The sequence below is a fragment of the Elaeis guineensis genome, chromosome 2, assembly GCF_000442705.2.
Source record: "Elaeis guineensis isolate ETL-2024a chromosome 2, EG11, whole genome shotgun sequence".
Classification (NCBI taxonomy): Eukaryota; Viridiplantae; Streptophyta; class Magnoliopsida; order Arecales; family Arecaceae; genus Elaeis; species Elaeis guineensis.
The window spans coordinates 113,459,759-113,513,219 of NC_025994.2; the positions used below are offsets into that span (position 1 = coordinate 113,459,759).

General features: G+C 37.2%; 5 protein-coding genes across 8 annotated transcripts in view; 1 reads left to right on the forward strand and 4 right to left on the reverse strand.

Annotated features, from left to right (window-relative positions):
* Positions 1-5,492: 5,492 nt before the first annotated feature.
* LOC105042278 (E3 ubiquitin-protein ligase ATL42) lies at positions 5,493-7,269 on the reverse strand. Its single transcript, XM_010919417.4, has one exon. The coding sequence runs from the start codon at positions 7,047-7,049 to the stop codon at positions 5,757-5,759; it is 1,293 nt and encodes a 430-aa protein (XP_010917719.1). The 5' UTR covers positions 7,050-7,269; the 3' UTR covers positions 5,493-5,756.
* Positions 7,270-10,412: 3,143 nt separating this feature from the next.
* Positions 10,413-17,750, reverse strand: LOC105042989 (carotenoid 9,10(9',10')-cleavage dioxygenase 1). Its single transcript, XM_019849877.3, has 13 exons — positions 17,569-17,750; positions 17,343-17,480; positions 16,916-17,018; positions 15,225-15,484; positions 13,982-14,161; positions 13,819-13,897; positions 13,588-13,669; positions 13,198-13,260; positions 12,969-13,107; positions 12,268-12,589; positions 12,076-12,140; positions 11,812-11,973; positions 10,413-10,865 (listed from the first exon to the last, which is right to left on the reverse strand). Exons 1-13 carry the CDS (start codon positions 17,671-17,673, stop codon positions 10,749-10,751), a joined length of 1,815 nt encoding a protein of 604 aa, XP_019705436.1. The 5' UTR covers positions 17,674-17,750; the 3' UTR covers positions 10,413-10,748.
* A 1,736-nt stretch (positions 17,751-19,486) lies between these two features.
* Positions 19,487-26,128, reverse strand: LOC105042289 (protein NINJA homolog 1). Of its 2 annotated transcripts, XM_073252812.1 has the most exons (4): positions 25,933-26,128; positions 25,387-25,690; positions 21,075-22,290; positions 19,487-20,209 (listed from the first exon to the last, which is right to left on the reverse strand). In XM_073252812.1, exons 3-4 carry the CDS (start codon positions 22,168-22,170, stop codon positions 19,740-19,742), a joined length of 1,566 nt encoding a protein of 521 aa, XP_073108913.1. In that variant the 5' UTR covers positions 22,171-22,290; positions 25,387-25,690; positions 25,933-26,128; the 3' UTR covers positions 19,487-19,739. The 2 variants fall into 2 exon arrangements, with proteins under 2 accessions (XP_073108913.1, XP_010917729.1); XM_010919427.4 differs by lacking the exon at positions 25,387-25,690 and having other exon boundaries at positions 25,933-26,127.
* Positions 26,129-35,812: 9,684 nt separating this feature from the next.
* On the forward strand, positions 35,813-39,509 carry LOC105042296 (sugar transport protein 14-like). Of its 3 annotated transcripts, none has more exons than XM_010919439.3 (5): positions 35,813-35,919; positions 36,144-36,374; positions 37,064-37,386; positions 38,116-38,745; positions 38,896-39,509. In XM_010919439.3, the coding sequence occupies exons 2-5, from the start codon at positions 36,236-36,238 to the stop codon at positions 39,349-39,351; spliced, it is 1,548 nt and encodes a 515-aa protein (XP_010917741.1). In that variant the 5' UTR covers positions 35,813-35,919; positions 36,144-36,235; the 3' UTR covers positions 39,352-39,509. The 3 variants fall into 3 exon arrangements, with proteins under 3 accessions (XP_010917741.1, XP_010917751.1, XP_019707497.1); XM_010919449.3 differs by having other exon boundaries at positions 35,813-35,916; XM_019851938.3 differs by lacking the exon at positions 35,813-35,919 and having other exon boundaries at positions 35,926-36,374.
* A 4,704-nt stretch (positions 39,510-44,213) lies between these two features.
* LOC105042307 (CRS2-associated factor 1, chloroplastic) overlaps positions 44,214-53,461 on the reverse strand; it is a 9,672-nt gene continuing 424 nt past the window's right edge. The window contains exons 1-5 of the mRNA XM_010919461.4: positions 52,928-53,461; positions 49,010-49,137; positions 46,273-46,498; positions 45,912-46,039; positions 44,214-45,834 (exon numbers count right to left, since the gene is read on the reverse strand). The exon at positions 52,928-53,461 is cut by the window's right edge and continues 424 nt beyond it. Coding sequence (XP_010917763.1) covers positions 44,767-45,834; positions 45,912-46,039; positions 46,273-46,498; positions 49,010-49,137; positions 52,928-53,461 — 2,084 coding nt within the window. The 3' untranslated portion in view covers positions 44,214-44,766. The remainder of the gene's footprint in view (positions 45,835-45,911; positions 46,040-46,272; positions 46,499-49,009; positions 49,138-52,927) is intronic.

The following is a 53,461-nucleotide window of genomic DNA, read 5'->3' on the forward strand; positions in this document are numbered from 1 at the left end:
CCACAAAAAAAAAAAAAGAGGCCTAGCTTCACCGGCGCCCAAAAAAGGAAAAAAGTTTCAGGCAGTCCGCGCCTAAAACATGCAAACCAAATTTTAGGCGCAGGCCTGCTGAAATCTCTCGTCGGGCACAAAAACTCTAACGCCTTTGCATCAAAAACAGGTCAATCATTTTGGTGGCGATCCTAACAGCGTCACGTTAGAGGAGCATCAGTAAACCGACTACCTTAATAATGACAGCTCTAATTGCACAAAAAAACATATAAATTGCTCACATTGACAGCTAGGAGTTATGCCAAATCTGCCTCGTTCGGGTCAAAATCATGTATAGACACTGAACAAACATCGGTTTAGTGCCCAATAATCACAGACAGACAGGTGCCCTAATTTAATCCAAAGTCAAGAAGGTGCTATATACATATACAAGAATATCACAATGATCCATCTGGATTCACATGATCTCTCTGGTTTCTCCCATGCTATGGTAAATGACAGCAGTACCCTTGCAAGAACAACGGTATGATATGAGCTGTTGCTGCCAATCTCCGAACGATGATAGGAGCAACTTCTGTGGGGTTGTGAGACATTAGGAGAAGGTTAGAAGGCTCGCTGAATTAATTCTAACCGGCCCCTTCGATATTTAAGTCAAAGAGAGTTTTTGATAGGAAGCAAGGAAGAAGAAGAAAAATACTCGATCGGGTGATTCAGTAGTTGGTATTAGGTAGTATAGCTGATGCATTAGTGTGTCAAGAGTCATCGGAGTCAGCCGTCTCGGATCCCACGAAGTATTGTCCACTCTGAGACGGCGTGTACCCATTACAGAGAACCACAGCGCCGCCCCTCACGGGTTTGTCCTTCGGTCGGAAGGCAAAAGGCGTCTCGTGAGGGAATACGTGCTCGTATCCCACTTAAGCACATGACACACCAGAGTTTATCCGATACGGGACTATTAAAGCAGGTCTCCCGCAGCCTGCCCACAATAATAGCAATTATTCTTATCTTTTAGGAATGGTCTCCAGGATTATTTATAGTTGGAATCTCTAATTTTTTGCGAATTGTATCCTAACAAATTCAAAATCATACTATAATAACCCGTTGAAATGGCATAATATTTTAGGAGTGTGCTGTAATCACTTGGTATGTGAAGGAATTGTTAGGACCTCATGCGCATTTGAACAAAAGCGTCAGACTGCCTTTGTTGCGAGAAAGTTCTACTCAGCTCAAGTTGGCTGCCAAGCTGACTAGCTGTCGAGTTAATATGAAAGGCTTTAGCTCTGGAGATCAGCTACTTTTAGTTTGCTCATTCTAGTTTTTAGATCACTAAGATGTCCTAATCAAAATGTCTTGGAGAATCTCTAAATAAGTCTAGGTCGCCGTATAGAACATGAACTGGATAAATCCAATCACACCACATCACCTTAATCGTTTATTGTCACATCATGACCTATGCTAAAATTTGATAAGTGTTAGCATAGGTTGTGTGTATGCATAAATGTCTTTGTATCTGTCTATACATCTATGGATATATGTATGTGCACATGTATGCAGTGCTAATTGATTAGGTTGCTGGTCATTAAACAGCTTGTCTAATTTAGGGTGACTCTCGCTGAGCAAGAATTAGCCTGTGCCTGTGCATTCACATTTAACTATTCTCAAGAACAACTTTGGCATTAAAATTAAATGAGCTGGACATGAACCAAGACAGATAATTCTCAACCTCAATTAGAAAGCATGTTAAGCTGATCTCTTAGACTCAATTAGGTTCGTTCATTAATTGCACAAGCCCTTACAATCAAGTGAATATATCACGCCAAAGACACACTGCTTGCGAATGCGAACCATTGGTTATATTAACTGGTGTAGCTGAGATTTGAACCTTTACTAACCTTCTATGTTCTTAAGATAATAAGCTGACCCATAATTTAGCAAGTAGGTTCAAAACTGATTTGTCCTCCGTCTGTTTGTCCTCAGGCAAGCGGTTTGAAAGCTCAGCCCTTCATGGAGAGCAGGAGAGCATTTTTGGCTCCTGAAGTTGCAACTAACAAAGAATATAAGAAGATGTTTAGTTGGAGAAAATAGGATCTGAAATCGGAATCGGAATGGATGACTTTCATTCCAACCGTTTGGTAGGTAGGAGTCCTATTCCGATTCTGATTCTGGGATGGAATGAGAATGGGTCAATCTATATAGAACTCAATCCCTACTTTCTTCTATGAATTTAATTTTTCATTCTAATTTCGATTCCGGTTTCGATCACGAACCAAACACTTAGAAAGATTTGATCATTCTCATTTTGATTCCGAGCCATTTCGATTCTTATTCTCATTTTGATTTTGGTTACGAATTAAACACCTCTTAAATATACCAGATAAAGCAGTATTGAGATCAGGTAAGCGAGAGAAGAATTAAAAAAATGGAAGTATGATGAGAGGTGCAGGCTGAGGTCCAGAAAGGAGGAGTTGATTGTGCGCTAAGCTGGTTTGGTGGATTCCTCCGCAATCTGACAACAAAGCTATTCTCATCGATTACGCCAACCATGCTCCCCTTAAAATAAAAATGACAGAAAGGATACACCTTTTTAACCTATACGTAACTGCTTCAGATAAGCACAGAGTAAAATACTACGAATTTTTTGAACTAATAAACAAAAGGAAAAAAAAACAAAAAAACAAAAACAAACAGGCAGAGTACACGTGAAAGGTGAGGGAGAGGGATCAAAATAAACATGGCAAGAGAGGTGCATCTGATGGATGATTTTTTTTTTTTGTCTTTTTTTTTGATAAAATTGAAGTTATTATATCTTTTTTTTGAGGTCCAAATTGAAGTTATTATATCAATGCAGTAAAGATGAATCCATATGAATCGGAAAATAAAATATGCAAAAAATTTGGAGAAATATTTTATGGAGCAACCCAAAAAATTGTTCCCATTTGATTAGCCACACGTGATGGATGGTTCAAAAACTGTGGGATTTGGTGATATATCTCTTGAATGGGCACATTTTTTTCCCCCCCTTTTCTAAGAATGATAATCTCTCCCCAATTGTTGAGTGAGGGATGCCTCAACCATTGGGTTTGTGTCCTTTTTTTTTTTTTTTTTTTAAGTTTATCTTACAGTTGGATTTACCATTGAAGTTTATCTTACATTGGGTTTGTTTTTTTTGACTGAAAACAAAATTGAGATGGTTAATTTGTACAGATTCTCTTGTACAAATTGACAGGCGTGGAACCATCCTTCAATGTAAATGAACTAGATATTTGGTGTCTCACTCTTCAAAGAAATGAACAAATTTTGTAGGAAGATCAATATGTGTTGGGGCAATATGAGACATCCATTTAATCCCAGCATCCAGTCTCATGTGACCAGAGGTCGCTCAAATCTAGACGATCCTGGTTTGCTTGCCATTAATGCGAGTGTATATATTCACACACACATGCGGGTAAATGCCAAATACCTCTAAAACCAAACATAGCCTTATCCATCTTTGAATGGGTCCAACACGTATAAAGCTCAGGTTCTGATGTCTTACATAGAAATGTTTTTATGGTCACCCAAACCATTATTTAGTGCATATATTCTTTTCTGCTTTTTTTTAAAACTAAGAAATCACTTTCAACTCATATCTTGTGTTTACATATTCTGAATTCCAGGTTGATGATTGAATGTGGACAGATGCTAAACAAGAACATGATGTATGTTTAGTGGATGATGCACTACACGTAATGAGTAGCTTCCATTTGAAGCACATTTCAAGGGGAAGAAAAAAAACAGATGGATGAGTGATATCCGAGGAAGTTCTGTAAAAAATAGATAACTAATCTTATCCCATATATTCAGGAATGAAAGTGCTCTTGTTTATTGTCAAGTTCCAATCAAAAGTGCTCCAAGTGGCATCATTTTAGTTGTCCCATCCAAGCTATATTTTTCGGTCCGCTATTATAATGTTGATAGACTTTTCATTAGATTGACTAAGACTAGTAAAGACACGTATAAACCATTTTAAATAAATTTTTTGTTACTGATTTTCAGGTTAAGTACGTGGCACTTCTCATTTTTTTTAGTCATTTTCGGTTTTATCTTTTCTAATTTAATCATGCTTTCATCGCAATAATCTGATGCTTCCACATATTTTCACTCGCTTTTTTGATTGCTTTTTTATTTTTTCCCTATGCATGGACTCTTCCGACGTGGCTCTTCTATGAGTATTACTCATCATTCATTATTTTTATTATATTTTAGGCTCCAACAATTAGGCATTTTATTTCACTTTTTAATAATTTTATATAATTATTTATTTAAATGCTTATAAGATACTACTAAATTTGAAATTGCTAAGAACAAAAATTACATAATGGTGCCAGATATCACCTTCACCTCAGTATATTGCATCCATGGTATAACTCAAGTTGTGTTTGGTGTATCGCCAAGCAATTTTAGAAGATAATGAGCATTGCCTTCAGGATAGATTGTTACCATCAAATTATCAGTAATGTTAGTTGTTATGTTTAGTACACAGATAATGTTGTGATAAAATTATTAAAAATTTTGATTGACAAGTTAAGTATGACAATCAGATTATCAATAATGTGAAATCAAATTTTCAAAACATCTCCAATAATTTTATCCAAATACTTTTTTTTTTCTTGTTGAGAAGTAGCGGGAGTAATACGAATGTGGTGGTGGTGGTGGCAGTGCAGAAAAATATCGGACCAAAGGGTGTAGAGAACCGCAGGTACTGAGGGGTGGGGAGGAGGCGGGTGCATGTGGAGCCATAAGAGTGGTGGGGACGGACGTGGAGAAGCCACTAGAGGTGATGGGGGACAAGGGCGGAGGAGCCGCAAGTTGGTAAAGGGAGATAGAAGAGCCACAGGCCGGGGGCACACGTAGAGGAGGGAGAGTTGAACAATAGATTTTGTGTGATTTTTTGAGGAATAATTTTATTCAAAATTTTTATTATAATATTGTTAAAGAAGTGGTTATCTGGATAATCACTCTTCTTCAAAGCAATTTAAATTACCATCCAAAAAACATATCAAATACAGTAATCCAGATTACCATATTAAATTACCAGCAATCTGAATGGATTGTCAGCTACCAAATGCAACCTAAAAAATATCTTGCGGCAGCAACGATGATATATACAAATAGTTGGACTATATTTGGGATGCATTACAAATCACAAATTACAATTATCCAAGCAATCAAGGAATTTGCCATGTACCTACAATATTCTTATTAACTGACACGGAGAACTTTAATGCAACCTGAAAGTGATTGTCCGACAATAAATATGTAAATTCTCCATTAATTTAAATAGGCTTCAGGTCAAACTCGAGTCATTACGTAGATACTTGGTCTTAGTAATTTTGTTTTGTTTCTTGGAGATAATTTGGATACTTGATCTTAGTAATTTTGTTTTGTTTCTTTGAGATAATTTGTTGCAAAACCCACCATTTTTTAAAAAAATAAACCTTCCACATTGCGGACAAAAGAAATTAAGATCCAATCGCGGCATGCAATTCTTTCTTTTACTTCTTTTTTTTTTAAAATTAAAATTTTTCTTGCGGACAAGCAACAAACCAAGGATTATACAATAGTATGAATCAAGTTTCAGTGATCTCTCTTCTTTTTGCTTCTCTAAAACCAGAGGAGGAATCCAATGAAAAACACATTCCTTTCTCTCTTGGCTAAATGAATTCAAGATTAACCACCTCCATCGATAAGATCTCCTGCTTTCCGGCCTCTATTTGGGCAAATCCTCAAACATTTGTCACCTCTCTACTGCCCGGCGACTGCGACATCCTCTCTCTTCCAGCGAACCACTGCACCGTCCGTCTCGCAATCGGCAGCCAAAGCCTCCTCACGTCCTCCTCCTGGGCCCCACTCGGCTCTCCGACCGCCCTAAATCTCGACAAGATTGTGATCTCCGACATGGATCTATTATTCCCGGGCGAAACCAGAGGCCTCGATCCAGCACTCCCCGAATTCCCCTCACCGTGCGATGCCGAACCGACGGCCACCGGCTGGCCCCGGTTCATCTGGCTGGCCTTGCTCTCCAGCAGCCTCTTCTTCTCCATCTCCTCCTTAATCTTCCACACGCTCTGATCCACGGAACGCTTCTCTCTCGGAATCGATTCGAAATGGGGATTCGCATCCGAATCCAGAGCCGAGAACCTCCTGCTGGAAGCCAAGCTCAGCATGTCGGTGTTGAGAGAGATGAAATCCGAGGAATTCACATCGCTCCATCTGCTCTTGAACACCACGTCCGATACTATAATTCGATGCTTGAACTTGTGGTAGAATTCTCCCCCGTCATCATTCCTTTCTTCCAAAATCGGCAAATTCAGCTTCTCCTTCTCCTTCCGTTCGATCTTCCGGAAGCTGCTTCCGATACTGAATCTCGAGGAGCCGTGGCGGCCGCTGTTGTCGCCGGGCTCCCTCTCGACGAAGAGCTCGAGCTCCAGGTCTCTGCCCGGATCTTCTCTCCGGGAGGAGGGGAACAAGAATCTGGAGCTGGTGGAGTACTTGAAGAGGGTGGCGTCCTCGACGGAGACCTTGCGGCGGCAGAGGGGGCAGCTGGAGTGGGCCTCCAGCCAGCGGTCCACGCAGCCGAGGTGGAACGCGTGCTTGCACTGGGGCAGCAGCCGGAGGAGCTCCGTGTCGTCGAATCTCGAGAGGCAGACCGCGCACTCGAGGCCGTCGCGGGCGCCGCGGAGGGAGGAGAAGCGGAATAAGGGCAGCGACTCGATGACCGTCCTGTCGATGCCGGAGAAGCGGTTGTGGTTGAACAAAATATTACCGTTGGGCCGGTCGACGCCGGCGGTGTCGGAGGAGAAGAGCTCGGAGGCGGCGGTGTGGCAGAATTTTGCATACACGAGAAGAAGAAAGGTGAGAGAGAACATGAGGGAGAAGACTCCGATGACGATGGCGACGCTCGGCCGGAACGACACCGTCATCCCCTGGGAGTCCGGCTGGTTCATCTGGGCGGCGCCGAGTGCCCAGATCGATAAGAAGACGAGGAGGAGGAGGGAGGGATTGGAGGGAGGAGGCATTGGGAGTGGAACTTGGGAGAATTAAGGGTGGCCGGAGAGCATGGGTGGTGGTTTTTTGGGCGGTGGGGAGGGTGGAGAACGGTGTCCTTTGTTTTGTAATCTTTCGGGACTTTGGAGGGAGTTGGAGGTTATATATGGGGTTGAGGTGGCGGGGCCCGGCAGGGAGATGGCTTCGTTCTGGCTGGTCTTCGTTTTGGTTTGTTCTAGGTGTTCCCTGTGGCGTGCTCCAGTGCCGCATCTAATATCTCTGTATGTGGCTCGTTTTATTGTGATTTGTTTAAGGTTTAAAGAAAGGAAGAAAAGAAGGAATCAAGCTGTACATGATTTGATAAATGATATAGGTAATCAGTGAGGGGAGAAAGATTCTTAATTGCTGTACAAGAACAGTGGTTGATTTTATTAAATTGGAAAATTTCAGAGAGGAGAGAGATAATGCATCGACTGAAGGTTTGGAAATTTTAAAATAGTGCACCCACAAGGCTACTTGCATGAGTATTGAAACCTTTTTGAGATGGAGAATCCGGTGGAGGAGAGGTGGAATTGAGGAAAAAAATAATGGGTTTTGACCTAATGATTTAATAGAATATGATACTTATTTTGATGGTTTGGCACTGTGATGTTGATGCTTGCAAGAATGCATCACTCACTTGTTTATGTGAAACTGCTGTGGTTAAGCCAGTTTTAAAGATATCTTAAATTTTGTTTCTAGGTCTTCTTTCCCCCATGGAATGTCCAAAAATAAAAGGGAAGTCAGAATGGTGATGCGTCATTCAGTTTCGTATTTATTTTTTGAAACTTTAGGAAATAATACAAGTAAATGAATGATGTGCTCATTCTAAATAAATCCGGATATTCCCTAAATGTATTCTAATGCCGGACTAAAATTTTAAAAAAAAGGCTCTAAAGCATAATATAGTGTTGTGAAGATGGCGATGCATGCATATATTATCAAGTCAATGTAACCTTTTATAATGAATTAGGTAGATTGTCCTACTTATTCCAAAAGAAAAGGGAGAACATCTGAGATGACGAGTAAAAAAAATCAAAATTTATTATAAAACTTATTATATCAAAGAGCTATACTACTTTGAAAGGACTGGAAACCAAGAATAGTAAAGTAGGATCCATATGTCTAACCCAGAGTAGGTGGGAGAATAACTTTGAAGGATAATAATAGCTAATTGGATAATAGTTCTTAAAGCACGAATACGGAGGAGAACAGAGATTTTATAATTTAAGACCTCTCTCTCCTTGTCCCTCGTCACCTATGACGGCAAGTGACTTGATCCGGACCTGAACTTAAAGACTCTGCTGCTGGGTTTGGCCATCTCAGATTAATCCAAAAATGTATGATGTCCTTCCTATCTTCACTGACCTAAATGCAGAGCCATACGGTGAAGCTTTCAACGGATGTCATATCTATCTTATAAATTTCCAGATAGTCAATGAAATTGGTTGAGCCAACGAATGCGTCTCATAAATTTCCTTGTTCCCCACTGAGCTCCATTTGCGCCCAGATTACATGCAATAAACTGTACATGATAACTGACATTGGATGGCTGTCAATGCCTAGGCCCACCATCGTCTACGTGGAATATCCTCTACTCTATTCAAGTGGACCAAGCAGTATTTATTTGCAAACAAGAAAAGGAGAGTAAAGGGAAAAGAAGTCATGAAGCCTTTTAGGGTATGGTCCAGTGAAGAAGTCCAATCCATGTCTGTATCTTGTTCCAGAATTCTGTCCATTTAGCTATTCGATTTTAGGTACGTCAAGTCGATTCCAGATTCGGACAATTTGGAGGCTTGGGTTCAAGATCCCAGCCAAAAAAAAGGGCTAAAAAGTTTGGCTATATTGGACCAGAATTATACGTATCCACTTGCATATAACCTGCTAGCTATTTAGGTGTGGGTGATCTTACTGTCAAAATATAATAAGGTTTTGGTTGACCATTAATTATTGAGCTTGCAAGATTCGAGTTTTTTAATCATATGAACAGCCTTTTGGCGTTATAGAAGATGGATCTGTCTCAAGGGAGGCAAGGCATATGGTAGTATTTACTGATCCAGCACGAGTTTCTCACGTATGACAGCCATTTGGACTGCTTGGCTTTTGTAGGCCATACATACAAGGACTTCAAAATTCTTCATTGTTATATTATATGAGGCTAAATTGCAAATCTCTAGGCTCAGAAAACAAAGGTGACATGAGGTTGAGCTTTCAAGAATTTTAAAAATGTTGGGTTAGAGTGGAACAAATGGAGATTTATCTTTTGACATGATCAATAGCTGAAAAGACAGGAACGCTGAAAACCTTTGTTTCGATGCTGAAAGAAGACACTAATATGTGAACATGGATGCCTTGATTGTCAAATTAATTGCTAAGATTTGCGAGGTTTTTGGTTACTTTCTTTCACTTTCCGAGCATCAAAATTAGTACACAAGATGACAATGGCTAACGGTCACTTTACTTTTTTTGCTCTGCTAAAAGTGAAAAATTTTATCACCAGAATATCTTCTAACGAGTAGAGAGGTGTGACTGCTAGGGCATCACCCAATTCACTAGTTACACACTTATTATACTTTAGACAATCTGCCCTGAAAATATAAATTAAAGGTTGAATTTAGATATACTATATTTCGAAAACTAGTTAAAGGCCCCTGTAACACAATTAAGTTGGAAACCACCATTGCGTATAGATCATGAATTATCAAGCACTTCAGGGAGGGAGGAATTGCCATCTAAACTCCATGATTAATTGCTTATGATAAAAATCATGAAATATCTACCATCCATGCCAAACAAGGCTTCTTAGTGAGGAAAAATCATTAATGTGAAAGCTCTCAGACCTAATGGATTTCCAAAAGTGCAAGCATGATCAGCCCGGATATAAACAACTAACTTCTCTTTATTTTCTCTTTGTTTTTCTTTTCTTTTCTTTTCCTTTTTCTTTTTTGTTTTTTTTTTTCCTTTCTGCAACGATGACATTGGACCATTTTATTGATTTCATATTAATTTTAGCCAATGCATTTACTAAATTCATGAGTCATGTTATGATGTTAAGGCTACGCTGGGTCTAGAGACATCCACAATTTGCATTTCCGCTATTGTTATAGATGTTCTGTCTTTGTTGTTTATGGGCTTAGGGCATCCTGATATTACTCAGACTATAAATATATTATCTTAGTGATACTAGGTGCTAGTGAAGATGATGATTTATGAAAGAACTAAAAAATCTTAGTTGGCATCATCTTCATCCTGTTTCAAGCTTCTGAATTACTGTATTGCAGCATCAACAATATATTTACCGGTAAGCTAGATCAATTAATTGAATAAAGAGAGAATACAAGAAGAATAAAGCAATATGATGGAGAACTATAAAACAACATCATTCCTACTGAAAAATCATTTAAGTACTCTTTTCAGTTCATACAACACAAATAAGCAAAATAGGATTGCATACACAGTACAGCAAAAAGCCGTAATTCTTGATAATCAGTTGTAGACAAGCGAAGTAACTTAAGCACCAAAGCTCTTCGTTATCATTTATGGAATTCGAGTTATCTTTCACAGTTGGAAAAAGAAACAGTTGTTGTGCACGTTGTCTCACATACAAAGGTTTCATAAACCTGCGTTTGTTTGCTTACACATGAACTAGCAAACATTGGCCATGATAAAACAACCTTCACCATACATATGTATCAACATTGAGTTGATCTGGATATGAAAGTTCCATGGAATCCATAAGGCACCCTTTGTGGCAAAGTTATTTTCACAATAGGGTCACTCTCAAAACTTTTAGTGTCAATTATGTAGACCTGCAAAAAACCAAACCTCATTCATAAGACTAAGAAGTTGATTTAAGCCTCATATCCTGATTTATAAATCATTGACTATCGATCTTTGTGAAACTATCAAGACCAGAAGAAAAGTTTTCCTACAAATCCAAACAAGCACCCTGGAAATGGATGGAATTACAGATTACCAGGAGCACATCTTTGATTAGGGAATTCATGAAGTTACTTTCAATGAAAGAACTTAAAGAGCACAAAGTGTCCCCTGATGATGACAGAGTTGAAGGTTTCCATAGGGTTTTTGCAAATAAAAAGAAGCTGTTGTGGTAACTGTAGTCAAATGCTAAGGAACATTATGTATAATTTAACTGCATAATACAGGAATTCTTTTAAAGCAAAGGAGCACATAATATGACTTCTTCTTTCTTCTTTTTCAGAGAACGGTGGTGGGAGCACCACCTATTAGAATACCTGGGTCGAATACTTGGGAGTAACACCTCCAGAACGTCCTCCTACATGGAGGAACGATGCAACCACTGGGCTATATAGCCCAGTTTGCAGTTCAGTACCCAGTTCTTATAAATTGTAACTTGATGATGATTTGGAGTAATATGCTGGTTTTATTCATTGGTTAATACCCTCCCTTTATAGTCAATCTAAATCCCTCAAGATATCAGAGGGTGGAGTCTTCTGTGTTGCCTTGAAGTAGGAAGCTGGATTTCTATTGTTGTGTTCTATAAGCAAGCTATATTGTCAGGGAGGAACTCTTCAAGGTAATATTATAGAATCAAACAGCAGCCCTTATTTTCAGTTTCTCTATTCTTTTGCTTTAATGCCTCATGCCATTAATTAGAAACTAGCAGCACATACATAGTTAATTTGTTAGAAAAACCTTTTTGGAGGGTTTCGTTAGATAGAAATGAGTCAACAACTAAGTCCAACCATGTGGAGTTCAAGTCGTTGAACTTACCTGAGATGCATTTGTATCTTCATTGTGCACAAAAGAAACTATCCAACCATCATCTTCATCACAATCACCTCGTTTTGAGACAAATGCTGCTCCTGAACAGAACTGATTTCTGCCAAGCTGGTGGTGCTCTACCTTAACCAGGTGTTCATAGTGTTTCTCCAGCTGATCCAGAATTTAAGCAATAGAGTAAAATGCATCTCCAAACAAGTTTTTGAAATTTGGATTGACACAGCCTATATCTCGAGAAGATGGGAAAATCTTTACCTCAGTAATGCCGTTAACTTGTTCTTCAAGATAAAACTTTGCCAGACTTCCATATTTGGGCAGAGCTACAAAATGCAGATATAAACATCAGGCATATACATGTTTAGGTGCATGTATGTGATATATGCATGCTTTTTTTTTTTTTTTTGAGACATGTTGCAGAGAAACTTTCATTTATAAATGTCGCATTACCACAGATTGAACTTGCTGGAGAGTCCACAACTTGCGCATAAGCATATTTATTATACAACCCAATGAAATGGTCATTGATTGTGGGAAAGTCTATTGAGAAATCCGTTCCTGTTAGATATCTCCCAGTGACACCCCCTGTTTTCATGTTTAGCCTCCATTCATACATACGCGAGTAGAGGTACCCTTCTTCAAAAATATTGTCAGCACATTTTGCTTTTTTGGTCATGGGCTTGAATCCTTTAGAAAACCACTGGTATTTATCAATTCCCAGGTCTGGGCCAGGGATGATTGATTCCGGTGCTCGACAACCCATTACAACCACCTGCTTCAGCCACAATAAACATTTGATAATGATGTCAATGTTTCCTTATAGTATTAAACAAAATCTATTTTTTTGGTTACCATCAATTATCTTTAAAAAATAAAAGAGGAAAAAAAAAGGAAAACGAGTTTTATTCTTATTGATTTTGTCAACTTCAGTGCCATCTTTAAGAAAAACATTGTTATTTTATTTGCCACATGTCCCTAAGAAATAATAAGCATTCTTAGTTACTCCTTCATTTTTGTTAGCATAATAAGATGAGGAACATCTGTGAAGGAAATATACATTCGCAAGTAACCAACATTTACAGAACATTCATAATGAAGAAGAAACCAAAGGGTAATCAAGCAATAAAAGGGCTTCTGCTCATAACATTTACCTCATCACCAGTCTCAAAGCAATTGACAATGTGGAAAGTACAATATGGATCCACCTCAAACCATTTAACTGAATCTGCATCTCCATAACGGGGCATCACCCCAATTCTTGCATAACTTTCCTTCTCAAACTTCATCAACCTACCAGTTTACCAAGAATAATCAGCATATTTTTTTTTTTAAAAAAAAAGCTCACTCCTAATCGAAAAATAAATTTCCATTGATACTTACGGACCACCTCTGACAAGTCTATTAAGATCAACAATAAGTGGCATGTCCAGGATTATGTTGTACCTGAAAGCAAAAATATAATGATACAGACCCAAATATTATTAGCTATTAACTTCTCAGTCAGATAACTTCCCTAGTAGCATAAGGATATCAGTCATGCCAAATTGATAATCACTGCCACAACTAAATAACAAAGACAACAGCCTAGAGTGTAGAAACAGCAAGAGTTCAGAAGCTTAAGCTGATAGAGAAGGAGTCAGGCCTTAATGACATGTACCTTCCACAGCTTATTAGGACTGATAAAATCCCCCAACCTCAAGGTCCTGTATCAACAGGAGCCTTGTATTAACCAAAGTAAAGAGGTGGTGAAGATTACAAAAATTGTCTTACATTTTGGTAACTCCTATGTCATGGCAAAAGGTGCTCCTCGCCAGCTTGAGGTCAACCTTATGCATTAGTTTTTTCCCATCAGCTGGAAGTAAATGGTAAGATCAGAAATATTGACATAAAATATTACAAGATGAAGCAGGCTTTCAGTTTGCTGGTGTTATTGTAGAATCTTAATTTTTTATTCAAACCAATATCTTTGATACAACTTGATAATAGTAATGCTTGAAAAACCTGATAGGACTCCAAGCACAAAGAAAGGTTTCTTCGCATCAATTCCAAAAATGACAAGCTCTCCAGATCCTGGAGCTCTCTGCATGCTTGGTCGGTAAACTTTGCGGATCAGATAACGCATTCAGAAATTAAGAACACTAAACTTGCTATACATTTGAATCACCTCTGGATGGGTAGTGAAAGGCCGATCCCAAGTTCCATCAAAATCCCAGATTCCATATGTCTCAAGACTATATATATCAATCTCGTGCGGTATGTGATTCTCGGCATTTGAGAAGACTCTCCCTGCGTGCTCAAACACATTGGTGTTGCTGATGTATTTGTTTATTTTCCCAAACCTCAGCTGCCAAAATAAATGAGTTGAAATAGAATTTTAGTCCCTCAAATATATTTTATTTGCATCAATTGTCTAAAGTTACATAATAGTCAACAAACAAATATAAATTTGTAATCCACTGCATCAGTCCCTATGGTCTAGTTGAGTGCAGGTAAAGTGGATAATTGCAGAATACTTGCTCTAGAGTTAATCTAAGGGAGTGCTTGGTTCGCGATCAGAATCGGAATTGAAATCAGAATGGCTTAGAATCGTAATCGGAATTACCAAATCCTATGAAGTGCTTGGTTTATGACCGAAATCGAAATGAAAATTTGAATCCATAGAGGAGAGTAGAAATTGAGGGGGTGCTTGATTGGGAGTAGTGGGGGTTCGGAATTGGAATGGGAATGGATGACTCCTATTCCAACCATTTAATTGGGAGGAGTCCCATTCTGATTCCGATTCTGAAGTGAATGAGAATGGCTCAATCTATCTAAAACTCAATCCCCACTTTTTTCTATGGATTCAAATTTTCATTCCGATTCTGATTTCGATTACGAACCAAGTGCTTCGGGAGATTTGGCCATTCCGATTCCTATTCAGATTCCTATTTCAATTCCGGTCACGAATCAAGCACCTCTTGAGTTCTATATAGATTGGGCCGTCCCATTTCACCCCGGAGTCGGAATCGAAATCGGAATCGGACTGTAACTCCTTCCAACCAAACAATTAGAATAGGAGTCACCCATTCCGATTCCATACCCCCCACTCTCCCCAACCAAGCACCCCTAAGTCTCCTTGATGAGTTGCTTATCACTCCCTAAATTGTTTTGAATATGTACGCTAGTCCCTAAAGTATTTGCAAATGATATAAATTTAAAAAGTTGACTACTTAATACACAAATTAAGAGCTGTGAAGGACTATTCTGAAAAAAGAAAAAGAAAGGGCAAACTTTAGAAATCAATAAATCCTTCAGAAGAAAACATAAATCACCTATCTGGATATGATACAATGATACAAGCGGGCGGTCTTATGGGAATTAGATCAAACATCTAGACTGCAAGGAGAGAAGGGAATGACATCATATACCTGGTTTAAAACGTAGGCGGCCAAGATGGAGAGGGAATCGCCTTCGATGGTGGGGAGGAAGCAGGGCTTATTGCGCTCCTTCTCTAGCTTGAAGGTCTCGGACTGGACGTATCGGTTCTTGTACGAGAGGGTCCACTGGCCGGCCGCGTCCTTGGCGAAGGAGAGGGCGTGGAGCATGCCCTCCCCCTCTACCCAGACGTTGCTCGACCTCCCGAACAGCGACTCCGTCGACAGCAGCGCGCCGAACAGTGGGTTCGAACCTGGGCCCAGCCCAAGCCCAAGAAATGAAAAAATCCAGCTGACTCTTCCGGACCAATAGAGATGTAAATTTGGGCATCATTGATATGCTAGATTTATTTAATACCTGGATCTTAATTGTCTTGAGTGATACAGACCCATACATGTCCAAAATCTCATCCATCGATATGCTACGTTTATTTAATACCTGGATCTTAATTGTCTTGAGTGATACAGACCCATACATCTCGAAAATATCAATTAAAGGGGGATATTTTTGCATGATTGAATTGAAAATTCTATAGAAATTGAGCATGTTAGCCTATCTAGCTTTCATTTTCTAAAAATTTGACAAAATCTGATGCAGATCTTAGTCTCTGAACTTTATGGAGATATATTTTTTTTTCTTCCTATAAAATTTAGGTTGAACATAGTTTAGTTGCTAGAGGATCATACTTAAATAGACGATCCAATCTACAAATCTTATAGAATTCACAATTTTTTTTTTAATATCTAATTATCATTCTAAATTATTTCTAACAAATAAATAAATATTATTATCTTTAAACATATAGCTACCTTGTTTTTGCAATATAAGCTGCAAACCGATGCCTTATCAAAATGTTGACATATTTTGTCTCAACAGATGAATCAAGATCTCATTTCATTTTATTATTGATCAATCTTAATTTTTCAAAACTTTGCTTATAAGTTGTGATAGAGTGGTCGTGCAGTGGGGTCAAAGTTCGCCCGCAAGGACCACTAAAAAGTTACAAGCTTTAAAGGAGGGCCTACACTTCATAGCACATCCACTCTCGAACAATTAGAATTTGGAACTAGAGTTCTACCAAAAAAGTGGAACTGGAGTAGATCTCCCCTTCCAACCACCATTCTTATTCTTTTCTTTTAGTGCAAAGAATTATCATTGTTGTTTGCTACATCTACCATTGACCACCGGCATTGAAAGGAGTGGGTCTGAAGATTTACCCAAAAAAAATAGTTTTACCAAAAAAAAAAAAAAAAAAGGAGTATCTAGGTCCGAAACAAGAACTGCAAGAGGACAAAAATTTATTTTTGGTGTGGGAAAATCATTTATTCGTTTTTCATATCTGCTCCTGTTACAGGGTCCTCTGTTGTTCTAGTTTGATGTGGGCACAACCAACTCTAGCTTCAACTCAAGAATGTGGTCCCAAATGCAACCCATTATCTAATATAACCCGATCCACTTGGTAATTTTTTTTTTTGAAAAAAAATCTTTTTTGAGGGGATACTTCATAGATTAGGTTAAGCCAACTAGATGGCTGTATATTGTCAACCATAACCATTATGCTTTGTTTTAGCAAATGAATGTATGGCTGAATGCCTTTATATGTTTCAAGCTGGGAAAAAAAAAAAATGAGAAAGAATAAATGCGCATGATGTGGAAGATGGAGAAGGTTAAGTTATTGTCATACCATTTCTAATATATACGCCCTCTGGGAAATCAGCTGGAATCTCCCCTTGGATGTTGGTGATGCTCACGGCATCTCCAATCTCATCAACTGGTGCAAAGTTGCTCTACAACCACGAATGTCACGGTTCATGATTGTTCTATGTTCAGTGAACAGATACTACCAGGCAATTGCTAGAAAAGAAGTTGGATTCCAATATTCCAACTCGGTGCATATCTAGAAAGATGCTAAATAGTGCAGGTGCAGGGTCCAATTCCAGTTCCTAGTTTTACAGCATCAAAGAATGTCATATATGGACGGAGCAATCTTTTTTGCAGATGGTGGGACAGAATATGGCATTATTCAATGCATTTAGTCTGAACTAAATTTGACACCAAATGTCTCTCTCCACTATGGATGAAACTGATTTAAAGAACCAGCATCAGTTTACCTGAGATGGGAGTATGGGCTGAAGGATGAATTGGAACGTGGAGTCCACAAATGCATCTAGGAACCTCTGCGAGGTGTTCTTGATGATCTTCGACACATCAATTCTCGTATGAGCCTCCTGCAGCTCTCTAAAGAAAGGCTGATACGAGGAGAGAACTAGACAAAAATCAACCTCAGAAAGGAAGAAACACAAAGACCGTAGAGCTTAGAAGAGTAGAAAGAGTTACTTTTAGAGACGAAGAGAGGGAGGTGGTCAGATGACTAATTCGGGTGGCTATGGGAGGCCTTCGGCCAGACCCTTGTGGACAGAAAGAATGACACATAGAACTCATGCTAGGGCGCGGAGTCTTCCTATTATTCTCTATTGCCTTCCAAAAGCCAACGTAGGCCGGCCTCTATGTGCACAAGGCCATAGGGGAAGCCGTCGAGCTTATATATCGAGGAGGCAAACGAGGCATGTGGGAAGGGACAGGAACTATGCACCGACCGTGACGTAGGCCGGCCTCTATGTGCACAAGGCCATAGGGGAAGCCGTCGGCATGTGGGAAGGGACAGGAACGAACTATGCACCGACCGTGACGTAGCAAGTACCTGGGTAAGGGACAAGAAATGAAACGAGGAATACTTGGCTTCATGTTTTACCTCGAAGCGTTTCCTTCGAAGATTTGGCAGCTTTCGCTGCGCCCCGCTCATTTCTGGTTACCGTGAACGGAATGGCCGAAGAGGTCGGTTCCGGACTCTCAGCCTTCAGGTCAAATTGGCCCGGGCAACAGACAGAGACTGACACAGGAGGGAGCTCGTCCAAGATGTCAGTCATATTATTATTCATTGCCCATGCTCGAGCTGTTTGGCACCATTTGGCTCAGAGATACTCATATGGTCATGACTTTGATTCCTCTCCAGCCCTGCTTGACTATGACTGACACCAAATCCCAGATGATAAGAACATCAGCATATGCTCGACGGCTTCTGTGGTGTGATGGTGTAGAATCTTTGAGAATAAAACTTAACGGAAGTTTAGAAATTGCTTGGAAGGCTCACTGTTATTAGAATGAAATTAACCGAGCTTTGTTGGAGTTGGTCTCGACCACTACTAACTACATGACACCGAGGCATTTCCAGGGGCCATTGAGACCCTCCATTTCCATCCGACAGATTGCGTGCTGGGGACCCTCTCCTCCACATGAGAGAATATTCGTTGCAACAGTGACACCGTGTCAAATTTGTCACAACCCAACGAACACCTACGTTTCATCGATTCCCATAAATGATATCCCACACTAGCCACTGATTTTCGATTTTGGATCAAATTGTTACAACTTTAACGTGATATCACCGTTGCAATGAATATCTTCTCCTCCACATGATGCGGTAAAAATCACATTTGTTCTATCTGCTACCAATGATGGAGCTGGGGCTGGGCATGTTCTTAGATGAAACGTTTCAGTGAAGAAACCAGTCTTTCGCACAACGTTCTTTAAAGCCAAACAAAAGAATCAATTGCTGGGTTATGGAATTGCTGGGTTATGGTCTTATGAATGATTTATGAAGAGATTCCCCAGCAGAGAACGATTGATCTGTTAATCCATTATTTATCACATGCGCTGATAGTTTATTTTCATGAAATGCATGAATTAATAGATGATTAATTTATAAAATATAATTTTGTTTGGAGAACAATGAAGAGTTCACAATCCTACTTTGGATCATTACAAAGAACACATAATGGAATTAGATTGAGATCCATTACTTTAATATATCAATGCTTTGATCTCTCATCATTTAAAATATGTGATAACATACGTTACATGCAATAAAAGAAATATGACAGTCCAGATGATAAGCTTATAAACAAATAAAATCAAGAAGTCAACAGCCTGATTTCTCAACATTCAAGAAATTATAGGCTATTGTACTTTCTTTAATAGTTATTTGCAAAACAAGGCGAAAACTTCAACAAAGCGTGCCTCATGAGTGCATTTACATATCTACATGTAAACATAAGCACTAAGAAATGATTCAAGACAAAGTCTTTCACAGAACATTTGTTCCCACACATTAATTAAGTTGAAACGATTAAAATAGCAAAGGGATTGTCAAGGCGCAAATTTTCACTTCAAAACTCACAGTGAAACAACATTCAAGTTAGCAGGTAAGGCTCATATAAATTGGTCCAGGGATCGATGATTCATGTTTTTATAACTGTCTACAATTGCAACTAGATGATTACATAAAGTGGAAGGATTTCTCCAAACACTGGAAAGAGAGATAAGGAGACTACAAATGGATCAAGAAACATGAGATAGCTTGACAAACATACCAATTCATTCCGCAGCATCCTGCTGCATAATTCACTATTACGGTAGATGTTCTCACAAAACTCTGGAAAGCTTGAGAATTAGTTCTGGGCTGAAGCCGCTGGATTGCTAGCAGGAAATGATGCTAAACTTGTATTATTTTCCTGGTTGGATGCATCTGCACTTGCATGTTGAATAAACTCTTCTTCGGTCATGTGAGACCCGTGGCAGGCACAGACAATCTTTCTTTGGTTTCTGTCAAATTGGTAGGTAACACCAGATATGGTTTTCCCATTTGGGCCTGGTCCAGTGGTCGAAACCCATGGAAGATCTGGACAAGAACCACATCCTCCAAACTTCAAATTTGATGCAAATATACCTGGCCTTATAGCACATCCTTCATGAGAAAAGCTTTCTGCTACAGGTTGGTTTGTTGTTTCCTTTTGCCTAAAGATTGTATTGCTTCCCCTGCCCTCCTCTTCAACCTGAGAAGAAGAGGATGCACCAGCCTCCCCAATATGTTTACCACTGCCTTTTGCCAACTCTGATGACTTTCCCTCATATGTGAAAGCTGATGATGAACAATGAGGTGTTAGAACTGAATACACATCAACATGATACAGAGAAAAGCACAGGCCTACATATAGGGGAGAGGGTGTTGGAGGTCAGCAGATCAATGTACAAAAAATGCATATAGGTCCATAGAATTTTTGTAATCATGATGTTAGGAAATGAGCAGCGGGATTGGTCTTGGTTATTAGTTATTACACTTCAGTAACTTCAGATGTCACAATGAATGCTCTAACTATAGGAACTTAAAGTGCAGAATATCCTTTTTGCACACCTACATTTGGCATTTGAATTCATAATAACATCATGCAAGAATAAGTGAAGATCTAACATCCCTTCCTTGATTGGCAAGATAATAACACTTCAATATGCACATCTCAAGTAGCACAACATGTGATAAAACAATATGACATGCAAGCCTTGGTTTACATTTCCTCTGCCTTAACTTTCAAGATACTCATCTTCAGATGAGAGGCAGCTCACAGACATGTTCTGTGTAAGTGTCTTCTCAAAAATTCTTATAGCTACATGGATCTATAAATGCCCATTAACTGTGTTAATATGTCTAATACTACAGATTCCCTCTCCGGGCTAAGAAATGATTATCATCAAATTATGAACCCAAAGTTTGAAATTCTTAGACATTATGTGCCAAACTAAGCATCCCTAACACTTAAAGAACTTGAGATATAGATGCAGAAGCAACACCTTTCAATGGTCTAATATTCAATAGGTTTAATATTCAATAACGTATGATGCAATTAAAAGAACCTTAATGCTGCTAGTATACGAACCAATACTTTAAAAAGAAATTGCAACAAAAATATTGACAGTCAGAAAACTGGAGTCAAGAAAGATAGATCGACCATGAGATCTCTTCATGTCATCCTCGGAATGTTGTGAGGCTCCATCAGCATTGTCTTTTATAGCAAAGGAAGACGCATGCTGAGGCTGAGAACCAAGAGCCCATGAAGAACTTCTCTCTAATGTCGGAAGCTGGACTGGAGAATAACCAAAAGCAAGCTGCAGGTTGCTAGTATTCATTGTTTGGACCACAGGCCGTTCATTATTTGCAAGAGGCATCAGTTGCACAACGCATGGTGAAGGAACCCCTGTTGCATTAGGCGCACCTGAAGTAGTTGATACCTTAACTGGTACTGAATAGGGTACAGACATGACAGTCAGTGGTTGAAGTGGCAATGGAATCCCATATGCCACTTTCCCGATTTCAGGATTGGAATCATTTCCTGAGAAAGACAGCTGTTTCTGCCTTTGAAAACTAATTCCACTGTGGTCATTTAAAACATGTTTGTCGGCAACTTTGGGAACTTCAGAGCGTTTGGAATTGTCCTCACGCTGTGAAACCAACCAAGAGTTTGAGCCTTCTGCTTCTGACTCTGCAACATCCTCATTTTCACCAGATGAAGCATCCTCTGCAGTAACTGAAATGGGGGACCTTTTTAATAAATTAACACCGGCAAGGCCCTTAACTTGTGCATCATCACCATGGTCAACTACCTTTTCATGCTTCTTTTGAATATTTATCTCCTCGAATGACAATTTTCGTTTGTTGATACCTGATTTCTGTTGCTCACTGTCAGTTGTTTTGTTATTTGGGATCCACGGCTGTTGATACCTGGTGAACTGTGATTGACTGCTCTGCACATCTTTAGAGACATTTGCCACAGTGGCAGCATGCTTCCCAAGGTCTGTCCAGAAGTTCTCATGCGATGGTGAAACTGGATCACCCTTTTGTTTCCCACTATGGACTTGGTTCTCAGCACTTGTTTGCAAGAAGTTCTTGAATGAGATGTCAGAAGTAGTTATGTTGCCGCCTAACAATTTGGAACTACTACCTTCATCTAATGAGGTATCTGATGGAGCATCTCTTCCTTTAGATTTCCCTGAAGATCCTCCACAAGAAAGGCCCAAGCTTAGCTCAAGGCCATTCTCATCCTCCATATTTGCAGTAGAGTTATACAGACAGTAGTCAATTCCCTTTTTCCCTTTCCTAGGCCAAGAAACTCTCACTGCATCCACTCTTCATAGAACAATGTACTTCTTTTCAAATCAAAAGGATCCCTGTAAAGGGCAATAGAAATGTCAATGAGGAAAACATAAGAAAGAATAAAGCTCAGAATAGCAAATTCTAGAGGAAGTGAATAAACAAAATAGAAAGAAAAAACAGGACAAGCAATTGATGATACAAAAGTTTTAACCTGAAAGAAATATGATAATTCATCAGGGTGATTTCCATCACCTCAATGAAAGGGTGTAGAGACTGCACTCAAGCTAATTTTCTCTATTGTAAGAAAAGGGCACACATAACCTTGAGTAAATCTCATCATAAAGTATTGCTAATAAATCAGCACATCCATTAAACAAAGCTAGAAAATATCTTATATATTGAATTCAAGAAGTTACTTTAGTAAATTAGAAAAAATATGACAGTAGACAAAAGACAATTACTAAAGTAGGAGATAAGCAATTAAACACTAACCAATTCTAAATCAAATAAACAGTTGAAAATACCCTAAAGAATCTAAATATTAAATGTAATAGAAAACAATAATAAATCAAATTTAAATATAAGAAAATAGCTAAAAGGGAAACAGAAAAAACTTAAAAAAAACAATTTCCTTAATATAGAAAATAACATTGCATAAGTTTTAGAACAATTTATGTGAATAGTTTTATTTTCCTTTACTTTTTCAACTTAAGAAATCATTTGAAAAAGGTTATAATAGTGCTCATCAGTTTTAACTGAAAAAGATGGAAACCAAACAAAAACACAACAGAAGACTAAATGTAAGGAAATTTGTAGACAGTTGTGCTAAATTAGCAAGGGTAATAACCCCCCCACCCCACCCCCCAAAAAAAAAGAAAAAAACAAAAACAAAAAGAAAGCTCAAATGAAAACAAAATAAACATAAGCTAAATTCTAATACCGTAATTTAGCAGAACATTCGTAAAATGTTTATCAAGTTTTATTTTGACTTCTTCATGTTCCTTTCTTACTGTAACCAAAACATAAAAGAGAAGGTTCCAAAAGCCATAAAAAAATTGTAAATAAATAAAACTCAGATGTATGGTCAGAACTTGAATTATTACTGGTTTAGAATTGGAAGGAACCAGTCTAACTTGCATGATGGCATGATTGGCCATTGAATTTGCCCTACTTCTTATGGTGTCCATTTGCATCCCGACATGATCACGAACTAAACAATTAGTATTGCAAGGAATTGGCTACCCTTAAAAACCTCAACCCATGGTCATAAACCTGACTTCATATAACTTAATCAATGGAAATAAAATTCTACCAGCTACCCTTAAAACTCTAACCCATATCCAAGCCATTTAAAATCCAAATCAAAAAATTTGACTTAACCCAACAAAATTTGCAAGAATCCTGACTCAATCCAGCCCAAAAGAAGTTCTGTCAGGTCAAATTTCTAGGTCAGGTCAATTTTGTAACCCTAAAAGTGGAGGCACATAGGCTTTCTTCTTAAATGTAAGAGCACCCCACTCACATGGAATGTAAAACAGATGTCAAATCCAGTCAGTCAATAAGAGGATCTTGGAGACATGCAAGAAAGTGACTGACTTGGAACAAGTCCACCTAGGCTTTTATGATAGATAGGTGGACAGATGTAAGGCATGAGAGGTAAGTCTGGATTACTTAGAGCAAATCTAATATGGAAAAAGAAAATGAGAGAAAAACATGGGGCATTGCATGAGCTAGATAAAGAGCATTTGTTCATGGGGAGATCTAGGTCATGATGTTACTGGTATGTGCAAATATATATAATAACAAAATAATTGTTATTATTAAGGTTGTTTGACAAAAGCTAATAGCATTCTGGAAAGAAAGCTTTGCAGATAGAATGTTTTCCAAAATTCAAACCTCTCGTTTTCTAATATGCTCTTATTAAAATTCTATTCAAAAGAAGGAAAAGCAAGAGAAGCACTAAACCCTCTAGAAGAACAGAATGTCAAAGGCCTTCTCTTCTAGCTGTGGATCCTCTTGATATGTATTAGGTGTTGGATCAACAGTAGTAAGACTGTTGCTCAAATACAAGATACAAGTAAAGAGTATGTGTGCTGGCTGGCCAAGACATGGAGGTATAAAAGAGCTGAAATTTACTGCAATATATGAATAAATAATTTGGAACCATCAATAAGAGCATTACAAATTCAAGAACATACTTTACAAGTATTTGAATGCTGTAACAAAGATAACAGACACAGACGTGCTGTCAATTTCCAACCAAAACAGTTTGTAGTTCAAATGTTATGTTCCAGCAACAGGCCATACAAAATCAATTCTCAATTCTTAACAGAAAGAAAAAGAAACCAATGAAAAAGGAAATGCTGAAACCCGAATATTTTTTTTGCTAATCATTGATGACGAGTAACAAAATAGCACCATATACACTCTTATGTCATTAGCAATCACACAACTTAATGCATGAACATACAAAGACAAAAGGCTCCTTTATGGATCAATAAGCTTCAATAAGAACTAGGCATGATTAAATTAATCAGAATTTTGAAAAAAAAAAACTTAATGTGAAGCGAAGAAAAATACACAAAAACCAAGAGAAGCAGTTATCAATGGATCTACCAACCAATGGACCGAGCTCGAATTCTATCTATCTAATGATCTCAGACATCACATGTAAAGGTTGCCTTCATGGATACTAGTGTGTCATTGTTTCCTAAACCAGCCAATACCTTCAAGTGGGGAAAAAAAAGGTTTTTTTCAAAGAAAAGTCCTTCTCCCCATTTCCACGCCCACCATCGTACCAAGATCCCGCCCCACGGCATGATTAAATTAATCAGAAATTGGAAATAAAGCTTCAGGTGAAGCAAAGAAATATACACAAAAACCAAGAGAAGCATTTATCAATAGATCTAGCAACCAATGGATCAAGTTTAAATTCTATCTAATGATCTCAGACATCATATGTGAAGGTTGGCTTCATGGATGCTGCTACACCATTGATTCCAAAACCAGCCAATACCTTCAAGGGAAAAGATGTAGTCTTTTAAGAAAAAATAAATCACAGTTTACGAATCAATCGAGCACATCTAGCAAATTTCCCAGCAGAAAAACGAAATCCACACAGAAAAAAGGCAATTTTTTCATCAAAAACCAAAAAAAATGTTGCTATTCACCGGAACCAACGCCGACCTTGACACCTTAAAAGCTTTGAGTTTATCTTCCTCTCTTAACTTATTATTTTCCAGAAAAGAAGCCAGCAATGTGGCCAGAGCGCACGAGCAAACGTAAATCGAAGTGGGCGTACGCTAATTTGGCCGCGGGCAAACACCAGCCTCGCTATATAAATAAATTATAAAAAGACCCTTTTTTAATCCTTTTCCTCAAGCTTTTTCCCACCATATTCGATGTCTTCATAAAACTTCTTTTGCGCTTTTAGCTCTTCGGCATGTAATTATTGAGAGGCTTTGTCCTTTTCCACTGCATAAATATATTCACCCGGTCGAAATCGACGCAAGAAACACAATTGCTACAAACCCTAGTTCTGTACACTTGAGTACTTAGCAAAGGATAAAGTAAAAACCCTTCGCTGACATCCCCACCCCAGGGGTCGGACTCCGGCCACTGCCCTCCGCCAGCGGCGATCAATCACCGAAGAGGCAGGAGGCGTGGCATCGTGGCGAGGGGAAGGGGAGAGAGAGAGAGAGAGAGAGAGAGCTTACGCGAATCACAGAACTCGTTCTCGGTGCCTCCACCAGAACCTCGGACGGCGTAAACCACCCAAATCACACATGGAAATCGGAAACCACCGAACTCCTAAGCCTACCCAAGATGGAAAAGGGGAAAACTTGAGGGAGGAGGGAGAGAAATGGGGAAGACCGGGGAAGCAGGTGAGAGAGAGGGGGAGCCGAAGACGACTTAAACCATTTTTATTTCTAATTTGGGTCCGTTTTTGGAGTGCGCATGTATCAAGTTGGGCCGAGATGACGCCGCCCGATCACATTTTGTGCACCACCGGGGGTGTAGAAAATCCAATGCGGAACGGGTGGTGTGGAAAATTCGATTTTAATATATATTTTATATTTATAATTTTATTTTTTTAATTTTTAAATAATAAAAATATTTATATTTTTTTAAAAAAATTATGATAACTTAAATTTATATATGTTCTACGTATAGAAAGTCATAATTTTAATATAAAATCTCATAATATATCACAAGATGTTATAATTTTTTAAAAAAAATAAGATTTTTTTATCATTTAAAAATAAAAAAATATATAGATATTAAATATATATTAAAAAATAGTTAGATAAAAATATAATTTTTTAGATCATATTACGATAGAAAATCATAATATGTCACGAAATATTAAAAAAAATTTAAAAAATAAAAATATTTTTATCATATAAAATTTTTAAATAAAAAAATAAAATTGTAGATATTAAATATGCGTTGAAAAATGTTGACTACATGGATCAATTACATAAAACAACATCTTTTATATTAAATTATTTACATAATGTACGAAAAATTTCTCATCCTTGAATCGAGGAAGAGATTGGATCAACATAATAGCCCATGATTTGACCATTTTACCACTCGAAGGGACCTGATAAAGTGGTACACCAACAGATAAAAATTTATTATTATTAAAATTAATTATAAATTGCATATGACCGTAAGAGTATTCATCGTGTATTTATCCAGGTCCCGTGATTTTATAAAAATAAACATATAAGTATTTCTTGTTTTTTTTTTTTTTTGGGTAGAAGCATTTTCTTGCTTTGACGTAATTATTTTATATACAGTGACAACGAATTAGCTTCACGGGACTCCAAGCTATTGTCAGCATTTTGTACTAGGTGCAGACCATGGTCCAATAACTTGTTCGCATGCAGAACAATTTGAATGAGGCAAGCAATAAGTTTATGGGAAACACAGCAATGAAACTCCCCTCATGTAACTTTTACCCTTAGTGCATCAAGATCACAGATCCAATATATAATTGATTCACTAACGCTTTATTACATAGTGTTCATTTTTTTTTTTTTTTTTTGATAAAAAGCAAGCTTCATTTATATAAAGAGAGCCACATAACAGAGTTTAATACAAACAGAAAGACAAACCAATACAAATCCAAAAGCTGAGGTTTTACATGATAACATCATAGAAAACAACATCCAAAAGTGGTGGAACCTTGGAACATAAGAAGTACCTAAGGAAACAAACATCCAGAGCTACCAGATTCCCTGAGGTTTATGCAGCAAGAGTAATAAGCTGAGACCATACAAAAATGAAGTAATTTTATTAATGTGCAGCAACGTCTTGACAGTAAATCAAGAAATATTGAACTGTCTTCCCGAAGAAAAGCTGTCATATTTAGTGTTCATATTTTTCAGTATCACAAAGAGTTTTAAAATATTTGATGCTTGCTAATTCTTTTATGAGAAATGGCGCTTTCTAGCTCTGCTCATGAGACCAAGGGAATAGCATCCGCACGCTTTGTATGCTTCTCAGTTGCTGGTTGCGTGGAGGCAACATCCATTTTAGGTGGGATTTGGTAGGGCCAAGGACTATATGGTGTTTTTACCAAAAAAAAAAAAAAGGGACTAGTGTGGTACGCAAAGTGCGCGTGTTACATGCCTAAGCCCCTATAAAACCAATGCATCCTCGCTGTTCTTTTTTTTTTTTTGCAATATATGTATCTTATTGAAAAATTATATCTTGTATCATATGCATTATATGATCATGCACGTGCTAATCATGTCACCTTATTGATGCGGGTCCAACTCAATATGTGCTCGTCTCGATAATTAGCCAACAAGAATGATGCATGCAGGATATAATTTTTTGTATCTGATCTGATCAAAAATAAACTTGCCGGGGATATCTTCCAACAAGAGATGTACTCACAAATGAACATGCACTAACATCAGAATTTTTTTTTTTTTTTTGGAATGGTAACATTAGGATATCGTTAAGCAAAAAAGTACTACTAAAATGCAATTATCACGTGTTTGTTAATCTTTTACCTACTACCTTAGTCATTGCCACCAGAGGACCAAATATGAACAAGTCAACATGATGGACAACTTCACATGGGTATTAGTAGTGACCTGGTAAGGTGGAATCTAAGCCAATACCCTACTCGGTACTTGTAACTTCATAATGTTGGACAGGTGTGAGCTGGATTATCTCCTCTTCACCCATTAGCTTTGGACAGGTGTTGAGCTGGATTATAAGGAGCAGTATAGCCCTTCTTAGGTGATGTTAAGGCTGTGCCTGCCATGCGCAATTGAGTGTCGAGAAATATAATGGAAAATAAAAATATAATAAAAAAGCCTGTCATTCATGGGATCACAAATATCATGCTTTAGCTAATGCTAATAAAATCACTGAAATTTAATTTACTTTGCATCACTGGAGGATGCATACCCATAAAAAATGCTGTATGATGTAAGCATGATATGCAATATTATTGGCCTAGATCATAGCTAGAATCAGATAGTTACTCCCCCTTGTCTTTATTTTTCATCTTAGATTCCCATGTTGAGTTGGTCCAACCTATTGTTACTTCATAATAGTTAACAAATAAAAAAAAAAAAATATATATATATATATATATATAAAAAATAAATTATGAATTCGCTCTCAAACTATAATTTGATCTTGTGCTGCTAGACATCGGCAGATTCCAAATCAATCCAAAAAATTTATTTCACGAGAAAGAATGGATGATAGCTATAATTTCTATGTGATTTTTTTTTTTATTTGTATCTGGTTAATTCAACTTTTCTTTTTGTTTTTCAAAATTTAACGTGACGTGGTATATTGTTCATATGTTGACCGTTGCAACTGACAACACGTGATCCAAGCATGAACGTTTTCATACTGGATGCATGCTGGTACAGTCTTTGTACATGCACATGTCCCGACTCCCGACTCTCTTCTTTACGTTTCAGGATTGCTATATGAAATAATATGATTAGCGGTTTGCTTTGTTCCTAAACCTTTTATTATATAAAATAAAAATCAATGATATAATATAAGAAAGGAGATAAAAATATAATAGTTAATGGTTTATGATTGAAGATACGCTTAAGGGTCGAGAGATAATTTTATTTTTGATTTAGTTACGGGCTTTCAGAAAAAAAAAATCATCATTTATGAAAAAAATAAAGATGTATAATCTGTATATAAAAATTAAATTTAATAACAAAAAAATTAATTAAAATTTTAGAAACATTTTTTTCTGTGATGTAATGGGTCTATCTAGGGATACTACAGTTTTTTGTTAAAAAATAATTTTTGATAAAAACTATATTTTGATATTAAAAATTATTTTAAGATAAAATAATTTTTTATTAAAAAATTATTTAACTGTCAGGATCCAAAAGCTATTTTGAAATTATAAAAATGGTTTGTTGTATGTTTGGTTGGCAAACCCAAAAGCTGATTTTGAATGATAAAATGTTCAAAAAAAAATAAATATTTAAAATGATTCTAAAATAGATTTTGCTATAATACTGCAAAGTCTCTTTTAGTCATTTTACTGTTAGCTTTTTCCTAATATTCTATTTTAAGATGAATTGCATTGATCTATTTATCAATCAGTTTTAAATAACCATATGCGTGGCTGATGCGGTAAATAACTCAAACTTCAAATATAATTCAAAAAATTAAAAAAAATTAGTCGGATGTTTTAGAAGTTGTGCTCCTTTCTCTCCCTCTCTCTTTCCTCCTTCCTGATTGAGCACCACCCGTGTTCCATTAGAGATCGGTGTCTGGTAGCAGGAAGACTGGGTGGAGGAGGCGACAATGGGCTCGAGCGATGGAGGAGGAAGGGAGTGGTTCGCCCGAGCGGCAGAAGAGGAAAGAGAGTGGGGAAGCAAGTGGCTGGGAGATGAGCAGCGATGGTAGAGAGATGATGGGGAGGCCCAATCAACAGAGAGGTGGGCAGAGAAGGAGGAGGAAAGTGGTGGGAGAAGGGTGGGGTGGCATTGAGATAGTCACCGATGGTGATGTTGTGAGGGGCGGAGGGGAAAGGTAGAGGAGGTCGTTGAGGGAGATAGTGTTGTCCCAGAAGAAGTGCTCGTGAATGAGATCAAGGGTGGAGATGTCGTCACCGATGGATACTATAATAATGAGAGGCAATGGGCCCGACTGCTAAAGAAGTGGGCAGAGGAAGAAGATGGGGGTGGTGTGCGGCGGCCGGGAGGCAGACGGCAATGAGGAGAAGCTAAGAAGAAGAAGAATTAAAAAATAATAAATATTTTTTAAAAAAATAATAAAATATAAAAAATGATGGTAGTATAATATTTTAAATATCTTTTATAATAAAATAATATTAAAAAAATACTGTAGCAAATGTCTTCTAAAATTATTTGGATTTAAAACAAATGAACCATAATACAAAAAAATTTAATAAAAAACTTATAACATATTTTTTAAATATAGATAATATAAAAAATAAAATAAAATAAAATAAAATAAATAATTATTAAGTATGTTCAATCAAAAAAATGTTATACTAACATACTTCAGTATCTATCTATTTATTAATAATTTACGTATTCTATCACATTCTTAAGCCATAAAACTATCACATTGTAAGTATGGGATCTTGTATAATATCCTCAAGATTAAAATCGCTCACAACAAATGGCACATAATCATCATCATCCTTATTGAATTCCTCAACATGCTTTGCATGCTTCCTAATATAATTATGAGTGACCATACTAGCAATAATAATTCTTGTTTGATTATCCAGCTTATATGCAGATATTCGGCTAAGTATAGCCCATCTATTTTTTCAAACTCTAAATGTGTACTCTATAATATTTTGGAGTGATGCATGAGCTTGGTCAAAACAATTATTTAGATTCCATATTGGTTGACTGCTACATTAAAATTAAGAAAAATATGACCTTTCTCCTTTATAAGGTGCTAGGTACGCTTTGATGTTTGGATATCCTGCATCAATAATATAATATTTATCTATCAAATTATAAATAATATTATGTCAAATAGAAGAATTATTCACTCCAATAATAAAGTTTGTAATAGAATTTGTTTGTTATGCTTATCACTTGGTGTGAAAAATTTAAGTCTGGTCTTTGGAAAGACAGTGCTTCTCATCTGAAGTAGAGTAATGGGCATGGGAGAAGAATAGCTCACTTCTCTATGGCAATGAAAGATGGCGATGAACAGTGGTGGAGACGGCCGTATGTTTATAAAAAAGTTGAAAATCGGATAGAAAAAAGGGTGAACATAATATCTGTTATAAAAAATAAAAAAAAAATTAAAAACCAAATAGGGAGAAGGGCGAACGTAATCTCTTGTTAAAAGGATGTCAAAAGGAGACGGACACATTTAGAAATCGAGATGTGAGGGATATCGAGGGATAGCATATTATTTTTTTCTTAAAGAATGGCTTCCTGCAAATGAGATATTTTGCTTATGGGAATGCATCTATCGGAAGCAGAAAGAGATTAACTTTAAGTGAACCACATTTAAAAGAATTCTCAATGTAATTAAAAATTACTTTTGGATTGTAGTCAAACACTCAAAATTTTTTTTTTAAATTCAAAATTATTTTTGATAAGTACAAATTTACTGCCAAATATGTATAATATGAATCATATATTAGCTATAGAACCATTGTGCTCCCACTATATCAAACTTTTATCTTTGCGGCCTATAAATAATTTTAGGGCTAATTAAGGGTGCAGTATCTGATAGTCAATCTACTGCAACTATTCCAAAATGAGCTATTTTTGCTGGTCTAGATTAAAGTCATTGAAGATCCTTGCATATTATTTATATTTTTCATTGGATGGAAAGCTTACCCCAATAAGATCAGAAGTTTAGAATGCGAGTTTACATACCTCACTGGTCTACCCTCAATGCGAAATATTTTGAGAATCATTGGATTGTCATATTCGTGGATTGAACAAACCAGATGAAAAAACATTAGACAGGATAATATTTTTATATATGTCTCAAGAATCAACATTATCCTTGTTCTATGCCAATTATAAGAATCAACACTATGAACTTGGTAAGGCTACAAGATGAAATTACAAGCAATCCTAGGTAACTCAAAAGTCTCACTTGAGATAATATATAACGCTTCTTACGTGACACCTGTATGCTTTATTGGACCAGACATCGTACATACAGAATAAAGGATAATCTCTATTCAAGCTAAGTAATTTTTTCCTTTTTAAGTGAAATTTCTGAATGCCAAATAATTCATGTAAAACTAATAGTGAAAAATAATCTACCAACTCCATCTTAAAAATCAAGCTCACTCGTCAATCTACGCCTATATCATCAAAGAAGTGCCAATTGGAAGAAGCTTTATGACACTCAGATATATACATCTCTTTAAAAGTGGTCCTACTCTATTGTTATTGACTCACATATACTTGAACAAGGCTTGCAAAGAAGCTTGACATCTGAAGGGGTGTGCCATGAATGTAGCACCTATATGCGTCAAGAACGTTCAATACTCTCAATGCAGGGCACATTACTCCCGTCTATCTGGAACATACATTACTCGCTCAATTTTTTACTACCTGGTACTTTATATTCAATGATTCTTAGTATATCAATTTGCTTACATGGGATAGTTATACAATTGATGCAGCACTCATCATGTTCTGGTTATGCTATTCACACTCAACTCTCCGAGGATTGCAGGCTTATTTAACTTGGCAGAGAATTCTATTCTCAAGCATATATAGTTTCTGAGAGAATATAGCATCGGTAATGTTTTCGCTATGGTCATCACTCTTTAACTCTTAACTGGTTACTGAGCAAAAGGGGTTTATCCTCATTAGCCTATTCTCAATGGATGACAAGAGCTGGACTTCTAGATTATGCTGACTCCTACCAATTATTATTCTACTCTTGTAACAAATAGTTTCAGTCCAACGCTCACAAATATACTAAGCTACCATCATGTATCTTCCATGAGAAGTTGTGCTTCAGGCCAGCTGGATGGATCTTGAAGAATATGATGCACTCTCACCTGCACTATGGAACTTATTACTTCCTTCTCTTAATACTTCTGTCAGCCAATCTTCACCACGACTCTGCTTTCAACATTGTGGTTAGCCTACTATTGGAAACTATTAATACATCCCTTGGTTTGTTCCTTTGCTCTATCTGTTAAAGGTTGTTTGTACGTTATAGTTTTGGGATGTAATCATAACTCCTCTTTTACCCCTTCTCATATCCTATTTCTTATGTTGGAAATTTTGTAAAGAGTTCAAATTATCTATTAATGAATAACCATTGGCTCCTCTGTTTTACCCAAAAATATATATATATATATATATTACTCACATAGTAACTATGAATCTACTATAGAAAAAAGACACCTATTTGCCTAAAAATAGAATCATAAACTCTATCACCTTCAGCGTTTAGACACTTCCATACACCAGTTCTAAGCCCCCTTGATGATGACAAAAAAAATGTACTCCTTGCTCTTAACTTGGCCGGGAACATCTGCTAACTTATAACATCTTCCTCTGATTCCAACTATCCATGAGCACAAAATATCTTAAATTTCATACTCAACTCTTTCTGCTCCCACATATATCAAGATCATGATACGTTTTTGTACCATTGTCCAAATCTTTCTTTTTTTCTTTTTCTTTTTTTTTTTTTTGGAGAGCTGGTGAGTAATCCAAATCTTTTTTTCTTGGTTGTCTCATTCTTCGCATCATCACTAAATAAGGTATGGATCTCCTTCAATCTCTTTGCGAAAGTGTAGCCTGACTCGCCGCTGGCCCCCCCGAGCTCCTTCATGTTCTCATTTCTTGGCACGCCGTGGTAATTTCTCACCCTATTCATCAGTTGTCCGCGAACTGGTCCAAGCATAATGGAGATTCTTGTCCCACTTGAACCCTTATTCTCGTAAATTAATTCGGGCCATGTGACCCACTCCAGCCCTTCTACCGACGAACCAAGCATCGGTTGTGGGACCGTCATTGTCGGATGAGTCTAACGTGACATCCATGAAATAGGGAGTCGGAAATTAAAAGGGCCGAGAGAACCGTGCTCGCTTGCCCCAAGTTTTGGAAAGCCTCGATTAATTTTCTGGCCGTTGAGGCTTGGAGACCACCATTGGTAACACCTCGCCCTCTTATGAGCATATAACTTTGGAATGTCATGTGGCGAAGGAAGCTCCGGGAGATATTTGGAAGTTAGTGTAATTTAGTATAGCTAACATATATAAAAGTTAGATTAGAATAAGATTGATTAAATCTGGATTCAAATTCGATCAAATTAAAACCTACAATAGGGATCCTATATATGATCCAAGCTATTAGATATAATCTGCTATCTCAAAATTATTTACACATAAAAAATTATATAGTTGGAAATCTCTAATTTTTACATCAAATAATAAAAAATTAAACAATCCAAATAAAATTAAATTAAACATATTTTTTAATCACTTGATGTATAAGTTAGGGATCTTAAAATCATATGATTTTGGGTGTGTAAACAGTTTTGAAAAGTTAATTACAGTTTGAATCATTGATATATGACATTTTTTATCCAGTTTTGATTTGATCAGATTTGAATCTAAATCCGATCGATCTTAGTCAAATTTACTTCTCTCTCTCTCTCTCTCTCTCTCTATATATATATATATATATATATATATATATATATATATATATATATATATATATATATATATATACACACACACACACACTAAAGTTTTAAAATAGTATCCATAAATTCATATAAAAATTAATGATATTGTCAATAACTATATTTACTTGATATACGATGATACTAGTGAAAAATAGTTTTCACCTCTTACATAATTTATTTTATTACACTCATTTTTTAATAGTTTTTATATCATGTTTGTGCCATATGGGTCTGATGAACATTTCGTGTGTGAATGATTGGCACGGTGGTATCTTTGATGTTTTCCTATGTACATTATGGATTTCTTACGATTCTTCAAGCTAAATCACATATCCATGAAAGAAAAAGAATGAAATTTACCAAAAAAAAAAAAAAAGAGAAAAAAAAGATGAAAAAGGAAACATGTTTATCCTAACGCTTCTAGGTTGAGTAAGTCCAAGTCCAAACCAAGGACTGATGCAATATGGAAGAAAAACCGGAGAGAGAAGACCAGCTGAGCTTAGGAGATTAGATTAAAAAAATTAGAGGATAAGGAGACGACATTTCGTAGGGATAAGGTGATCCCTATCATCCCGGAACTACTCTTTTGATATTACGCAACCATATAGAAGGAAAATAAACAGAATCACAAACCCATCGCCAAAAATATCTTAAAACAAACTTAGCAAGAAACTAAAAGATCGGAAACCCGTTAACATGCGATCTCCAGCTAGATTTTTTTTCCCCCCCTATGGTCCAGTAATTTCGTGGGTCTCTTTGGTGGGTCCCCAAACAAACACCAAATCTCTTGAAATTTAACCAACAAAAACTGTCCTTCCAAATCATACGTCAGACCAATCAATTATTAATTAATAATTACTATATTGTATATCAAAGCGATATGTATCAAATTATGCTAAAAATAGAGTCCTCGTCATGCCAACGGCATGAAACCTATTTCTATAGGAGTCCCACACTCATTTTTGGCTCCCCTCTCCTCTTCTCTTCTCCCAGAGAACCAAGTGGAGAATAAGTATACGGTGGTTCGTCAAGCCCTGCGCTTTCCTTAGATCTTTGTGCACATAATATATAGCTTTTTAACGGGAATCTATCAACTGACGTTTGTTTATCCGCTGATGTGTTTGCTTTTGTTTGCTTCGTGACTCGATTAGATCTTTGTGCACATAAAATATAGCTTTTTAACGGGAATCTATCAACTGACGTTTGTTTATCCGCTGATGTGTTTGCTTCGTGACTCGATTTGAAGGTTGACTCACAGAACTGGCCTTTCTGCGCCCCACCGAGAAGCTAAGTCGAAAAGGCTTCGGGCGACAGGTTGGATAAGCCAGGGCCAAGAAAATGGCAGGAGGTTTTGTCGGCGGTGATGTAGGCAAGAGAGCAGAGCTCTATGAAGGCAGGATCACCAGTTACTTCATCTTGGCATGTATTGTTGGATCCCTTGGTGGATCCCTTTTTGGATACGATCTTGGTGTCTCTGGTGAGTTCTATCGGTCATTGTCTTCAAAATTTTTCTTCTAGCTTTTCTTCATTTCAATATTATTTTTCTTCTAGGTTTTGTCATAGTAAGTTTATCGAGAACTTTTTTGTTTTATCGTTAAACATGTTGAAGATTTATTTTGGGGGAGGAAAGGCATTTCCCATTTTGTATCCCATCCCACCTCTATGAGGATTTTGCAAGACATTGCTTTAGTTTGGGAGTTTGGCTATTTTCAAGATTAATTTATTTAGATCTTTGCCCAGTTCCCTCGAGACAACAAAGTACCGTAACTTTTCTCTGTATCATTTTCTTCTGGTAAATGTTATATTGGTGTAGCGGCCCGTGATTCATTTCATACATGAAGACAGAGAATATTTTTTGGAATAGATAAATAGGTGAATTACAATTTGTCCGATTATTTCTCTTAAAGCTATCATTCTTGATACACATAATTATGCTTCCAATTCTCTTTCTTAATATGCTGTTAGTTGTTTTTGTATCGTAAACAAGATAAACATTTTTTTGTTTTTTTGAGTAAAGAAACAAGATAAACATGGACCAAAAAATTCTGCTTATAAGATATTTATTCAATTCTAACACTCTTTTCTGTGTTTAAAAATAGGAAATGTCCATAATTTTTAATCTTCATTATCCTGGAATAAGATCATAATCACTATCATAATTTTTAGGTGGAGTCACTTCCATGGATGATTTCTTAAAGGAGTTCTTCCCCAGTGTGTACCGAAGGAAACAAGCACATCTTCATGAAACCGACTACTGCAAATATGACAACCAGCTTCTTACTCTCTTCACATCTTCCCTCTATTTCGCGGGCCTCATCTCTACCTTTGGGGCCTCATATGTGACCAGAAAATATGGAAGAAGGATCAGCATCATGGGTGGTGCAGTTAGCTTCTTCCTTGGTGGTGCTATCAATGCAGGAGCAGTTAATCTCTTTATGCTGATCATTGGCCGAATTCTCCTCGGAGTGGGCATTGGTTTTGGAAATCAGGTGTGAGCCAAATACTAGACAACAATCTGCTCGCCAATGTTATCTTATTCTTTTTAGGCATTCAGTCATCAAAATGCGCTCTTGAATGCATTAAAAATTCAAGATCTTGCGGTCTAAATCAGTCATAAAAAAGAATAACTACCAAAATTTATTGGAATGTTTTTGAGGAAAGCTTATGTGAATGTTTATATATTGTAGGAATTTTTTCTCATGTCGAGTCATAGTATTAGCAAAATATCTACCGATCCGACGAGTTTATTGGTGCCCAGAATTCCCTATGTCTGGATTCATAGCTAGTTGCAGATTGGATTGGAGGAAGATTTTAAGCACTAATTCTCACAAATGATGATGGAAAGTGATCACCAGAATATTGCACCTCTCCCAATACTTATTTTAGTGATTCTGTTTTTAACATCATATTTTACCTCAGGTTTGTATGTTGAATCGGAAAAATCCTCTCTTTTTTTTTTTTTCTTTTCACTTGTAGTACTCTGGAAGCTAGTATGAATGAACCAAATAGAAGAAGTCGGCAAGGGTCTACCAATTCATAATGTTAGTAATTATTTGGGGTTTCTTTGGTAAAAATAACTAATAAATCTGAGATTGGTTTTGAGGCAGAAATAAAGCATTTTATACTTTTATTTGCCTCAATACGACAAAAACTAATCATTAGATAAGCATGAAGCTTGTCAGAATTCTTAATTTCGTCCTCTGTTTTGCTGACAACAGGCAGTTCCTCTCTATCTCTCTGAGATTGCACCACCAAAGATCCGAGGGGCAGTTAACCAGTTGTTCCAACTGACTACCTGCTTGGGGATTTTGGTTGCTGACATTATCAACTACTTCACAGAACAGCTCCACCCATGGGGTTGGAGGCTTTCTCTTGGCCTAGCCATGGTGCCTGCAACTCTTATGTTCATTGGAGGACTTTTTCTTCCAGAGACTCCAAACAGCCTTGTCGAACAAGGGAAGCTAGATAAAGCAAGAAAGATTTTGGAGAAGGTGAGGGGAACTACAAAGGTAGACGCAGAGTTTGAGGACCTCAAGGAGGCCAGTGATGCAGCCCGAGCAGTCAAGCACCCTTTTCGGAACCTCCTCAAGCCGAAGAACCGTCCCCAGCTTATAATAGGTGCACTTGGAATCCCCGCATTCCAGCAGCTCTCTGGCATGAACTCCATATTGTTCTATGCTCCAGTGATCTTCCAAAGCTTGGGCATGGGTTCAGGGGCTTCTCTCTATTCATCTATTATAACCAGCTCAATGCTTGTTCTTGGTGCACTCGTTTCAATGTCGGTTGTTGATAGGTTGGGAAGGAGGTTTTTGTTCATCGAAGCTGGTATTCAAATGATCAGCTCAATGGTAAGCATTTCCAGTACCATTGGAACCATTATGCTCAACTAATTTCAAATGTGCATACGAACTCATATTATAAATCGATTGCTTCCTATTCGTTATCTCGGCTGTAAGGATAGAAACATCTAGCAATTGAACATCGATTTGTGCTCACAGGTGGTTGTCGCTATTACTCTTGCACTAAAATTTGGTCGCGGAGTGATGCTCCCAAAAGATTTGGCTATCATCCTGGTGGTTGCGATCTGTGCATTTGTTGTGGCTTATGGATGGTCTTGGGGGCCTCTTGGGTGGTTGGTTCCTAGTGAAATTTTCCCACTGGAGACGAGATCAGCAGGCCAAAGCATGGTGGTTTGTGTCAACCTTTTCTTCACTGCTGCAATAGCACAGTGCTTCCTTGCCATGTTATGCCATTTAAGATATGGGGTCTTCATCCTATTCGCGGGCTTGATTGTGATTATGTCCTTGTTCATCATCCTGCTCCTGCCGGAGACCAAGCAAGTGCCCATTGAGGAGATGTCTTATCTGTGGGAGAAGCATTGGTTCTGGAAGAGCATTGTGTGCAGGCAAGATTCGGATAATAAGGTTCAAAACCAACAAGCAGCAGCTGTTTAGGCGCATTACATGAGTCCTCATCTCTTGTTCTTTACATAGGCTGAGCCTTTGCTAGATTTACGTCTTTATTTGACAAGTGGACAATTCTTCTCTTTGTGACTGTGGAAAGCAGCAATAAATAAGTGTATGATTATTTTTCATGCGCTATTCATGTTTAACTGCTGCCATCTTTCATTAGGCTCTCGTTAGACAAGCCCTCTGGTGTTCTGATTGGCAACTATTTCCAAGCAGACACATTCAGAGTAGTGTTCTGGGTACATTATCTTCTATTGTTTTTCTTTCCGGTGATGTTTCTCCAGGATACTATATCTTGTAATCCCATAGTATATAGGCTGCATTTTCCTAGACAAATTAATTTTTTTTTTTTTAAGGCAAAAATAGGTTAGATAAATACAAAGATGATCCATGCTAATACGCATCCTGCCAAACTCAGAATTTGAACCTTTCCTGTCAGATTATGTCCTGAACCTTGATCTCAAATAAACGAGATCGAACTTGAAATTGATGTGATGTCGGAATTGGGGTTATTAAATTCTAAACCAACTTGTAGTATCTTAATCCAATTCAAGTATCAGATCACCCACAATGTAAATACATTCTCAAATAATAAATTGGGTGGCCAGTGCCTTCCTCTTCGTCAAAAGAAAAAAAAAGATTATGAGGATTGAGTTCAGGGTAAAATTGGCAGATTTTAATGCGTGTCCATTGGCATCTATGTTTCACCTGTTATGATGATTTCATTTTCTATCTTCCCCATAATTAATATACCCTACTCCTGAAACACCTGCTTGCATTTTAAGATAGTTCAGAAGTTGGATGATTCATCTTCTATTAGGCCTACTAATATGTTGCCTCCCCTATCCCTTTAATTCAACCTTCCTCTCTTCTTCTTTAACTTTCAAGTTCCTTTTTTGTTTTTTTTTGTTGTAAATCTTTTAACTTTCAAGTCGAATGGTACTTCTTATCACTATCTGCTCAATTTAAGAAAACATAACTAAAAAGGCGCTTTTTTCCTCAAGATGCCCAGTGAAATTACAACCGGGAAAAACTTGCTGAAATCGAAAAAACATTGAACACAACATTATTAAATAACGTTTTTGCACTTAAATAACATTAGTTTGGATACAAATTTGAACAGAAAACATAAACATTACTATTTTAGAATTACGCGTACATGAAAATTTGGCTCGATTAAGGAATGACCAAACAGAAAAGACAACCATATCAAAAGAGGGACGGAACAGTTTTGACATATATTATCAGCGCTTTTAAGGCGACGGCTATATGGTCTTATGAGTGTTAGTTTTTTATTTCATTCTGCTTTTTCCCGCACCCACTCATAAACAACGTTACCTTTCTTGTAACACCACCCCCACCCCCCCCCCCCCAAAAAAAAAAAAGAAAAAAGAAAAAAAACGTTATCTTTCCTCTTATCTACCCAAAAAAAAACGTTACCTTTTAGACGTGGCTGTCGACATGGTCTTTGAATCGATTCATTAGCCCTGGACGTGAACACTAAACAGATTTGGGTGTGACCATTATTTCTCGCGGGCTTGAGTGCGCGGTATTCATATATCATGCCCACCACCATCCCCGAAAGGTAGATGCTCATCTATTTGTAGTGGTGCATCGAGGAAAGGAAAAATGTAGTGGTGCATCGAGCAGGAAAGAAAATATTAACGCGTTCACGTAACACATTCGGTTTCAGAAAACACAAGCCTGTCCTTTTTATTTTATTTCTGAATAACTGGAGCTGAGATGAGGATAAAAGCTATGGAGTGATTGTGGCCTGATCTTAAGAAGAATTTTAATCTAACTAGACCAACACCACGTTCTTCACAATGTAATGGCCGCTGGAGCTCCCCCCATCATCTTTATTGGGAGCACCCCAACACAGCGAAGTGAAGTAGGACCAAGATGCGTCAGTCTCATGCTTACAGAATTGGAGTGGTTTTATCGTGCCACATCATTGAGGTGAAACCCGGTTTCCTCCAAGTCCGGACATGTTATTGGGTACGAGTAGCAAGACTTGTCCTGGGCAACTTTTCTCCTCCTCTGCCTCTTGTTTCGCTCCAAGTATAGAAGTAAATATCCTCATCTCTTTGCCTCACATTTTTATCCATCTATTGCCATACAATTTTCCTGCATGAGTTCTTTTGGCTCTTTTACTCGGGCAACAACGTCCTCTCATGCTCTCCCTTTCTCTATCGACGTAGGAAGATCAGTTTTCTTGTAAAAAAGAACTCTCATGCTCTCCCTTTCTCTATCGACGTAGGAAGATCAGTTTTCTTGTAAAAAAGAATAGAGTATGCGTTTCTATAGGGGAGAGCTTTGGTAGTAGCCAGAGACAAAGTGCCGGAAACAGGGTGTGGCTGGAAGGAGTTTAAAGCAATGGCAAGGGTTGGTACCCATGCAGGCAAGAGGGCAGAATTTTAATCATGGGGATATGATATCGGTCCCCCTGCTGAGTTCTGATAACAATCCTTAAATCTTCGTTACATGTGCTAAACAGCATGTTCCTGCCTTTCAAATGAATTTCCACAGCATGTCGCCGTCTTCAAAAGAATTTCTTTTGATGGGTATTTGAGACAAAAAGGCCTTTTCCTACAGAATTAGTTAAATCAAGAGGTTCCAGAGATAAATAATACATATGTTTTGCCTGAGGACCGGCAACCCTAATCTGTTAGGAAATTATTTTGTTCCGTGCGTTAGCTTTTAAATGTTTTCCTTTTCTTCCTCAGTTTGCCGTATACAATTCCCAACTTTTTTACCGCCGATTTGGTATTTCTACTATGTCTATCTTTTTTAGCGACATTATGTGTTGAAGGGGATGTGAGCTATCAACTGCCAAGATAAATGAACTGAATCATTATCAATAGTTCTCTGAGAAGACTTCTGTAAGCCAGCTAATCCTAGTCCTTCACCATAGAAACCTGATTTAGTATCATCAGACTCGATTTTCCTAAAGATAACAGTCATCACCTTGAAGAATTCAATGTACAAACAATAGCACTAAAGACAATCAGAATGGCAGCGCCTTGAAGAATTCCCAGCGACATCAAGTCATGCTAAACTTTAAGTACTCAAACAGAGATGCTTAACATTCAGGTTTCTACGAGCATGTGTGCCAAATTCATAAGCAGCTGGAGATCATATTTAAAATGATGGGAGGATAGCATTTATTTTTGTTTCTATGAAATCACAGTCCCACGAAACCAAGACCAAAGCTCAGCTCCCCCACATTCCATCCAAACAAAACAAACATATGCATACATGCAGACACACACACACAATGCCAAATTCTGTTTCAGACAGGCAGACATACATATACGTACATGTATACACGTACACATGCAAGCAATGCATAGTTTATTAATCACTCCCTAAGTTCCATTTTGCTAACAGGCAGTTCCCCACTATCTCTGTGAGATAGCACCCCATAAAATCTGAGGGACGGTCAACCAAATTTTTCAACTAAGAACCTGCTTGGGGATTTGATTCGCTGACATTATCAACTACTTTACAGAGAAGCTCCAGAAGGAATATCTAAGAGAGCAAGGGGTACCAAGAAGGTGGAGGTAGAATTTGAGGACCTACTGGAGGCAAGTGAAACCAAGGAACCGTCCACAGCTTGTGACCGGAGCACTTGGGATCCCCCCAATCCAGCAACTCACTGGTATATATTGCATACTGTTCTATGCACCTGTAATCTTCCAGAGTTAATGTTTCGGTTCTGTGGCTTCTTTATACTCATCTATTATAACTAGCTCAATGTTACTGGTTGGTGCACCCGTCTTGATGGCAGTGGTTGGTGAGGTTGGGAGGACGTTGCCCTTCATTGAAGGTGGCATTCAGATGATTATTTCTATGGAAAGCATTCTTATGTAGCATGATTAGCATTAAATCTATTCTGCATCACAATTCTAGAAAATTGCTTTTCTAAACTCAAGTTCGCAAAAAGTTGAAGACCAAAATCAATTTCGAATGCGTTATTTCTGTAGTAAGTGCCATGTAGCATGTTATGATTCATTTTGCTTGCCAGTTCTACAAAATTGTTTTTCTAAACTAGAAGACAATGAAAAAATAGAAATGTCAGTTGATCTTGAAATTAGTTCACCTTCACATGGAAATTCATATGCATTTGATTCATAGATCTACTACTGAAATTTCTACCAAGAGGATGGTTAACTGATATGCATGTATCTCACTTCCTATTTCTTATAACGAGTTTTCCACCAAAAAGAAAGAAAATTTGTGTTATCCATCAGATATCAAAAAAGGGAAAACAATAAATTAATTAATTAATTAATACCAAGGTCAATTTCAATTTGGCTGGATCAAGAAAAAAAACCATGTAGAAATGGATTAATGATAAGTTGAAATTACCTGTTTTATTTATGCCAATTATATCATTATGTCCACAGGTCATTGTCGTTAACTCTTGCACTGAAATTTGTTCATGGGCGGTGCTTCCCAGAAATGTAGCTGTCCTTTAGCAATTGCAATATGTGCACTTAGCGGTATACAGCTGGTTATGGGGGCCTCTTTCCTGGTTAGTTCTGAGTGAGATCCTCCTGCTTGAGATGAGATCAGCAAGACAAAGCCTGAAAGTTTGTGTCAACCTCCTCTTCACCGCTGCAGTAGCACAATGTTTTCTTGTTCCATCATGCCACCTCAGGTATGCAGTCTTCATCCCTTTTGCCTGGCCATCATCGTTATGACCTTTTTTATCATCTTCATTCTGCCAGAGACAAAGCAAGCGCCAACTGAGATGTCTCAACTGTGGGAGTAGCACTGGTGCTGGAAGAAGATTGCAGACAGACCTGATATAGACAGGGAAGTTGTTATACAACATCAATATCCATAATAAGGAACTCTATTCTCTCTTCCTCAACCATGTTCTGTAGTCTGTGCAGGTTGCATCACCAATAAATGTTAAACAAAGTCTTTTTTTTAATATTTAGTTAATTAGGCCTAGGATAGTCTTCCATAGGAACACTTGAATGGAAGGTCTCCTTGCAAAGAGGGATAGTAACAATGAAGAAGAGAAATACTGCTATTATTGCATTGTTCTCTCTGCGAAGTGTAGCTGATGTATTTTGTTCACTGAAAGCTCATTAGAAGCCAACGCCATAAAAGTCTTAAATCTTAATTGTTCTGATGTATTATATCATGCCATCTGAATTTCTGTTCTGCCCTTCACGATAATAACTTCACAGCCCTTTGACCTTTAAAAACATGTTTCTAGTGCCATCTCATTACTAGCTGCAGATAATGGGCTCATGAAAATAGTCCTCAACAGATCTTCTGTAACTTTGTTGTGCAACCAGTATGAAGCCTACTCCTGAAGTTAATAACCAGACAGAAAGATGAATGAAACACTTAAATTCATTCAACAATTTTTTTACTTCATACCTAAGCCAGCAACTTTGCAAGTTCATCTACTCTCAAGCTTCCACGTGGGACCACATCTGACAAAACCTCTGGGAAATCATCCCTTCTCCGACTCCGAGAATTGTTTCTCTCATTACATCTCTTTTCTGACACTGGCACAGCTTCAACTTCTGTATCTTGCTCCTTGATCTTGTCACCCTTGTCTTTCTGAGTCCTCTGAACAGCAGATTTCCTGACTCTATGCTGGAAGACTGGTCCAGGCTGGGCAGTCTTGGCAAGAGCAACGGACCTCTCAAAAACTATGTTAGCATCCAAAGAATGTTCATCCAAGATGATTGCCCTGCCATTCTCAACAGCCTGCCTCAGAAGTAGCATAACTCCTTCCAAACATGCCCTACTAGAACTCGTATGATCTCGGCATATCGGACTATCTGCTTCTCTCATTTCCAACATATCGCTGTCTAGCATTCCATCATCTAGTCTGGTGGCTGCAGCAATGTTGTCATGCCTGTTGCAACCTTGGTACGAAGCTGCCAATGGCTGAGCTTCTCTTCCTGGAAGATAAAGGTCTGTACCTTTTTCTATTGTGTTCAAACTTGTGTCTAGAGAAATGCTTCTGCAAGGTACTTCAAGACATGAGTCCACTGAGCCATTTCCAGCGTCTGCAGCAGGTGCTCCTTGGTCACTTATAATTGAAGATTCCTGGCGAGTCTCAGTTGAGAAATCAAGTGTCTCACCAGTCTTCTTGGTTGGATCTACATGAACTGGCACTGGTACACGTAAAATTTTTAAATTCAAAAGATCCTCAGTTTGGTTTATATCCACGTTGTCATCTAGAGCCGATTCAGTAGGCACTTCAACACTGAGTTCCTCATTTAAGCTCTTTTCAGCACCTGAACCGAGGATGTTCTGGTCATTCAATAATGTATCACTGATGCTGGATGAAGTGTTTGTTGGATCACTGGCAATCACTTCTTCCGCTTCAGTATGACTGTCTTCTACTTGTGGAAGAGATGATTTCCAATCTTTCCCTCTCCACATAAGTATATGCTCATCCTCAAATGAAAGCAGGATGCATGGAACTAGATCCTGCAAGGCCAATTTCAACAAACTTACAAAAAATGACACCATAAAGGATATTGTCATGCAATAAAAAAAATACCAACCTTGAGCTTGGCACCTATTTTCCTGCAATCACTTTTGTTCAGACCCGTGCAGTTTACTCGGACCAACTCACAAGCCTCAAATGCTTCTCTGACTTCTATAACAAGGTTACAATACATACCATTTTTTGCTGTTTCATGCACATACGGAAGAAAACTTTAGCTCCACTTCAGCAAGAATTTTAACAAATAAATTATGGATTTGGTTTAAAATACAGATCAAATCCACATTCTATGAGAAACTAGAGGTATCATCCAGACCACATATGAGAAATAGTTATCACAACATACACTTCATCATGCTGTTCATGAGATGATGCAAATATAAACAAACAGAAACAGAAAAAGTGAGAGAAATTGTTACCAAGTCTGCGTATCGGCGGTAGTTTGCGCCCTCTTTTACGCATTTCAGTTGCTTCTTCCAAAGTTAGTCCCTCTGGTACCCGCTTAATCAATCGTGGATACACTGGTGTTACAGGCTTCCACAGCATAAGAGGAAATCTAGGGCGGGTCCTCCAGTTGTAGTTTCGACCACGAAACAGGAAGATCACTCCTCCCTTGCTGTATATAATCTTCCCCCCAGTTTTCTCCTATCAAAACAAAAGATGACCTTCTATATGTGATGTCGTGCAGTCAATGAGAATTATAAAACATGTAGGTCACAAGCCACATGGAGTTGTTCAGGTGCCTCAGGGCATTCTCATGACAATGAGCTACATATCGAATTTTCATGCTTCGTACTGCAACATGATTACTTGAATAGACTGACTTTCAATCTTTTCCGAAAAACAACTTCATATGCTTGGCTTCACAAAGACCATCTTTTTACGGGAAACTATTGATAGTTAAATTCTTACAGAATACTTAAAGGGAACTGTAAAACCTTATCTGATTTTAAAAAAGTAACGCTATGGTCAGAATGTCAATTGAGGATACAATGACGTGATGAGCTCATAGGAAAAAATAAGTGAAAGAAAAACAACAGAAGGTGATGAAATCTCATTATTGTAAAGCAGGGTCCTCTGTCTTCCAATGAAACAGCCAATTTCTAGCAAAAAAAGCAAATATGCTTGTCAGAGCCTTTTCAATCCCTTCTATGGCATGCTCACCACACATTATCCAACATATTCTGTGGTTGATCTTAACATCACAAAGGATATTTCTATGCCTTCTTCTGTTCCCATGAGATTGTTTAACTCAGAGTAACTTGCTGGCATTTATGAACAAAAGGATTGGAGATCTCCACTAACTTCAACAGCATTTTCTCGCAGGCTGCCATACTGAATTTACCATGTCATCATGAATAAGAGACTATATAAGGCACAAAGTCCACATTGAGGAATTCCACTTTCAGACAACACATCTTTCAGATGTTCTCTAATTAGCACTACTGATCACCCACAAAACCAAAAGACAAATGAAGAAATAACACCAAACCAAACCAATTGATTACATATTTGTTTGCTCTCATTTTCACAATGGTAAGGCTCCTAGTCAACTAAAAGGTTGAAAACTTTATTACATCTCTTTTCTCCACATCCTTTCAGCTTCCTCTCGAATATAGACACTACTCCAAGTCTCTATGTAATCCACAATAAGTTGGCAATGCCTCTTTCCTATTCGCTTTTAGGAGGATTGTGAGATGCTTCATGAGGCAAACCTCGGAGTATCAAATCTAACCAAAATTTCGGTGTACCGTTCCCAGCCTTAAACACCAAATTAAAAAATGTGCCACATATTTCAGCAGTCATATCCAGAAAGAAAAAAGAGCATAAAACATTCTTAAATGAAAGGTCATCTCCCCCTCCACCCTGTTGACAGTACTTTGTTTAGATAATCAATTTACACATCATCATAGTCATCTATTAATTTCCAAAACCACTTCAATTCCTAAAACATATCAAGACCAATCCACCGCTCTGCAAAGTACGAAATCCCCAGAATTCAGATGCATTTCCTCATCTTTTCTCAGCCACCACTCCACAGGTTTCTTTTCAGGGTTTCAGATCTACTCAGGACCACCAACAGAGGCCATGAAACAGAACAGTTCAAAGAGAAGTTAAATAAAACACATCATAAGTAAACGTTGTCCTTGAGCAGATCAAAAGTTTTGCTAGCATAAGAAACAAGGTACAAAGAAAAAAACATACATCAAGAAGATGAAGAAAGATGAAACAAGAGAGTGCAAAAAAGAAAAAAAAAAAAGAAAAAAAAAGAAAAAGAGGATGAATCTCCAGGATGGCAAAAAAATCTCTCACTCGTCAAACATAAGAAGATCTTCCGAAACACCACAAACTGATGTAAATAATTATTGGCTTCCAAATGTCATCAAGCTAAGGAAACTTTATTAGTAGACTTATCTTCCCCCCTTCAAAACATCCCAACTCGATAGATGGGGTGGAACCTTATTGACACTCCAAGCCTTCAAGTTTGAGATGGCAAGCTATAGGTGGATCGCCCACGGGTATGTAACACCAATTAGAGTCCATAATCCAATGTGGGACCATCCCTTAACACCTCCTCTCACTCGTATAGCCCAAGGGAAGGAACCCTAAAAGGGGCTACACATGGATTGGTAAGTGGAAGCATGGAGATATCAACAGGCAAGAAGGGAAGATGACTTTGCTACTCAAAACATTAAGCTACTAAGTGGATGGCCTATGAGTATATAACACCAGCTAGAGTCCCAACCTATCTACTATGGGACTATTGCTCAATAACTCCAATATAAAATCCAAGATAGAGCATGACCAGCTATCAGTAAAAATGCAAGGTAGAGTTTCTCAACCAACCAAAAAGAAGTAATCACCTTCTAGCCCTCATACTCAATCAACCATCTAGATGAAAATATTAGAATTTAAACTCTAAAGCACCATAAGAAAAGATTAAACACTTGAAGAAAAAAATTTAATTGGCAACCACATTGACAAGACAATGCATGAAAGTACTTTGAAAATTAACCTCTTCACAAGAGATCATCTTGAAGCATGGAAGAAGCACAAATAATTTTAAGGAAAACGGCAATCGCATGCAAATTGAAGATGCCTGACTATAGGGAAAAAAGATTTGTTTCCTGAAATAGAAGTTTTTAATTTACTGACCTCTAAGTGCTGACGGACATTATCCATATCAACTGTGCACACTCCTTTACATTTTATCTTGCATACCCTCCGCCTTTTCCAATGAGCATGAATGTTTTCTAACATATTATGTGTTAGACCATCTCTACCTGCAAAAATTTGATGATAGAAATCATGGTGAAAAAATACAAGATGTTACAAGTCATTAAAATGAGTATAACATAAGAAATGTAAATCACCGCATAACAAATTAACAGCTAATCATGTGAGAAGGACAATCTTGAAAAATGATTATTAATAGTACATAGTGTACAGGCTAAGTGAGCAGCTTGTAAATATGTCATGGGCAAACTATTTAAAGATACATGCACAACATGTTGAAGTATGTGATAATTAATAGAATATCTAAATGGATCAAGGCCCTAGGACAAATCTATATCAACCGCTACCTACTATGACTTCCCTCAAGTGACCAATATAAAGTTTCGATAGGGCCGAAAATGGATCGGATACGGATCAAATACTAGTATATCCATATCCATATTTATGTTATTTAATGAATATAGATACGGATATGGATATTAATTGGATGCAAAAATTCACATCCATATTTATTTTAAATGGTATAAATACAAATCAGATACTGAAAATATGGATACATATGCGAATATACGTTAAATGATTAAACTTTATGACCATAGAACCAAAGATATTTCTAAGTGGATGATAAATCAAATTAATGGTATGTTAATATGGCCATTTATTTTTTAAAAAAATTCATTAGTGCTAATATAAAATTAAATAGAATTTGAACATTGGATATTTATATACGGATCGGATAGTTGTCTATCCATACCCATATTATTATTCTTTAATGGATATGGATACAGATACAGATATTAGTTGGATGCTTAAATTTCTATCCATATCTGGATAAATTTGGATACAAAAACAAATCTGAACAGATATTATCCGATCCACTTTCATCCCTAAGTTTCAATGATTTTATAATATCGCTGCAAATGAGGATAATTCATACTGCATGTTGACTCAGTCAAGGCTTTAGTATGAATTTGTAGAAGTGTAATTTCATTACACTTTGTCTTGGTCAAGGCTTTAGTATATTGATATATGAAGATTAAAAAAAAAAATCTTTTTGAATTTTGTCCAAGTATTAGAATGGTTTATTTTGGTATTGTATCATAAATGCTATAGAATATTGCTTAAATGAACACTCTTACTCAGGCTCATCCTTTACTGCATAATTTATTTCTCACCCCATAAGTCTTCATTCAGATACTTAAGGCACTAAATGATATAAATGATGTTTCTTGCATCTTACTTTAGATTTTATCAGAAAAAGGAGAAATAATCAATCAAAAGTGCATGATAATACTTTAGTTGCCAAACTCAGGAGCAGGTGCTGGTGCCGGTGGAGAAGCAGATCCAGAATGCAGGCAGGAAAGTAGAACTTTAAAAGCACTTCTCATATGGAAGCACTTGGTAAGCTGGAGTGGGTTCACAATTCTAAAAAGATTCTGCAGCAGATACAGGACCCTAGGTATAAGACTCTAGTTACATTAGATTTTTAGAACTTGAACGCACAAATCTCTGTCAGTTAAACCCTTCCCCTCAATATGTTCTGACCAATTCTCCCACTCCAGTTCCCTATACTACTTTAAAATGTGTTCCACATGAAAAAATAAATTTAACACCCATTAAATGTCACTACTATCATGGTTCTAATGCCCAAATAGCAAATTGATGGCATTGGGGACTACTCATGATAGGACAGAACCCTAGAAACTGAACTTAAATAAACACCAAACTTCTACAAGGCAGCCAAACAATGAAAACAATTACTAATTCTCCATGCAAATAACATCAAAATGCAGTTCACATAAAACATCACCATAATCAAGTCATGGTGAACCCACAATCAATGTCATGGTGATTTTATTAATGCTTCAAATTGAAAAACCAAATAGTCTCTAAAAGAAAATACTTGATAATCCAATCCAGCAACCACATCATACCAAAAAGGATGTCCTTTATCAGAAAAGGACCTACGATAAAAGTTCCAATTCTTAGTGGATCTGTAGATATAACAGTTATCTATGTAGTTCAATAACCACACTAGCAAAATGATCGACTATCTTGGATGCTTCAAGCATGAAAACCAATCAACAAAAAATCAAGTAAACATTGATATTAGGACATAGTAATGTGGTTTCCAATATCAGCCAAAGAAGCCTCTAAAGGCTCTATGCTACCTAAAGGCCTAGGGCTTAGTACTCATCTAAAACAAAGGTGCCTTCTGCTTGGACTAAGGCCCCAAAGTTTTTAGAGTGCCAGAAAGCACAGTGGGGTGATACAGTGATGTTTGATAAAAAATCGAAAAGTTATTTTGGCTTTGCCAGAAAGCTGAAAGATTTACTTGGAGAAAGCTGTATTTTGAAGCTTTCCCCAAAAGTGCTGTCTGGCTAATGTCAGAAAACTATTTTGATTTAAATGAAATTTTTTTAATGACAAAAATATCCACTAACAAATCTCATAAATATATAATATTATATTATTTACTATAAATATAATATAATAATAAATTGATATTATGATATATTATAAATATATAATATAATTTATTATAATATTATTATATTATTAAAATATAATTTTATATAACAATATTTATTAATAATACAATATTATTATATTATAATAATACAACATGATCTGTTATATTATAATTTATTATTAGATTAGATTATAATCCATTATATTATATTATATTATATTATATATTACATCATGATTATAACAATAGTATATTATAGTATATATTATATTATATTACATTATATGATAATAATATTATACAATAAAATAAAATTTTAAAATATAATAATATTTATTTTATAGACATATAATATAATCTATTATAATATTATTATATTATAATAATACAATATAACATAATAATATTTTAATAATAATATAATATAATATATTATAATAATATATTATATTATATTATAATCTACTATTATATTAGATTATAACTAATATATTATATTACATTATAAATTATATTATAATTATAATAATAATATATTATATTATAATATTATGTTATATTATATGATAATAATATTATATAGTATAATAATATTTTAATATATTAAATTATGTTATATTATTCTCTGCTATATAATACTATGCAATATCTTTTATTATCATTTTATCGTATCAAAAATATTTTTTTTATTTTAGTTACCAAATATACGTTAAAGTTTTAAAATATTTTATCAATATGATTAACAAACAGCAAATAACTTTTTGTAAAAACTCTATTTCTAAAAATTCTACTTCTCAAAAGTTCTACTTTCAAAAGCTCTCCTGCCAACAGCAATCTCAAACAGGCCTAAATGGCTTACTATTAGTCTGGGATTGATTCTTTGAAACACTGGGATCATATAGCAAACTACCAGTAAATGAGCTATGCCTCAACTATTAACGGTGAAGTTCATGATTAGACATATAAATACAGCTTTCTTTTTTTTGAGAAAATAAATACACCTTGCTTATTCTCCATTGTGAACCTCATCTGATACGTGCTACCTTGATTTCAACCATGATATCTACCAAGTTCAAGATTGAAGAAAACCAAAAGACCAGTATATTGAACCATAGAGAAAAAATTGATCATAAATTGTAACTGCCTTCCACATATGACACCTACCACTCAAAAGCCATCAAATTCCACTAAATTAACCATAGTGGTGGACTCGTATAAGTGAACAAAAAGTTTGTTGCTACAGTGAATACTTCATTTGCGGCAGCAAAAAAAAAAAAAAAAAATCCCATAAAAACCAGAAAGTTTTCAGGAAATCGTTTAACCGAAAAACTTTCAGGAAAGAAAAAAAAAGCACCAAAACGAACCGATGTTCAATTGTCTCCTGGTCTTCATGCAACTCTTGACCAACTCCTTGATCTCCTCCTCAGCCAGCGGCTCTCCCAAAATCTCCTCCCTCGACGCCGCATCATAATTGGGCCCCGACCCGGTCAGGAAAGGCCCTGGCGACTGCACTGGCTTAACCCCCTTCTTCTCTGGCGGCGGGAGCTTGAACGAATCGAACTCCGGCAGCTTCTTCTTGCTAGGCGGGAGCGGCGCCCGCCCCGTCCATGGCCTGGGCATCGTGCTCGGTCCAAATGGCAGAAATGGAGGCTCCCTTAGTGCCAAAGGTTTCACCTTTGGCGTCTCCGTGTAACTATACTGGAACTCAAAGGGCGCCCCCTCGATCTTATACGTAATTCCCTTCTCCCCGACCGAAATCCCAGTCTCCCCGTCCGGCGGAACCGGAGCCGGCCGGGAAACCCTAGAGATCCGGCGGAAGGCGGGGTGGGAAGAGGGAGAGCTAGGGCTTATAGGGTTTAGGGGGGGCTTGGAGTACTTGGAGGCTTTGCCCGGGATGG

Bases quoted from the DNA above. Each gene is read 5' to 3' on its own strand.
- LOC105042278 (XM_010919417.4), bottom strand. From the start codon at position 7,049: ATGCCTCCTCCCTCCAATCCCTCCCTCCTCCTCCTCGTCTTCTTATCG.
- LOC105042296 (XM_010919439.3), top strand. From the start codon at position 36,236: ATGGCAGGAGGTTTTGTCGGCGGTGATGTAGGCAAGAGAGCAGAGCTC. The intron at 36,375-37,063 runs GTGAGTTCTATC...CATAATTTTTAG, and splicing joins ATACGATCTTGGTGTCTCTG to GTGGAGTCACTTCCATGGAT. The intron at 38,746-38,895 runs GTAAGCATTTCC...TTGTGCTCACAG, and splicing joins TTCAAATGATCAGCTCAATG to GTGGTTGTCGCTATTACTCT.
- LOC105042989 (XM_019849877.3), bottom strand. From the start codon at position 17,673: ATGAGTTCTATGTGTCATTCTTTCTGTCCACAAGGGTCTGGCCGAAGG. The intron at 17,481-17,568 runs GTAACTCTTTCT...TCCTCGTATCAG, and splicing joins CCCTCTCTTCGTCTCTAAAA to CCTTTCTTTAGAGAGCTGCA. The intron at 14,162-15,224 runs GTATATGATGTC...TTATTTTGGCAG, and splicing joins CCGCCTACGTTTTAAACCAG to CTGAGGTTTGGGAAAATAAA.
- LOC105042289 (XM_073252812.1), bottom strand. From the start codon at position 22,170: ATGGAGGATGAGAATGGCCTTGAGCTAAGCTTGGGCCTTTCTTGTGGA. The intron at 20,210-21,074 runs GTCGATCTATCT...GTTCATCATCAG, and splicing joins TGACATGAAGAGATCTCATG to CTTTCACATATGAGGGAAAG.